The sequence below is a fragment of the Aedes aegypti genome, chromosome 2 (genome assembly GCF_002204515.2).
Source record: "Aedes aegypti strain LVP_AGWG chromosome 2, AaegL5.0 Primary Assembly, whole genome shotgun sequence".
In the NCBI taxonomy this organism is placed as follows: Eukaryota; Metazoa; Arthropoda; class Insecta; order Diptera; family Culicidae; genus Aedes; species Aedes aegypti.
This window is the reverse complement of record NC_035108.1, coordinates 203,353,745-203,425,833: the sequence shown is the minus strand read 5'-3', so window position 1 is coordinate 203,425,833 and position 72,089 is coordinate 203,353,745.

Below are 72,089 nucleotides of genomic sequence, written 5' to 3'. Positions count from 1 at the left end.
TATAACTGTGTGTTGTATTCCTGAGATGGAGGGGAGGTGGTTGGGCTTGAGTGTTGCACATGGGATCCGACAATTTTGATCTCGGTGGGCCGCAATTCAAGTTTCGGTGAAATGATTCGCACTCACTCACTCACTCATTTCATTTCACCGAAACTTGAATTGTGGCTCTCTGGGATCAAAATTGATCGATTTTATGTGCAGTACTCAAGCTTAACCATCTGCTTTTCTATCTTAGAAGCATAGAGCATGGTTGTAGTAGTTCGTGGCTTCGTAGTTCGGAAAATGTTATTTTCGGGGAAATGAGTCTGAGCAACACTGCCCTGAGGTAACTCAGGTAAGTCAGATGTGAAAATATTGTATAATATTGGTCCCAAAATGCTGTCTTGGCGAACACCAGCTCTTACAGGAAGTCTTTCAGATCTGGAGTTCTGATAATTAACCTGAAGTGTACGATTTGACAGATAATTTTGAATTATTCTAACAATGTATGTTGGAAAATTAAAGTTTTTTAATTTTACAATCAAACCTTCATGCCAAATACTGTCGAATGCTTTTTCTATGTCTAGAAGAGCAAGACCAGTAGAATAGCCTTCAGATTTGTTGGAACAGATCAAATTTGTGACACGTAAAAGTTGATGAGTGGTCCAATGTCCATGGCGGAATCCGAACTGTTCATTGGCAAAAATTGAATTTTCGTTGATGTGGGCCATCATTCTGTTCAAAATAACCTTTTCAAAAAGTTTACTGTTGGAGGAAAGCAAACTGATTGGACGATAGCTAGAAGCTTCTGCAGGATTTTTGTCTGGTTTTCAAATTGGAACAACCATAGCATTTTTTCCATTTGTCAGGAAAATATGCTAATTGAGAAAATATGTTGAATATATCAACTAAAAATGATAAGCTACTTTCTGGAAGTTTCTTGATGAGGATGTAGAAAATTCCATCATAGCCAGAAGCTTTCATATTTTTGATTTTTTTATAAAAGTTCCCACTTAATCCAAGACATTCTCCCTTGAATTTTCGAAAACGTTCTCTTGATTGAGAATATTTTCGAAGTCCTGAGTAACTTGATTTTCAATTGGACTAGTAAGTCCTAAATTAAAATTAAGCGCACTTTCAAACTGCATAACAAGTTTTTGAGCTTTTTCGCAATTAGTTAGTTAAAATTAGTTTTCTTCTTTCAATGCCGGTATTGGCTTCCGAGTTTTTTTTTTCAAAATTATAGACAATTTCCAAAACGGCTTAAAGCCAGGGCCCAATTGAGAAATTTTATTTTCAAAATGTTTGTTTCTTAATTGTGAAAAACGTTTCATGATTTCTTTCTGCAACTCGTGCCATACAATTATTATCTCAGGATCGCGAGTGCGTTGAAATTGCCTTCTCCTCACGTTTTTAAGGTGGATCAAGAGTTTAAGGTTATTGTCAATAATCACGGATTCAAAATTTGGAATTGCAATGCTCCTGGCTTCAACAATGGAATTTGTTAAAGTTTCAAGAGCATTGTCAATATCAAGTTTTGTTTGTTAAGAAATGGTCACATGGAGAGTAGAGTCAATATTTGTTTCATATATATTCCAGTCGGCTCGAAAACAATTGAAAGTGGAGCTGATTGGATTGAGAATCGCTTCATGGGATATTTGAAATGTAACAGGGACATGATCAGAATCAAAATCAGTATGAGTAATAAGTTTGATACAAAGATGTCTACAGTCAGTTAAGACAAAATCAATCGTAAATAGATTCCCAGAAGAGCTGTCAGGGTATTGAATTGAGAAATATCCTGGAGAGCACTCATCAAATAAAATTTTGCCGTTGGAATTGCTTTGAGAATTATTCCATGACAAATGTTTGGCATTAAAGTCCCATTGCAATGACAAAAAATAAATGAATTATTGCGAGTTAATTTTCGCAAGTCAGTTTGAAGCAAATTAACTTGCTGCCCAGAGCATTGAAAAGGCGAATAGGTAGCTATGAAAGTATATTTACCAAGCTGTGTTGCAACTGAAACACCTAAAGTTTCAAAAACTTTAGTTTCAAATTGCGAAAACAGTTGATGTTGATACGCCTATGAATGATGATTGCAACGGTTTACGATCATTACGATAAACAACAAAGTTAGGATCTCTTTTACGTTTGAATTCAGGTTTCAAATACGTTTCAGTAATAACTGCTATATGCACGTTATCAGCTATAAGAAAATTAAATAGCTCGCCCTCTTTGCCATTCAAAGAACAAGCATTTCAAGTTAAATATATATATATATATATATATATATATATATATATATATATATATATATATATTGTATATATTATATTTATATATTATTTGTAGGATCCATTGGAAAAACGTAATTCAGTAACAATTTGTTTAGTAAATTTTACACCAACTTGAACTGCTTCAGTCATAGTGGTGGCTTTGAACATTACATCTATCATTAAATTCAATTTTTCAGTTGGAAAATTAAAATTAGAAACAGACATATCACTTTAAGTGGGTACATTATATGATTATTTTCCGTTAGAATTGTCGGTAGACGAAGAAGCAGAGTAGAAGTTTCCTGTGGCGGCAGGATGTTTTCCATTTGATTCGAAACAATTAGAACGAGTACTCATAGTATGTAAAGGGGAGGAGTTCAAATTACCTGCTACGATATCGGCAAAGGATTTTCCGTGGGTAGATACATTCGAATTTAAAAGATTCAAACGGCTACCCGATGGATTAAAATTAGTTTGTGAATGAGCATGATTGGGATCTTCCTGATGGGTATGATTCATGATCAAGCGATCGTTAACTGAAAAATGAGCATTGTTCGATACTCTACCAGGGAAATTCCGACCGTGTTCGTGTAACGGGCTGGACCCAGTGTTGTGTAATTTAAGGGACTGGAATAAAACACAGACTGACGGATCGCCGTCCTGCCATGGCGGAGGCACTTGATCTACTGCTTTATTAACATGCCTTGGTTCTTGTTATACAAGAGGTAGTGGTAATATACGTATATCTTTATGATGTATGGTACAAACAGACCGTTATCGTAACGGATATTACTGTCCATCTGCCTGACACGAGCTTCGACGACTCGCCTACGCGAAGGGCAAGTCGAAAAATTTGACTTATGATTGCCCTCGCAATTCGACCATATAAACTTGGTGGTTAAGGATGCCATTCAACAGCTCAAGAACAACAAAGCCGCTGGCAAGGATGGTATCGGAGCCGAACTCATCAAGATGGGCCCGGACAGGTTGGCCGTTTGTCTGCATCGGCTGATAGTCAGAATCTGGGAAACGGAACAGCTACCGGAGGAGTGGAAGCAAGGCGTTATATGCCCTATCTACAAAAAGGGCGACAAACTGGAGTGTGAAAATTATCGTGCAATCACCATCCTAAACGCCGCCTATAAAGTGCTATCCCAGATTCTCTTCCGTCGTCTATCACCTATAGCAAACGAGTTCGTGGGAAGTTATCAAGCAGGTTTCATCGACGGCCGCTCGACAACGGACCAGATCTTATCCGTGCGGCAAATCCTCCAAAAATGCCGTGAGTACCAGGTCCCTACGCACCATTTGTTCATCGATTTCAAGGCGGCATACGATAGTATCGACCGCATAGAGCTATGGAAAATCATGGACGAGAACAGCTTTCCCGGGAAGCTCACAAGATTGATCAGAGCAACGATGGACGGTGTGCAAAACTGCGTGAAGATCTTGGGCGAACACTCCAGTTCGTTCGAGTCTCGGCGGGGACTACGACAGGGCGACGGACTTTCGTGCCTGTTGTTCAATATTGCGCTTGAAGGTGTCATGCGGAGAGCCGGACTTAACAATCGAGGCACGATTTTCACGAGATCCGGACAATTTGTTTGCTTCGCGGACGACATGGATATTATTGGGAGAAAATTTGAAACGGTGGCAGATTTGTTCACCCGCCTGAAACGCGAAGCAACAAGAGTCGAGCTAATGGTGAATGCGTCGAAAACAAAGTACATGCTGGTTGGCGGAACTGAGCGCGACAGGGTCCGCCAAGGAAGCAGTGTTACGATAGACGGGGATACCTTCGAGGTGGTGGACGAGTTCGTCTACCTCGGATCCTTGTTGACGGCTGACAACAATGTTAGTCGGGAAATACGAAGGCCCATCATCAGCGGAAGTCGTGCCTACTATGGGCTCCAGAAGAAACTGCGGTCAAGAAAGATTCACCCCCGCACCAAATGCACGATGTACAAAACGCTCATAAGACCGGTAGTCCTCTATGGGCTTGAGGCGTGGACTATGCTCGAGGAGGACTTGCAAGCTCTTAGGGTTTTCGAACGCCGAGTGCTAAGGACGATCTTCGGCGGCGTGCAGGAGAACGGCGTGTGACGGCGAAGGATGAACCACGAGCTCGCTCAACTCTACGGCGAACCCAGTATCGTGAAGGTAGCTAAAGCTGGAAGGATACGCTGGGCAGGGCATGTTGCAAGAATGCCGGACAACAACCCTGTAAAGATGGTGTTCGCCACGAATCCGGTCGGAACAAGAAGGCGTGGGGCGCAGTGAGCTAGGTGGATTGACCAGGTACACCAGGACCTGGAGAGCGTGGGTCACAGTCGAGGATGGAGAGAAGCGGCCATGAACCGAGGGAATTGGCGAAATATTGTTGGCGAGGCTTTATCAAGATAATTGATGTAAAGCCAAATAAGTAAACTTGGTGGTATCTGCCTTCACTGGACAGACGTCTTTAGCGTGAGAAAAACCTCCGCTAATCATGCATTTAGCATCAATGCGGTAATTTTTTAGTACCACGACCCCACTTTGGCCCCAACGGCACTGAGTGGGGTTCTGGTAATTTCCTCCAGGTTTCTGGAAATGTTCCTATGTCACACGGACATCGAACATAAGTCTATCTTTTTCTAAAGATTTAATATTATTTAGATCTTTTTTTGTTAAAGTGAACTAAATAAAATTCTTGAGAAAGCCCTTTCCGAACAATGTCAGATTGGGTTTACTTTTTCATAATGATTACTTAATCCAAGTAAATCATTTATTCCCTTTTTGTTTTCTTCAGGTGACTTGAGAGACCTTTCAAGACAACTTTGAACTAACATTCAGTTTTATCGTCGTAACTAATTGCGATTTGGAAGGAAACCTTGATCTAATGGTGTTCAAGATCTCCTGCCTAAGTCCCCCAAATGCGGAACAACTGACCACGATAGGCGGAACTCTTTACTTCCTCACTTGAATCAAAGAGCCTGGGCTAGAGACTGCTTCGATTTGGTATTCGGTAAATTTGTCTAGAGCATCGAACTGATTGCTCATTTCGATGCAATTATCAACATTATTCATTTCACCCTTGGAAGAAAGTTCGAATTCTGAAGAAACGTCCATTTTTCCATTCTTGCCACGTTTAGTGACAGTTTTAAATCCCACATTTTTGGAAGGAAGTTGTGAATTCAGAGATTCACCCTTCCTTTTATTTGTAGTTGCAACCATGTTTAGTGAATAAACGAGAGAAGACGAGACCTCCTAAGAGGTTTTTTTTCCCAAGGCGGTATCCAAGAAAGATTACCACCGCTAGCTTTCGCCAACGGGTCCAACGAAAAATCGAAGGCACGGGTCCAAACAAGGATCGTAAAGAGATCAGTAGTAGAAAAATAGTACTGAAAAGTGCTGTTTTAGTAGCACTGAAAAGTACTGTTTTATTGCTTTAGGTAGTTTTAGAAAAACTTCCAAGAGCAGAGAGAATTCGTGTACGCACAGCACGAAGATACGATGCGCACTGAAAGCTTTATGATGATTTTGGTCAGAATCATAATATACATGGGACGAGAATCATGTGAAGGTCCCGAGTAGAGCCTAACGGAGATACTGACCAGAATTGGTCGTTAAGTCAGAGGGGACCAAGTACAAAACTTGGGAAAATTGGATTATTCTTTCATGAGATGCGAAACCACGTTACTTTCGTTTCATTTTTATCAGATTTGAGGGACCAACTGAGAGAGATGTGTTATAAATTTATTTTGGATGAACAACAAAAATCGATGAAAGTATGCAGTCATAGTGTACCATGTGCTTATTACCATAACAGCGAAAATGATCAACGAGCTGAGGAATGCGAAAAAAAGTATTTCATGACATTTGTCAGATTTTTCGACATCGATTGATGCTCCTACTCATCCATCAATAGAAATTTATGTATTACTTAATTCGATGCATTTGATTTTGATTTTTGACCCTTTACCATATTTGGATGGGTGGTCAGAAATTGCTACAATTTCTGTGCAGTCAAAGCGGACCAAGTGTTGAAAAACAATAAGCACAAGCGTGTTACATCCCACGCCAGAGCCGTAGTCATGACAAACTGACCTTAAGTTTAAACGGTATACCAATTAATTACGCTCACAAAGTTGTTAGTTTGGGCGTAACTATTCAAAGTAACTTTGAATGGGACAGTTTCATCTTAAAACAATGTGGAAAGGTTTATTCGGTTTTACGCACATTACGATATAATACAGATTTTCTAAAGGCTGATACAAAACTTAAATTGTTCAAGAGCTTGATGTATCCACATTTCTTATTTTGCGATTTTGTCACCACCCAGCTATCTGCAAACATCCTGCATAAACTAAAGGTAGCTCTCAACTGCGCAGTAAGATGTGTACACTGCCCATAACTGTATATTTGTAACATTCAACAAAAGTAGGCATTGAGTAAATGGAATACCAAGTGTGCATTTTATGGCAGCATGGGACGAAACTAAAATTTCCATGAACTCAAAAGTGCCAAGAGTGATTTGAGTATGCTGATTGAAAGAGTTTATCATTTGATGACTCTCCCCGGTATTAACTCGAAATTGTCAAAAATGTCGAATGTGACAGACATGCAGTTATGGGCAGTATATAACTTAGGCAGATATGCTCTGTAGGGATTGAGAGGGGTACTATAGAAGATATCAAAAAAGCAGAAGGGCATATAGTTCAAGTAACAATGAAAACCTAAGCAAACGGGAAAAGACGAATGACACGAGAGTCTTGTAAAGTGTTTCAAGCGATGAAGTTGCGCTGGAATTGCTCCTGTTGCAATTCGGCTGGTTGAGCCATTAGTTTTGAATGTGCCAGTTCCTCCTTCCGGACACTACATGCTCCTGTTACTCACCTACATAAATCGTTGATTTGTTGTTCATTTAACAATTTTTCCTTAGTTAGATCCGTGTTTTTACTGCACACAATTGTAACCAAAAAATGTCCTGCATTCTTGCATTGTAAACTTATTCGGTTAAGAAGCCCGAGAGGTATTAATTTTTCAATGCCGCGATCTATAACTTCATAGTATTATGCTAGTTCCCTTCTTGTTAGAAGTATATACAACTGGAATTCTTTGCCGGCTGAATTTCAGTCATTTGTTTCCTCATAACATTTCAAGAAATCAGTTTTACAGCAAGTCAATTAAAAAATTTACATTTGATCTGTTTGTAGTAGTTTATTTTTATTTTATGGCGCACTTCATGTTACCTTAGACAAACTGAAACATAAAGGCATGGTCTTAAGTTGATGGATGATTAAATAAATAAAATAAATAAATAAACTGATTGATTTTTGCATTTTTGAGTCAATTTCAGAGTCCGATAGAAATTTATGGTAGATGTATGATATATGTATGAAATGTCCTAGAACCCGTTCATTGGACCAGTTATATTTTGGACGGAACTCAAGATTTTCACTAGGTCGACTCTGACTGAACGCATATTTGAATATTTCTGGTCTTCAATGACCTAAACTTCCAAAACCTTAATTTTCAAGCTATCGTAATGCCACTGATTTTGTGTTGACGATATGGTTTATTGAAGAATTTTCGATACTGGTGTCGAAGGGTCTTGACAATCTGTTTATCTTAGATATATGCACCCAGTTTGACCATGCAAGCATTAAATGATTGTTATTTTCCAAGAAATTGTTCAGTCAGAGTGAACCAATTCACTGAACAGTGGTCTTTAGTTCAATCAGAGTGGACCAAGTACACATAGTCCATCAAAAAATCGTTCTATCAGAGGTTTGGATTATGATTTTTCATGATTATCATCTCACATTATATTGTTTGAAAGTAACACAATGATGTGTAAAATCATTGAACCAAAATTTAAACGAGTTCAAAAATTACAGAGCATTAGACTTTAAGTCCATTTTTCCCAAAATATGAAAAATGCCACTTGGTCCACTCTGACTAAACGCCGACCAATTATAACAGCTACTTGGTGTGCAATAGATTTGTACTCTTAATTACATATTAGTTTACTTCTAGATGCCTTACAGTACGGGACTTCATCTGAAATATTTGGAATTGCGAAATTGGTTTTACGAATCTTGCTCTGCCACGAACAATCGTGGACGTCTGCTCACTTCATTTAAGAATAATGTTCTGTTGCCAAAGTCACCTCCTGGAGCCTTTTCCAGCTCAGCACTATAACAAATATATGGCTAAGGTATGGATTTGATTCCTGATAAGAGGGTCTTGCTCGGGATTTACCATGATGAAAATCCCGGGATCTTGAAATCCTGGATCCCGGGTTATTTATAAAAAATACTGGAAATTCTCTAAATTTCAATGGAAGCATCATAAGAGGCCTTACTTAGCCGAGTAGTAAGAGTCCGCGGCTACATAGCAATGCCATGCTGAAGGTGCCTGAGTTCAATTCCCGGCCAGTCCAGGATCTTTTCGTAAAAAAAATTTCCTTGAATTCCCTGGGCATAGAGTATCATCGTACCTGCCACACGATATATGAATGCAAAAATGGCAACATTGGCAAAGAAAGCTCTCAGTTAATAACTGTGGAAGTTCTCATTGAACACTAAGCGGAGAAGCAGGCTCTGTCTCAGGGGGAGATGTAATGCCAAACAGAAGATGAAGACTATACTCAATTTTTTCTGAAGTTGGAGTAGATGTGACGACGAATATGTATCGAGTTATAAAGAATTGACTGTACATGAATGAAAGTTTTGATAAATTTTAATTAATTAATAGGCCATATAGCTAAGTGATCGATGCCGCAAATTTAAACTTTCAATGTATTCACTACTATTTTGCTGTTTTCAAATATATTAGCTTTATGATTATCGAATCTTTTTAAAATTAAGGACGAGTGGTTATCTTTGTCCGATATTGTTGGCTACCCACACAGTTGGCTCATTCACATAACCCAAAGCTGTTGCATAGAGCGCCCATTTCCTTAGTTCTCCCCAACAGAATGGCAGAAAACAAACACCAAGCATGATTTTCCTGGTTTGCCAGCGAAAACAGCCAGTATTTGCTGGAATAGCAGTGGATAATAATGTTTGCACTATAAATATACTATTAAGAAGTTTATTTATTCAGAAACATGTTCATGTATGATGATGAGTTCCAGGCGATGAATACTAATTTTGTTTTCCTTCACACGGACGCTTCTCAGCTATGATCTCGAAAAGTTCGGATATAGGGAACGTTGCTGCGGTATCTGTCTATATCTAACAGTGTATCCCTGAAGCCTGGAAGGTACTGATGCGTGAATATCGCGACACCATTGGAATAATTGCAAATTTGCATACACAACAAACACAGACTGAACTGCAGTTTGAAGTAAACCGAACCGAGCGATGAGCTTGAGAGCTGGCTGCAAGTTTGGCCGACAGGAAATTGCAAGGAATTTACACTCTTGAGAAGATCCTTCGTATTCGGGGATAGACATCGTTGTAATAGCTAACTGCCTGTTTGCAGATACTCGCACATGGTCTGAGCGCAGAATTACTAACGATGAAAATGCTGTTGGCTGTTGAATTGTTATGCGCACGAACAAATTAGAGATTCACCGATGGTGGAGGAAATTCCCAAAAATGATGCCTGCAGCCATTGCAATGAATTTCAAATTGTGGGAGCAAACAGATGAAGTTTGTCGATGACAGTGTACACTGATGATGGTGAAGTGGATTCCATTTCAAAGTGATGAAAACTGTCACAGGAATAGTGATTAGGGTAACTGTGGATAAAAAAGCACCGCGACTAAAATTGGCACTTCTAAATTTTCTAATTCGCTTCGCTTCTCGGAATCTAAATATGGACACTGCTAACTCACAAAGGCTTAAATAAAAAGTGAACTATTTTTCGCTTCCTTCGCGAGATTAATGCGTTTGAAATTTTAGGATGTTTTCAAGAGCACAAAAAAATAATAATAATTTGTCTATAATGTAGCCCATCAAAAGTCTATCAAAATGTGCTGAAAAAAATTTAAATAGCTATTGTAATTAATTTTATTCAAGCATTTGAAATTTCACTTCACAATTTCATACCTTGCCGGGTAAAATTTTCGACGCTTCACGCATAGAGTAAACTTTTTCCAGATGGCAGCACCGTAGCTTCCTTAGAGCGAATTGGGCGCAGATGTGCGGACCATGAGGCGGACTAATATTGGCAAAATTCACTCATTCACCTGAACGCTACCGATAAAATATAGCAAAGTATCCGCTGCCACCGAATATTCAGTGACTGCCGAATAACGTTAGGCGATTTTGAATCGATGTTCCGAAAATCGATGTTTTAATTCCGATTAATCGACTTTTTGAATCGATATTTGGAGCACCTATAATCGGGTGAATCGATTCTCTTCATTCGATTTTTTGATTCGATTTATTTTGGTGTAATCAATAATTATTTTTTAGTTTATTAATTAAAAGAAAAAGAATTCTGAACCAGCCATGAAGTAATTAATATTTTATATTGAATTTCAAACTCTTTCAATGGAAACGTGTTGAAAACAAATGCACTTGGGTACATTTCAAGTGTCATAAATTTAAATTCAATTTCGATTTGAATCGATTCAAAAACATCGATCCAAAAGCAGGGATGCGACTCAAATCTCTTTCGGTGCTACACGCGCTGCTGCAAGATAGCATCCAAAATTCGAAAGAGACGTGCAGGAGTATTTTTTTTCTGGACTGCACCCTGGCAGCCCAAGTAGCACGCGAAACATCTTTCAAAGAGATGCATTCTAAAAATGGTTTCGAACATGTATCAATAAAAGCATCTGTAACTTACCTAGTTCTAGTTCCGTTGCATATTAATATCGATAGCTCATATAGTTTCATTATAGTTTTAATAAACTTGCATACCACACCTTGTTTGACGTTTAACTTTATCGAAACAACGAGATTTGCTGCAAATGTTCTCTGTAAACAGCAATGAAGTCAAGTTTATCAAGATGTATTCAGTTACTTTACAAACAAACTCTTGCAACTTCTGCCAAAATGTCTATTTTTATGTTATGTTTCATATTACTTTCATTTAAAGTATCCGCAACTTGAGTTTATTGCATTCCAGTTCCGTTTCGATGATTACTACTCAAGAAGTTCCATCTCAGTTGCGCGAAAGTTGCACTTTACTACGTGTTTGACAGTTAATCGTTTGTTTGTTTCCATCCAGTTGCAATATAGTTGAGTTACACATTACGCACCATGTAACTACGAAAACATGTTCTAGCAACACTTTGTCTGTTTAAATGATGTTTCTTATATGTTGCGCGAAAGTTTTTGCTTTAACTTTAGTGCATTTGAGGTGTGGGCTAATTTTGCTAGTACTGAGCTTGTATACCGAAGGGTGCAACATAGCAACAAGCCTTCATAAACAGGTAATGTAGTCGCTTAGGGGAAGGGGTGGTAAAATGAACACCTTAAGGAAATCATCTTGTTTCTGATAGAAAAACAAAGAATTTGTATAGTTCTATCCCACAACATCAAAAACAGGGATGTTATCTATAGCAACACGAAATCATACTAAAATAGCTGTATTTTCACATATTTTTGTCGCTAGCAAAAAACGATGTAAATGTTCATTTTACCTGCACTATGTTGGTAAAATCAACAGCTGTTGGTGGTAAAATGAACATCATTCAAAAAACGTGAGCAAAGCAAATATTTCTGAAAAATTTTATTGCCTTACCGAAAAAATATCCATTAATGATTGTAACCCATTCAAAGATAATTCTTAAGGTATCAGATTTGACCTCATATCATAACGATATTCACCTCACTGAAAAACCTCAAGACTTCCGAGCTAAAAGTTACGTAAGTTCTAATTTTCAAACGTGGTTTTCTTAAATCTTAGTTTTTGTTGATATTTTCACTTCAATTGACCTACGTATCAACTCGAACACTCTGATTTATGCTATAAATTGTCCGCGCGTAATAAAAATTTATCGAAATTAGTTTTTTCTCGATAAAAGGCAAGGTGTTCATATTACCACCCCTGTTCATTTTACCACCACTTCCCCTATATAGTGGACTGGCGAAGCACTCCTTCGAAGAGCTGGTGGAGTAGTGAGTAGAGGAGATGATTTATGATCTTGAGGTCGAAAGCTCGATTCTCGTTTATATTTTTGTTTTCATTTTTTTTTCTCTTAAGTATTTTGCAACTAATAAGTAATTTCACTTTTACATAAATATGTTGCAAACAGACTCCGTCTCTTGCGCTTTTTGCGTTGCAATTCAGTGCAATTGTATGTTATATTTTCAACAATTGACAACTCTGATTTGTTTCAAGAGATATTTGTTTTCTTGAGTTGAAACAAACTGTGCTGCTTGGGAGTACTGACTCGCAATGTGTTTTGTGATGCATGCTATCGTGTTGTCTCATTTTCACTCTTTGCGTTCCGTACACGCGTAACCAAATTCACTTGAATTCATTTCATTAATATATGCCTTTCAAAACTCTTAAACACGTTGAACATAATTCGTCACCACCTTATGTTTCTGACTTTACCAAATATGTCAAGACCCACAACTATGAATTTTTGCAAAGCATATATTAAGCTTGTCCGCTTTCAAAGCATGCTTTGTTGAAAATATTCTAGAGTGGATTTTGTGCTTTCACGAAAGAGACTGAAAGAGTAGAGATTGTGCTTTGCTTTGCCACGCACAAAAACAAATTGTCTCCTGCGCCTTGCTTTGAGTTTACTCGCAAAGACTGGGCGACGCACAATCAATTTCTGAGTGGCACGCATGTTTTTGGCACTGCACTGAGTTTTCAGACATTCCCTGTGCAAAAGATTCGATTCAATCGGTGAATCGATTTGGCAGTAAACATTTGAATCGATTCAGTAACATCGATGTTATGTACAAATTTGCCCAACGCTACTGCCGAACGCTACTAGGGTGAGCGCAATCCCGACGAATCGCAAACGATTGACTTAAACCGAAAATGGAAATATTCACGGAGCGGAGAGAGCTCCAATACGCTCTTAAATGGGAGACACGAAAGAACACGTTCACCATTCAATCACTGAATGCTTTCAGCGGAATGTACGGATTTCGCGCAAACTGAATCATTCGTGCGGAATCGGAATGTAAAGCTTGGTTGGAAAAACGACAATGTTTCCCATACTTGCAGTGGTGGAAAGAATCATGACGCTTACGCAAAATGAACCAATATTAGGCAGGATTGGTTCCCAAACCAACAGCGCTCACAGGTTCACAAACCAACAGCGACCGATTTTCTCACAGATTCTTGCATCGGAGAGCCAAAACAAAACAAATGTAAAAAGAGCATGATTGCTGGATGAGCAGAGTCTGCTCACAGCCATACTTTTTTCCGTTCATAGCTATTTTTGTGAATAATTGGGTGCATTATGATTATAATAGAGGGGCCCAGATGGCCGTAGCGGTAAACGCGCAGATATTCAGCATGACCATGCTGAGGGTCGTGGGTTCGAATCCCGCTAGTCGAGGATCTTTTCGTGAGGTAAATTTTCTCGATTCCCAGGGCATAGAGTATCTTCGTACCTGCCACACGATATACACATGCAAAAATGGTCAATCGGCATAGAAAGCTCTCAGTTAATAACTGTGGAAGTGCTCATAAGAACACTAATCTGAGAAGCAGGCTTTGTCCCAGTTGGGACGTTACGCCAGAAAGAAGAAAGAAGAAGATGATTATAATAGATAGATTACAAAAATGGGGCCCAGATAGCCGTAGCGGTAAACGCAGCATGACCATGCTGAGGGTCGTGGGTTTGAATCCCACTGGTCGAGGATCTTTTCGTAAAGAAAATTTTCTCGATTCCCAGGGCATAGAGTATCTTCGTACCTGCCACACGATATACACATGCAAAAATGGTCAATCGGCAAAGAAAGCTATCAGTTAATAACTGTGGAAGTGCTCATAAGAACACTAATCTGAGAAGCAGGCTCTGTCCATGTTGGGACGTAACGCCAGAAGGAAGGAAGGAAGAAGATAGATTACAAACTAATGTACGATAGTATTGAAAAAAATGACCGGTTATATTGTAGAAATATTTCAAGGAATCGGACGCGTGATTGCATGTCAAAATAAAATGATGATCGCATCACCCTCTACAGTATATGTGTTCGCGCGATCGTGAGCAAAGAAAGCAAGAACGCAATCACACAAAAGGAACCACCGATGCGGAAGCATTTTTCTGTTGTGCATGAACAGACTCTGTTCGCCGTTTTACAGCACTGCATACTTGCTTTGCGACGAGGTTGATTTATTTATTTATTTATTTATTTATTTATTTATTTATTTATTTATTTATTTATTTATTTATTTATTTATTTATTTATATATTTATTTATTTATTTATTTATTTATTTATTTATTTATTTATTTATTTATTTATTTATTTATTTATTTATTTATTTATTTATTTATTTATTTATTTATTTATTTATTTATTTGTTTCTAACCTTCATCGGACGTAAAGTCCTTATGAAGCCTGGCATGGAAAAGTCTATATGAGCTGGCCACATCGTTTGACTTGCTCAAATAGGCATAAAAACCCCACATCTTTTAAAGAGAAAAAATACAAATACAAATACAACATAAAACTAAGAACAAATAACTTACAGTACAACAAACAAATAGTTCTTAAATTCTAACAATAATCAGTTTTGTGCTATAAAAAGAATAAAAACATTGTAATTTGATGAATTTTTCGGTGTTTCGTTAACGGTTCATTTCCCGAAACCTTCGTTTGAAACGTTCAGCAGAAGCGTTGAAGTCGAACAACTCGTACACTCCGTTAAACGTTGCTGCCATAAATCTTATAGGATCATGTGAGCCATAGCCTGTGTTTCTGGATTCCAACATTAGGAAACCACGTTGTCGTGGCACCCGCGTTGGAGCATATATATTGATGCGGTTCAGTATTTCAGGAGAGTCCAACTCTCCTAACAAGATTTTTGCAATGAATACAGCCTGTGAATTATTCCTTCTTTGCCAAGCGTCTCGATACCTAGCAATCTGCAGCGGTCTTCGTACCTAGGATCATGCCATGGAAGGCTACGTAGGGCGTATCTCACAAACTTTCGTTGAACAGCTTCGATCCCAGCGATCCATGTTGATTGATACGGGCACCATACAATAACATTCGATTCCAGAATAGACCGAACAAGTGCACAATACAGAGATCGTAAACACAGAGGGTCGTGAAACTCGTCAGCTATTTTAAACATAAACCCGAGCTGCCGATTAGCTCTGGAGATCATATCGTTATAATGCACCCGAAAGGTTAAGGCAGTATCTAATGTTACGCCTAAGTCACGAACCTCGATTACACGTGTTAGAGGTTGATCAGCGATGGAATAGTCAAAAGTGATGGGCGTTCGCTTACGATGGAACGATATAACATGACATTTTTGTAGACTCGCTGTTAACAAGCTACTGTTGCACCAGTCGACGAAGTGATTAATGGACTGTTGAAGATGAAGACAGTCTTGGAGACAGTTGATAATCATGTATAACTTCACATCATCTGCATAGAACAAACGGCATCCGGGTGGTAGCACACTAGAAAGCTCGTTGATGAATATGGAGAACAGCAGAGGACCCAAGTTGCTCCCTTGTGGCACTCCGGACAAATTGGATGAGTCTAATCCAATTTTAACTGTGAGTTGACGATCCGTGAGGTATGATTTGAACCAGTGAACGAGATCACGTGAGACGCCAAGTTTCTGAAGTCGAGCGAGTAGTATCCCATGGTCCACACGATCGAAGGCGGATTTCAAGTCCGTATATACTGCATCTATTTGCGACCCAGAGTCCAAGTTACATAAGCAGAATGAAACAAACTGGACAAGATTTGTGGCAGTTGATCTTTTAGGAAAAAAACCCATGTTGATCTGGGGTGATGTAGTATTTGCAAGAAGCAAACAACATGTCATTCATGATAATCTCGAAAATCTTGGAGCAGGCACACAGTGATGTTATACCGCGGTAATTTTCAACATTGCGCTTTTCGTTCTTTTTGTGCACTGGAAACATTTCAGACGACTTCCAACTGGTAGGAAATTTGCCCTGCCGCAATGAGGCATTGAATATCGATGTCAACGGTTGGATCAAAGCATCGCTGCACTTCTTGAAAATGCACGACGGAATTCCGTCTGGGGTGACATAAGAGAGCTTAAGCTTCAAGATTGCAGTCTGCACATGTTCGGTCGTTATTTGGAACCGTTCCAGTTGAAAAGCATTTTCCGGTGTATCTCTGCATGCCATTTCAATCTGTGAGGCGGAAGATACGAAATTGTTGAACGCACTTTTGAAATGGGACGCAAACAGGTTACATTTTTCCCTTGCAGAGCTTCCTACTTCGGTTTTCAAATGCATCTCAACGGGTAGGCCTTTTTCTTTGCGTTTTGAGTTGACAAACTTCCAAAATTGCTTAGGATTTCTTCGCAGATTTTGTTGTGTTTGTTGAGTATATCGCTTGTAGAGGAACCGACTGTAAATTCGATACTGATAGCTAGCTCGGTTGAACAACTGTTTACTAACGGGGCACTGATTCCTACGGTACTTGCGTTGTAATTTTGATCTAACCTGCTTCAATCGTCGCAAGTGAGAATTCCCCCATGGAGGTTTTAAGGATGGTCTACGTAAAGGAATGTGTTCAGCCATGGCGCTGCGTAATTCGCGGGAAAAAATCTGGACCGCTTCATCGACTTCTGTATCAAAGTCAACGGCCGCCCAATTAATTGACGCTAGTGCTTCAGCTAAACCTGAATAGTTTGCTCTGAGAAAGTCCAAGCTAGGAGGGTCCAGCGAATCGTCAAATTCAGGTTTCGTTAGACCTAGTTCTATTACAAACGGGGGGTGATCTGCATCCAACGTGGAAAGAGGATCGGCGATTTCGGATAAGGTGCAATTTTCTAGTGATGTCTCATTCACTAGGGCAAGATCCAAAAGGCGGTTGTTCCTATTAAATATTGTGTTGATTTGTGTCAACCCGTGGAGATTGAAGCCATCAAGAAGCGAAGCGCATGCTGGAGAAATGTGCGATCGCAATACGCCAACTTTAGGAGGATCGTCGGTGTGTAAATCCCAAACAAGGCCCGATTGATTATAGTCACCGAGCAGAATAGCGTGATCGTTGGTTTGACAGTGAGACAGAACGGCTCCAATAGATTCAACATGATTGTCAACACTGTCCAAGTCTGATTTACGATCTGGTGGCAAGTATATAACCCCCACACTCATTGAAAAATTCGTGAATTTTAGCTTGACCCAAAGTTGCTCGAGAGAATCAACAATTGGCGTTGAGTCAGCAGCGCTATTAATGTGACGTGCAACAGCAATTAAAACTCCTCCACCACGAGATTTACGACTGTTTCGTGCATTACGATCGTTTCGAAATACAGTATATGCATCCCCGAAGATCTGCGTCGAAAGAATCAAGTCGGAAAGCCACGTTTCAGTTAAAACGATTACATCGTAATTGGTTGTGGAGATGGCTACAAATACATCGTCGATTTTCGTGCGCAAGCCTCGTACGCACAGTGATTTATTTCATCGATTTCACGATCAAAATAGAATAACTTCAAAACTTTTGGTTCTAGATGTTTGGTGTCTTCGATGAAGTTTCTTGATATTAAAAGGCGCTTCTTTTGGTATTAGGGGTAAGATGATCAATTCACCCACAAGTGAGATAAAAAAATATTTTTTCTAAAAAATAAATTAGAGATTTCAAGTCTTCGGCAAAGTTGTAGAGTATGTAATTACAAACAACTTTGCCGAAGACGCAAAATTTCTATATATTCGCGGTAATGATATATGGAGCATTTTGTCTTCGACACCCCTTAAAACTTGTTTTTTGTACATAACTTTTCAATAGAATTTTTCACATTTTTCGAGTCTTCTACAAAGTTGTTTGGATCGATAATATACACATTTTTGCTGAACACGAAAACCTTGTATCTCTTATCGTTAAAAAGTTATAAACAAATTTATGTTAAAGTTTAGTCCACTTTCACCCTAAAAATCTCTATTCTACGCAAAATGACGCAGCTAGTTTCATGGCAACATCAAGTTCTAACTTTCTACTTTTGCATGCAGGTAATAACTTTTGGAAACAAAAGGTTTTTTGCAGTGATTTTCACAGATGATACACTCCCGTGCAAATGTTTGGGATCACCCTCTAAAAAACATGAACAATTGTTTTGTCCACATCTGTGTGATTACACGTTCAATTGAAACTCTCTATAGCGCATTTGAAAGCCAATGAGATATTCTCACTTCGTAAGTATTTTCCCGGGAACAGTTTCTGAATTTTGTATACTAAATTTTTACTTAAAGTTGTGACATTTTTCAAAAAACACACTGGAAAAACATGGCCATTTTCCTCAGAATTGGATCGATAAAAATAAAAAAATCAGTGTATCATAAGAATCGTAATCTTATATTCTTTGAAGAGCGCTTACGAAATTTTGGAGGAAAAATGTGAAAACTACTCAATATCAATGCAACAATCATTCAAGTTATCGTGCGAAGGTTTGGGTTCACCTCTCAGTATGATGCTTATCATGCAAAAGTTTGGGATCACCTGAGCCGCACGCAAATCATTTCTGTCAATATCTCTACCATTTTTCAACCAATTTCAATAGTTCATAACTTTTCCAAACGAAAATAATGGCGCGTTCATGATTGGCTTGAGATTTCACAGAACTATCATGTTTTTAGTAAGTTCAGGTGAACCCAAACTTTTACACGATGACTTGAATGACGGTTTCATTGAATTTGAACAGTTTTCAGAATTTTCCACCAAATTTTCGTAAGCGCCTTTCAAAGAATATGAGATTACGAATCTAATGACACATTGATTTGAAATTTTTATCAATCCAATGCTGAGGAAATCAGCCATGTTTTTTCAGTAAGTTTTTTTTTTAAAAAAGGTCACAACTTTAAGTATGAATTTAGTATACAAAATTAAGAAAATGTTTTTACTTGTTTTTAATTATGAATCGTGGTTTGGCTAACCAGCCTAGTGGAAGTTTAACAACTTCCGAAAAGCTAAACATTACATATACTTTGCAATTGGATTAAATGGACAAATTGATGTGAAGTTTTGCGAAAAAGTTACACGTCTTCTCAGTGAATCGAACTCACGACTCCCTGATCTCTAGTTAGGGCGCGTTACCCCTACGCCACTAGAGGACTCATGTAAGCAGAAGTTACCCTGAATGCGATTTCAGCTCTATAATCACATGGTCCTTTTTCGCAAAGTCTACCTCTTTCGGAAGAATTAGATGTCCAACCAAACACAACGCTCTCTGTATTTATCCAATGCCTAGCCTGAGAGCGCATTTTTTTAGGTGGAAAGTTCATCGTCCTTCATCAGACTGCATTGTAAAATTTTATGAAAATCTGTACTAATCCGAACAGAAAATCGAAGGAAAGGAATCGATCATTGCAATTATGCCTTAGTAAATGCTAGATATACAATGTCAAGAAAACAAGATCTATAATTGGTTCGAAAACAAGACTGGTGAAAAGGTATTGGGGCAATATAAACACTTTCTTGAAATTTAGTGAATGTTTATTGTTCTTTATTTTTGGAATCACTTCCTTACAAACTGTTACAAAGCCTATTTCTCAGCTTGTTCTTAGAGCACTTGCCACATTTCTTAACTAAGAGCTTTCTATGCTAAAGTTATTATTTTTTTGCTTTTCTATTAGGGATAATATAATATCTTCAAGGCATCGATACTTTTATATGAAAAAATGTGTCATAGAAAAGTATCGATACCTACAAAATATCTAATTAGTAGAGGAGCTGATCTCAAATGGGTGCAAGCTGAACTTTGTCACCTCATTCAATTCGTTTGATCTCACCCGATTCACAGAATAAGCACAATTTCCTCAACGGCACAAATATACCAATTAGCGGGAAACGTGCCTTTGGAGCCGGCCTTTCGATAGGTCAAACTATTTTTTGTGCTTGCATAGTATTGAATGGTTAGCTTCCACCGCAAATTCTGCTATTTACCTGAAGTAATCAACACCGTCAACAATCTCATAAGTTTACCTAAGGAATGTATCGATACCTACTCGAATCATTTGAGTAGTTTTCATTATGAAGGTAACATAGAACTTAAACGATTGCGATAGATATTTTTAAAGAATCGCATTGATGATTTATTCATAAAATAAACATACTTTTTAGTCAAAATTCTTGATAAACTTTCGTGAATAAAACAAGATTTTTCAAAGGCTGCACCACCCTCTGCAAAAACGTACATCTCGCGTTTAGTATCATAAGGGCGTAACTGCAATGATCGATTTCTCTTCGTCGATTTTCTCTTTAGCTAATTACTCGGTCGGGTGACTGCTTTTGACTGCTTTTTTCGATTCAGTAGAAAGAACTCATCGTCCTTCGTCATATTACATCGAAAAATTTTACCTAAATCGATTGAATTCCCTGTACTAGAACAAAGAGAAAATCGACGAAGAGAAGTCGATCAATGCAGATTAGAGTGGTTCAAAAAATCGTTTTTGCTCCACACTGCTCATTCGATTCTAGATCAAATTCTGAGTGTCCTACCAAAATTTGAGCTCATTTGGATGAAAACTGAGACTGCACAAGTCCTTTAAAGTTTATATGGGAATTACTATGGGAAAAGCAAGCAATTCATTCAATCGGTCATAGTGTTTTCCCATGTGCTCTTGGGGATTAGAGCTACGTTGATACTGTGAGATACATTCATCAGCTACAACTTTGCCGAAGACCGTTTTTAAATCGGACGCCCCTGTAATTAGTTATTGATTTTTGAATGAGTTGTAAAACTTTGGCTATAATTATTGGGCTGTTCTGCAGGCATCACTGGATATATGCAGTAAAACATAGTAGCCATGATTTGTGCGTGCTATCTTTCGTGCCAAGTGCAGCAATGTTGCCTGTTCAGAAGTTAAATGAGCACTGCCGAAGAATTTGTGACTGGATATACATCAATAACTAATTACTGAGGCGTCCGATTTAAAAACGGTCTTCGGCAAAGTTGTAGCTGATGAATGTATCTCACAGTATCAACGTAGCTCTAATCCCCAAGAGCACATGGGAAAACACTATGACCGATTGAATGAATTGCTTGCTTTTCCCATAGTAATTCCCATATAAACTTTGAAGGGATTGTGCAGTCTCAATTTTCATCCAAATGAGCTCAAATTTTGGGAGGACACTCAGAATTTGATCTAGAATCGAATGAGCGGTGTGGAGCAAAAACGATTTTTTGAACCACTCTAATGCAGATACGCCTGTATAATACTAAACGCGAGACATGAGGAAGTACTTATTCGATTCAAGTAATTTCATTCAATACCTATTTGAATTAAAAGTATCAAGTATTTATTCGCATTTACTTTAATCGATTCATCCCTACATGTGACAGGAACGGCGATACTCTATTTCTAAAACAAAAAAAATCATGGATCGACGGGAAATCGAACCCAGACTCCTAAGTATGACTTCGCTTTGCAGCTGTGGACTTAACATAGACTAAGAGGGCCCTGCAAACATTTCATTCAAAATTTATTAATTCCATTTCTTGAATCTTGGTAGTAGAATTCACTTTCGAGAATCTAAAACTAAATTAATAACTACACACAGCTAAATTTTTGACCCGGAAACTTACACAACTAGTTTACTAGGGCTAAAAGTCTCACTAAAAAAATAATTGAAGTGGTATTGCAAACAAACGCATAATGCTTCAATTTTCCCAGCGTTATGAAAATGGTACAACAGTGAGAACTGGTACATGTTATACATTGTATTGAAACCAAAAAATGTTTGTATTAAATATATGATCATAGCTTTACAAAGCTTGTAAAATATACCTGACAATTTGATTTCACTGAAGTTGTGTCTCAAGGTCTTCATTGTCCAGCATTCTTACTTGCTCCGATGTACATTAACAAAAAAACTGTAGTTAACAGGGAGGGTTTAAAACTTAAAATTTTAAATTAACGATATATCATCTGTGAAAAACACTGCAAAAAACCTTTTGTTTCCAAAAGTTATTACCTGTATGCAAAAGTAGAAAGTTAGAACTTGAAGTTGCCATGAAACTAGCTGCGTTATTTTGCGTAGAATGGAGATTTTTAAGATGAAAGTGGACTAAAATTTAACATAAATTTGTTTATAACTTTTTAACGATAAGAGATACAAGGTTTTCGTGTTCAGCAAAAATGTGTATTTTATTGATCCAAACAACTTTGTAGAAGACTCGAAAAATGTGAAAAATTCTATTGAAAAGTTATGTACAAAAAACAAGTTTTAAGGGGTGTCGAAGACAAAATGCTCCATATCTCATTACCGCGAATATATAGAAATTTTGCGTCTTCGGCAAATTTGTTTGTAATTACATACTCTACAACTTTGCTGAAGACTTGAAATCTCTAACTTAATTTTCAGAAAAAATATTTTTTTTATCTCACTTGTGGGTGGATTGATCATCTTACCCCTAATACCAAAAGAAGCGCCTTTTAATATCAAGAAACTTCACCGAAGACACCAAACATCTAGAACCAATAGTTTTGAAGTTATTCTATTTTGATCGTGAAATCGATGAAATAAATCACTGTGGTACGTTCTGGTAGTACACGGTTAATTTCGCATTATCGGGGATTGTTCGACTGCTCGAAGAAATATTTGCTGATCCCGACGTCGAAACAGAATGAGTGCAGGTTTCTGTATTCTGGGCAGTGCATTCCGGAACAATTGCAGTAGATGAGGAGCGCGGACAATGGCCTAGGGTTGTTGAGGAGCGATGCGTAGATGTATAGACGATTCGGTTCGGATTAGCATTAGGATCTTGTACCATTGATGTGCTGGAATTCGGAAGGCTTTCAAGCAGTGGACGTTCCGTATGAAATGTGTACTTGCCTGTGATAACCGGTTGGAAGACCCCGACACCATCCTCGACCACAGGGCCAGAACGACTACGAAGGCTGGAACAATCAGGAAGCGCGACTGGGTCGGGAGGACTAGGGGCTTCCATGATGCTACAGGCAGTGCGTTCTGAGATGACAGCAGTAGATGAAGGTGATGTTGAATGGTTTGGTGATTTCAAATGCTGTAGTAACGCTTGTAAGACCGGATCAGAGATTGCGATTGCATCTTGGGCCAACTGTGTACTAGAAGTCGAAAAGCTATCACGCGGTGGGAATTCATTGCAAATAGAATACTTGCCTGTGATAAACGGTTGGAAGACCCCGACACCTTCCTCAACCACAGGGCCAGAACGACTACGATGGCGATGGCGATGACAATCTAGCAGCGCGACTGGGTCGGGAGGACTAGGGGCTTCCATGATGCTACAGGCAGTGCGTTCTGGGTTAAAAACGGAAGCAGGTACATGTGGATCTAGGGATGACATTATCGATGCGAGATTCCTGACTGCAGAAGCGACTCTCTAGTGTAAAAATCTGGATGAGATCACCGATGCAAATCTCGGCTGTTCTCAAAGAGCGGTGTGACATCGAGGTAGCCAGTAAGGCCATCCACCTTAGAAAGGGCCATCAGGGCACTCAGGTGGTGGCAATCAGGCTGCCGATTGCAAAGGCCAACAAAGCGACTGAACGTACAACAGCCTCTTAAAGGTTGCTTCGGGAAGGGCCATAAGTCGTGGAATTGCAATGGTCCCGACAGAATATGCAAAAAATGCGTCGTCGGAGGCCATTGGGCAAGCGTTTGTTAGCAAATCGCTAAGTGCCTAATATGTGTCGACAGTGCAGATAGCGGGCACAAGCGGAGTATCAAAGCAGCCATAACGGAAGAAACATAGTTGAATTTAAATTATGATGCAACTGCTTTGACTCGTCCATCCATCTTAATAGGTACTGGCGGTGACCACACAGAACCACGAGGGCTTATGGACAACTTCTTTGGCAATCAAAGAACAAGCATTCCAATTTGAAACATGAAAACAAATTAGATTCATTAGAAGAACGTAATTCAATTATAATTTGATTAATATTTTACGCCAACGTTTACGTTTTTGAACTAAATGTTGCTGTTTATTTTCTTAATATGTTCATTTACTATTCATAATTATCAAATGCATTTCATTATGTCGCATCACTTCCCATTTGACAAAAGATGGAAAGTTTTCATACGTTTTCACTTTTCTACTATTGTTCCTGGCTTGTGGATTCCCCGGCTCCTTTTTTAGAAACTACAATTAAAATTTTCTGCTTTGGTGAGAATTCAATGGGAACTTCACTTCAAAATTATTCTCATTCAATATACATGACTTTGGGCAGTGCTGCTAACGACATCCTTCGCAAAATGAAACATCCAACTTGACTGGAGCTGGCGAACAAAAGAAAACTAAATAATCATAAATTATGAAATTCTCACATGTTGGACACAATGAGTATGAAAACAAATAGCTCTGGCGAGCACTTTCGAGTTTGGCCGTGTAAGCTATGAGTAGAATAAAAGCAACAATTTCAGCCTAGTGTTTGATCTGTTGATACTAGACCATAGAACTCATGGCAGCTTCCCCAAATGTTAAACCAAGCCAAGGCAATGATACGGCAATTGTTCAGATTTTGTGCCAAAAATTTTTGTTCCGGAACGTGAATCTGAGGCAAACAGTAGCACGAGCTCTTTTCCATCACCCGAATTCTTTGTGCATACATGGCCAGCAGCATAACCGACCATCATTGGGACGTTTTGAGGGAGAAAAGTTTTCGTTGTGGTTTCCAAACCCAACCAGAGGAAAAGAAGTTGTGAAAATATATCTTTTTCTGCTGTTATGAGCGGCTCATACGTACCAGTCGGAAATTTCACTTGTTTGAAATGACAAATGTCTTTGTTTGTGAAAGGAATTTGTTGTTTATAATGAATGTATCTGTAGAGGATCCAATTTTGTCTGCTTCAATGAGGCCACCCATACGACAAATTCAAGTTTGCTTATGATTGACATGACATTAGAAAAAATAAGGTATGCCTCAGTTGACTATTTATTACAATCCCGCTTGAATATTTTTAGCAAGGCGATGTTTTGGATATCATATTACCGTTTTGACACATATTCCTGATATTCCGAACACTTAAGGCCAATAGCGACTTTAAATGAAACTGGTAGGCATAAATTAGCTGATATTTAATAAAATTTAAGTTTCTACGCAATGTCATACCCTTAGCTGTTTGGTGTACTGATAAAAATATTTAAATAAACTTGATTAGTATTGTTTTTACGTAAAAGAATAGAACAACATTTTGATTCAAATGCCGAACACTGTGTTCATTCTGTTTCATATTTTTCCCGAGGTATAAAGATTTAACCCGTATAGGCCTGAGTGAAAGAAAAATTACTAAAAATCTCACCGCTCAGTGAATACTTAACGGATTTCAATTATTTTTTGTCAGTATAGGGTAACGGTCGTATTTTGGACCCCCTAAGGAAGTGATTTTACATTTTTGTCCCAATTAATTTATTGCACAGCGTAACCATGTCAAAGAACATACCAAAATGTAGAGAAAAACTTCATCTACGAGATAAAAATGCCCATACGGTCATGTAGGATCCAAAAGACGTCGAAAATAATTGAATTGTGATGCACTGTTTTTCATTATTTTGGACACACCAATACATTTTGGACCCTCATGGTATATATTTTGGACCCCCGGCATTTTCTTATCGTTTGGCGACAAAGTCCACGGCACTGGTTGTATTATATGCTTGCCCAAAGTCTAATCAATCGATTGACAATGGAAAAGCGAAGAAATTCTACGCTTTTAGTTCAGAAATTAGAAAAAAGTTTTTGTTTACATTTGAAAAATTTCTGATTGCTTCAATTTCCGTGTGTAACGTATTGTAACGGTTGCATGGATGAACCGATTCAATTAAATTAATTTCAGATAAAATAAACACATTTTATATGTGCAAACAGTTTATGCAAGTGCGAAATAGTCCTATCTTTCCAAATGGCATGCGAATCTAGTTAATCTTTTGATTAAAACTGGAAAATGTGCAGGAAAATGGTCCAGGGGGTCCAAAATATATAGAGGTCCAAAATATATTGGTTACCCTACACGTACACATATCTAGTTTCGAAAAGTGGTCAAAGAATCTCGGGAATGTTCATGTGGCCGGAGTTATTGCGGTGGATCACTGGGTCAGGTCGGGTGACAAGGGTTTCGTGCTTCTGTGCCCCTGGAGGTAGGCAAATTTCAAGTCACAGATAATATCCAGAATCGACTATAATGTAGCCACTATATCAAGGAGTTTTAAGAAAAACGCATCATATTAAACCTTCTGATAACCGATTAAATTGAATAATTATGTCAACTGTATTTGATTGATTCTACAAATGACCATTTTTGGGTCCCTGGGATGCTTCAAATTTATGATAAACTGCACAATTTGTACCTTAACATCTGTGTTAAGCGCATGGGAGCGCATTTTAATGAACTATTATGTTCGATCTATACTTTTAGAGTTTTGAAATGGTTAAATACCTAACAAATATAGAGCCGGTTCTTCAGGACATTAAGCCCGATTGGTCGCATCTGGTACACTCTTAACGGTGCAAAACTATTCATTTATAATGTTGAATATCAGATCTTAATGATTTATGCAAAATAAAATGTATGCCATTGGAAATAATTAAAGATAACTTGGCATGTCCCAAAAAATCGCATTTTTTTACCCGACTTAACCCAGTGACCCACCACATGGCTACAGGAGTATTCCCGAATTCCTTCGGCCATTTCTTGAAACAAGATATGTGAGCCAGTATACTAAGCATAAGCATAAGCATAAGCATAAGCATAGATGACCGTACAATTCGTAGTTGCTACTCCGTGATTGACCAGAACAATCGAAGTTGCACAGAGAATTGATGAATGGGGCTTGGGATTAGCTTACCATACTTCAATGTGCACAAATCGAGAGCTCAAATTTAAAAGTCAATAACGGCGCCGGCCACGTCCTTACGGTCATCGGGGAAGGGAAGGAATGTTAGTGTGACTACCGTTGTTACTAGAGACCGAGATCACCTCTGCATCTCCACGGTTGTCATGGAAAGGATATTGGGTTAGTGGGATAAGGTAGAGATCTGGGAGTCACCAATGTTTGGTGATGCGATCCATGATATAATCACGCCAAACCGGATTCACGAAATAATTCGATAATCGCATTGTACGCCGCAAAAGTGTTCGTCACTCGCCCACGCAAAAGCAAGCGACACGATCAATAGATCAAACACTACTAACGATCCGCGGCGCTTTTTCATTTCTCTGAGCGAACGACGCGTGACAAGTTTGATCCTGCCCTCATTGCCCGCCCCCGCCGGAGCAAGCGACAAGGTCGAAGGAACAAACACTACTAACGAACCGATCACTTTTTCATTACCGACGCGCGACATGTTTGATCCTGCCCTCATCACTCGCCCCCGTAGGAGCAAGCGTCAAGGTCGTAGGATCAAACACTACTAACGAACCGATCACTTTTTCACTACTTCGCTACCGACGCGCGACATGTTTGATTCTGCCCTCATCACTCGCCCCCGTAGGAGCAAGCGTCAAGGTCGAAGGATCAAACACTACTAACGAACCGATCACTTTTTCACTACCGACGCGCGACATGTTTGATCCTGCCCTCATCACTCGCCCCCGCAGGAGCAAGCGTCAAGGTCGAAGGATCAAACACTACTCGCCTAGAGGTTTAACCTGCTATGTTTTTTCTTATTTCTTTATTAATATATTTGAATATAACTTTTTTTTTCATTTTTATCATTATTATTACATTATAATAACATTACAATCATTTATTATAACTAGGTATTCTTTTCATCCTAATATGGTAAAACTAAATTGAGTTTTCGTAACATTTTGTGAACAACATATTCATTTGCTGTAGCAGTTCTGATTTCACGTGCTTATAAGAAAAAAAAACGCTTTCAATTAACTTATCCTAACTTAACCTAAATATATAATGCATTAATCGTGGCAATAGACTATTGGCACGATTTTGTCTAAAATTATTAATAATTTTTTTTGACATTTGTTCCTATAACCAAATGCTAATAATAGCTTAATTTAGTTTCAATACAGAGCACGTAGATGCAATAAATAAATGTAATTTTTGAAATGATACTAATGCTAGCTATCCACTCTACTCTAACAATACTTTGATGGAGCAATTATAGGTCGCCATTTCCACTGTCGGTGGAACATTATTCATCTGTCTTGTCTACATCCCTCCAGACCGCGTTAACGATGCAGCACTAATTGACAAACACGTTGAGTCACTTAGCTGTATAGTTTCTCCACTTGGAGTTGATCATCCTAGGTGACTTTAACATGGGCTCAATCTTTTGGCAGCGTGATTATCTTGGTTTCTACTACCCGATTGCCTCAAGATCTTTGATTAGCCAGACGTCTCGTGATCTGAATCAGATATGTGAGCCAGTATACTGACAAAAAATTATTTGAATCCGTTAAGTTTTCGCTGAGCGGTAAATGTTTTAGTATTTTTGCTTTCACTCAGGCCTATACGGGTTAAAGACGTTAAAATTGGTAATTTGGTGACATAGCTCAGCGAAACCTTTCAACCAAATCGCCATACAAAACCGAATGTTCGGAATATTAGTCTGTTCGGAATTTGAGAAAAAACGGTATGTTGCCAATATAGGTTCACTCTTTAAAACCAACACTTTTATTTTCAATCGCTAAAATCGTTTTTGTCTTTCTAATATCGATAAGCCAATTTCGAACAGTGATTCATTTTAATTCGCAATTTTATAAATTTCGATTTTCATTTTTGATTTATTTTATTTTTCAGCATTTTTGAATTTGAAGCATTCTAGGGTTATTAATTTTAACCGACAATAAAATTTTGATAATATTTTAAGTTCCTGAGAAAATATGGTCGGCGTTAAGTCAGAGTGGACCAAGTACAAAACTTGAAAAAATTGGATTATTCTGCCATAAGATGCAAAATAATGTTATCTCCATTTTACTTTGATCCGATTTGATGAATGTTGAAACCTGGGAGAGACATGCAACAAATTTACTTTGGATGATCAATAAAAGTCAATAAAAGTATGCAGTCAGAGTGGACTAAGTGCTTCTTACCATAACAACGAAAACGATCAGTGCTCTGAGAAAGTCTAGAAAATGCAAGACGTTTCATGTTATTTTCCAGATTTTTCGACATGGAATGATTCTTCTTCCCATTGATTAATAGAAATTGATAAATATGGCATAATTCGATGGATCTTATTTTGATATCTGGCCATTTACCGTATTTGAGTAGGTGATCAAAAATTGCAACAATTTATGTGCAGACAGAGTGGACCATGTGTCAAAAAGCAATAAACTGATTGATTATTGCAATTTTTGAGTCGATTTCAGAGTCTGATAGAAGTTTGTGGTAGTTCTATGATGTATGTATGGACTGTCCTAGAACCCGCTTATTGAACCAGCATATTTTGGCCTGTACTCGAGATTTTAACTTGGTCCTCTCTGACTGAACGCATATTTGAATATATCTGGTCTTCAATGCCCTGACTCTGCAAAACCTTAATTTTCAAGCTATCGTAATTCCATTGATTTCGGGATTGGAGATATGAATTATCGAAGAATTTACGATACTGATGTCGAAGGGTTTTGATAATAGAGTAAGGTGGGGCAAAAGTTCGACCTTAGTGGTATAATCAAAGTTTCCAGGAAAATAATAGCAGATGAATCAAAACAAATACCATACAGCGAACCTTCAACATATTGGCTATAACTTTGCTGAACAAACTTGTGTCAAAATATTTACCCATTTTTAGTTATAACAGTTTCAAAATTGATTGTCTTATTCGAACTTTTGCCCCACCGGTGGGGCAAGAGTTCGAATCTAGTGTGAGGCAAAAGTTCGTTGGCTAAAACACAAAATATCAATATTTTTATGCCAGGCATACTTTATACCAGCCGTAAACTTATGTTTGCCGAAAAATACACACTAAATTTTCATCAAAAAATGCTTTAAACAGGGTTAATTGTAATACACCCAAAAAATAGCAGTTTTTCGCAAAACTAAGTGAAAATGTAAAATTTGTTTGACATTTTTCGCACGATCAGGCAAATTTTGCTAAATTTGAAGATAATATGTAGATTTAAGGAAATTTGAAAATTTGTTCGTGGTTTTATACATGGGTCGAACTTTTGCCCCGCAGATTCGAACTTTTGCCCCGCTATGGGCCAAAAATTGATTCCAACTATTTATGGAAAAACTAATACACGTCAAAGCATCCTTATGATAGGCCTAGAAACGCCCTTACATAAAATATTGAAAAATATTTCATCTTCATTTGGTTCCATGCATCGAAAGTTTGACCAAATATTACAATATTTACGTCGAAAAACAACAAATAGCCATAACTTTTCCTAATCTCAATCGATTTTTATGATATTTGGAGTGAAAGTCTCTTACTTGTATAGCATTCGAACCACCATGACACTTCTAAGTTTTGATTTGATTTGAGCTAGAAATCTTAAAAAGAAACTCTTGCCCCACTCGAACTTTTGCCCCACTCGAACTTTTGCCCCACTTTACTCTATGTTTATCTTAAAGATATGCACCCAGTTTGACCATGCATGCATTCAATGATTGTTATTTGTCTAGAAATTGTTCAGTCAGAGTGAACCAACTCACTGAACGGTGGTATTTAGTTCAATCAGAGTGGACCAAGTGCACATAGTCCATTAAAAAATCGTTCTAACAGAGGTTTGGATTGTGATTTTTCATGATTATCACTTCACATTATATTGTTTGAAAGTAACACAAAGATGGGTAGAAATATTGAACCAAAATTTTACCAAGTTAAAAAATTACAAAGCGTTAGACTTTGAGCCCGTTTTTCTCAAAATATGAAAAATGTCACTTGGTCCACTCTGACTTAACACCGATCATATGACAATTTGAAACTTTTTCTTGAGAATATTACATTTAACCAGGGCCACAATCATATGGGGGCTAAATTAATTTAAACTTTTTTCAACTTAGTAACAATACTATTTATTTAGTCTCCAATGCGCAAATTACTGGTTAAATTATTGTCTTTCCTGTTCTATTCATGTTTATTGAATTAATTTAAATAAAAATAAGTTTTGACTTTAAAGAAGTTACACTCTGTCCACTATAAAAATAGTTACAGTGACTTATACATAAACAAATAGAGTTCAAGTTACGGTATGGTCCGTGGATACAACCAAAGCAACGTTGGCGGTATCACGGGTTTAACACCTAGTAGGATTCAGAATGAAGGGACCGAAGCAATCATCGACATAGGAAGAGATATCGAGATTCGGAGAGTCGACTGTAATTGGTGTTTAGTTTTGCATCAGCTGGCAATAAACTTATTCTACTACTTAAAATCAAGTTATGGAGTCAAAATCCAAGATGGCCGTTATATTTTTGTTGCATATGAGGTTGTTAATTTTCATCTAACGTTTTACATCAATGCATTTCAATTTGATCTAGATCACGGATCTAGATGTAAGAAGTTTTCACCTCGTTTCCATAACATCCGGGAAATTCCCACATACACGACAATTTGGTGTCAAAAGTGGGATCGTGGATTCGCGTCGCGGTCGGTAGTTCTCTAAAACCACGAACTTCTTCCCGAGATACAAAATGACGATTGTAAACGCTGAACTGCTAGGCCAGCTCTCCGCCATGGCATCGCTCCAGGCATCGATTGGTAATGCCATCTAACAAGTTAACGCTGGAGCCCAAAATCAAGCGAATGACGTTGTCGCTTCCACACCGAAAACTCCCACTTTCTCTATGTCAGAGTACTGGCCATCTGATGGATCATCCGTTGCCGACTATTAAAGTCGGTTCAAGTTGGCCTTGAAACTAAGTCAAATTCCTCAAGTTTAGTACGCCAATTATGCGAGAGTCCAGCAGGAGCGGAGCTGAACAATGCTCTGAAATTCTTTGTAAGCCCACAGGATCCAGCTACCATTGATTTCGACGTGCTGCAAACTACGCTAGTCAATCATTTCGACAGGAAGAAGAACAAATACGTGGAAAGTATTAAGTTCCGGCAGATTGCCCAGCAAACCGATGAATCAGTGGCTCAATGTGTTCTCCGACTGAGGTACATTCAAGGAAGCTTACGAGATAGCATACACGCTTGAAGCAACCCGCAACACGGCGCGAGAAGTGAATACTGGTGCAACGTCTTCGGCGCCAGAGGAAACCAACAAACTTGGGTACGAAAGCTTGAAGACAAGAAGGAAGTCGACGTTCAACCATCCGAATGGATGTCCATGGAGAACAGCGAATCAACATCCAGCCCGATAACGAAGTAGGGCCCTGTAAAGGCTACGATGGACAACACTTACACTGCCGTTTCGTGTGCCGTTTTCGTGACGTCAGATGTCATAACTGCAACATCAAGGGGCACATGGCGAAAGTGTGCCGTTCAAGAAAGCTATCCGCTCAGGACTCGTCAGCTGATCAGGTGGAGCCACAGGAGTCGCCCTCACCGGAAATCGACATCGTGCAGTCACTGAGTCAAGTCCACGACATAACATCCACCGGAAAGAAAATGATCAACGTCAAAATCGACGGTCGATTCCTACGCATTAAACTCGCTACACCAGGCACCCCATCGATTGCTTAGGGCGTATCCCGGTTATTGTTACCATCGGAACCACAAATCGTCGGTTGTACTTGTATGTAGTAGCCGGCGAGTCAGATTCTTTCTTCGGACGCGAGTGGATTTCCCAATTCGTTGAGCAAATCAATCCCAATCGATTGTTTGCAACAGAAGTGCCGGTCAATACAATTACCAGTTCTGAAACTACACCGGATCAAGCTACTCGTCTTTCGGCGCTGCTAGGTGGCTTTGAAGAAATGTTCAGCGAAGTCCCAGGGAAGTTGGTAGGTCCTCCAGCTAAGGTGCACATTAAACCCGATGCATGCCCGTTATTTCTCAAGGCTCGTGATGTACCACATGCACTACGCGAGCGATACGCAGCTGAAATAGACAAGAAACTGGCGTCTGGTTTTTTCGAGAAGGTGGAGTATTCTGAGTGGTTATAGTAGTTACGAAAAACGGAGACTTGCGGATCATCGGGAACTACAAACCAACCGTCAACCCAAGAATGATAGTAGATGAACACCCCATACCAAAAATTGAGTCCATATTCAACAAGATGAACGGCGCAACGATGTCATCTGGACGTGACAGACGCATATACGCATCTTCCAATCGATGAAGAATTCAGCCATGTATTGACCCTCAACACAGCTACACACGGGCTCATCCGTCCCACTCGAGCCGTATACGGAGCAGCAAACATCCCCGCAATTTGGCAACGCCGTATGGAATCAGTTCTCCAAGGAATGGATGACGTCGTCGTTAGTTTCTATGACGACATAATTGTGTTCGCCAAGGACTTCGACAGCCTTCTACAAGCGCTATCGGTTACACTAGATAGGGTGAGGCTGAACGGACTTCGTCTGAACCGAACTAAATACGTTTTTGCAACGTCATCGCTCGATTGTTTGGGCCACAAGATCGATCGCCATGGATTACACAAATCGGACAAGCACGTTGAAGCCATCCGGGATGCGCCGCGACCTACAACACTAGAAAAATTGCAACTATTCCTAGGTAAGGTCACTTATTACAGCACATTCATACCGAATCTATCTAAAAGAGCAAGGAGCCTACGCGACATGCTTCTTTCCGACTCGTTTCAATGGACTATCACACCGCTTGAGCAATGGGTTAGAACGATCAATTGCTTTTGCTAGCACCACCATGGCTAGTACGGAAAAACGCTATCCCCAAATAGACAAGTAAGCTCTAGCTATAGTGTGGGCGGTTAGGAAATTTTTCCACTACCTGTATGCCAGAAAGTTCACGCTGGTAACGGATCACAAGCCGCTCTCACAGATTCTGCATCCCGATAAATCACTTTCTACGTTGTGCATCAGTCGCATGGCGAATTACGAGGATTACCTAGCACATTTTGACTTCAACATCGTGTATAAGCCAACAAAGCAGCACACGAATGCCGATTATTGCTCTCGCATACCAAGCAAAACTACATCATCGGGGATAAACATGCTGGGTATGCAAGAAGGAGGAAGGAAGCATTGAGGACGAATTCGATGGGTTTGCTCTACTCCAAACTCAGCAACTGCCTGTGCGAGCAGAACATATTGCACGAGAAACGCGTAAGGATGACCATCTAGGGACAATCGTGCAAACGCTGGAAACGGGTCGTGACCTCTCCTAGTGTGGCTACAAGTCCCCGGAAAACAAGTACACCCTAGCTGCAAATTGTCTGCACTTCGAGTATCCCACCATTGCTAAGACAATCGATATTGACCGACCTATCTCATGGGAACAACCAGAAGCACACTAAAAACGAACATCAATGAGTTTCTTCGCCAGTACCGAAAAGCGACCCATTCGGAAAAAGCTGACTCTTCTGCAAAACTATTTCTGGGGCGCAGCATCCGAACACGCTTGGATTTGGTCCGAACACTAGATGCAGGCACGAGAATCACGGAGAAGCAACAACCAAACTTTAGCCCGATGTTCCGAAGCTTCATTCAAGGACAGAAGGTATATTTTCTATCTGGAAATGCACGGTTCAGCAAGTGGATTCCTGGAAGTATGGACCAATGGATCAGTGCACGTGTTCACCCGTTCACGTTTGAGCGGTGCCGTGTTATTTACGTGACCATGGGAACGAGTGAACTTGGCACCGCTTAAACGTCAGATTATTGAACTCGTGCATTGGTCCATGCACGAGTTCACTAATTTGACGTTTAAGCGGTGCCAAGTTCACTCGTTCCAATGGTCACGTAAATAACACGGCACCGCTCAAACATCAGATAGTGAACTCGTGCATCGGTCCATTGCTGAACAACTGGGAGATTTGCACTACAGAATCGATTATCACGGGAAACTCGTAAAACGACACGTAGACCAAATTCAGCGTTTCCATGACAGCGACCAAAACAACGAGCCACCCACTTCACTCACTTCGCCTACACCAGGAATCAAAATTATCCGAATATACATGTGAGGTGCAGCGACGAGTGCGTTACTATGGTGAAGTTATGACGTCATCAAACCGGTCACCCTCGACAGCTAATTATGGTTCTGCAGTTATGTTTGGATCTCCGAATGCACGTTTTTCAACTCCGTGTGGCACTCCGGAACTGCAGACAAGACACATCGACCCTCCTATGCTGCACCGTTCGGAAAGACAGCGCCGCCCGCCTTTGAAATTCTCTCCATAGGAAGGAAGAAATGTTGCATGAAGATCGTAGCAAACCATGCGCGCGGGCGGTTGCGTTTTGAATTTTAGTATGCGTTTGCTTGTATTAGTCACGAAAAAGATGTAAACAAAACAACCAGCTTCGGCAACTTCGTGAACGTTCGGCTCGCCGAAATTGGCATTACACAACTACCACTTCAAAACTGAAATTATCACAAATACTAATTTGATACTTCGACCGCACCTCTAAATACCCCACATTGCACCATCTTCCCCGTGCAGTAGGAGTAAGTGTGAGCGAATCCGGCATCCAAATGGAGGGACGAATGAGAGAGAATCAGTGAGAGAACAAAAAGTCCTATATACATCTCAACTTTTACCCTCCTTCCGTTGCTTCATGGGACACAGACGGAGAGGGAATAGCGATGTCGCACAGTGGGACGAAATAAAAAAAAATGGGACCTGTGTGTTTGTGCTGAAACTATTGGGTTTAGCGTTTCAAAGTGTTCTACAAGATTCGTTATTTTTTTAAGAACTTCATTTGTATACTGAAAAGTTTCACTTCAGGTTGTATACACTAAGGAAAAAATATCATTTTCATTTATTGTCAAATTTGGAAACTGTCTGAGAAAACATTGTAGGTAAAGTTCATATCATGAAACTTTGTCGAAGAAAGTTCTACTCTTATACAGACTATGTTAGGGGGTAAAAATTAAAAGTACCCAAGAACCCCCTTAAAAATTATTTGTTTCTGTATAACTTTTGAACTGCAATTTCCACATTTTTCCAATGTTCTACAATCTTCAAGGTGCTGTAATAATACACTTTTGTGCGAAAACATCAAAGCGCTATCTCTTCATTTTTAAGTTTTACAAACACTTTTCTCATTTTTTTCTCATATCAAATTCAAGTGCGCATATGATATTTCGCAAGCATGCTATTTCGCAAGCCATACCCTTTTCATATATGCAGAAATGATTGCGGGATGTAGCAAGACCCATTAATTTATAGTTTTTCAATTTTAAATGTATTTTGTTCCACAGTTTTATTTCTTTTTATTTTGTTTTAAAATTTTAGTGTTTACTCATTCGCAGCGTTAATTAATTTTAATTTCTTACAGTTTACGTGAATATTTGAACAGTTTTAATTTTTCAATATTTATTTAGTTTTCGGTGTATCTTACAACGTTTATTAAGATTGTAAAGTATTCGCGCCATCCACGATTTCTGGTAAAATAGTAAGGAGATTCATCATAAATGCGAAATGTTCCGAACAAATTATGTTATAACTAGTGACGACTATGAACATTCGACGAGTTTTTTTATATTAAATAAAGTTTCTAAATTAAGTATTTGTTCCACTAAGAAAAGCTAGTGAAATGTATTTGCATGATACCCGTAGGACGCAGATGCTCTGAAAACCATGATACTGGCAAAATATTTTATTGCAACCATGAAAACACTTTGACTAAGCACTCCTCCTTTCTCTGATGGCAAACAAAATATTTTTTTCAACAATTAACCCTCTAGTACCCAGCCCCGCCTTAAGACGGGTAAACTTTGGAATTTTGTGTATTTTTTCGTAGCTTGGAAATCAAAATGGTTTTATTTTTGGCTGAAACCTTGACTCATAACACGCATATAAGAAAAGTGTTTTATGACTTTTGAAACTTTTTTATATTTTTGAAAATTGTTTTAAGAATTGTATTCTTATATAACCTACAAATGCCCGGGGTTCATTTAACGTGTAATATAAAAAATCGTACCTTTTATTTTTTTCTACGATCAACCTATCACAAAGGAAGAGCTTGGTGATATTGAAATGATTTCAAACCTGTTTTTCCGTTAATTGCAAGGAAAATAAAAATATTTCCAGAAAAATATTGAAAAATTAATATTATTAAAAGTACCGTAAAATTTTGAATTGTTATTATTGCCAAAAATCAGTAACTAGAAAAGGCTTCAAGAAAAAATGGAAAAGGGTAGGGATGTTCAAAAATAAAAATTATAAAAAATCAAAATTCAAAATTCATAGATTTACGAATAAAAATAAATCATTGACCAAAATGTGATTAGAACGATTTAAGATAACTAAAAATGATATTTAGATCGAAAATAAAAATTTGGGTATTAGAGGGTTAAGTGTGATTTTCAAAATTGAAAAAGTTTTTTGCTTTAAGAGAACAATAACCTCAAACTTTTTTGTCTCAATACTTCATTTAGGTTAGGGCCTTCCTTAGTCCGCGGCTTCAAAACAAAGCCATGCTGATAATGTCCGGGTTCAATTCCTGGTTAGTTAAGGATCTTTTAGAAATGGAAATTTCCTTAACTGCCACACGATACACGAATGTGAAAATGAAAGCTCTCAGGTTAATAACTGTGCAAGTGCTCATTGCACACTAAGTTGAGAAGCAGGCTCTGTCCTTGTTATACTAAAATAAGAAGAAGTATTATTAAGGTTGGAAAAAATGTAACAATATTACGCTTGTGCATGCCACACATACATTCAAATAATTTTCGCACTTTTTAATGGGCCATACTGTGTGTATCAGCCATATTAAAACCTTTTCTTACAAAATTCAAAAGAATCTGATGAACATTCGTCATTATTGAGCTATCGAATCTTCGGACAGATTGCGAAGAAAACTATCAGCGTCAAATAATAACAATTTTCATCCCACATTGCCTTAGTCACTCGATCAGAAAGAGCAAAACGTTTCCTGTTGTTCGGTTTTCATTTCACAGTTTCAGACATCCTTGGACTGGCCCCGTCCATGTTACGACTAGTTGATTTATATTTTTAAAAATGGTTTACTGTAGATCATGGAGTGGAAAATTTTCGTAAAGTGAGACACATACACATTGTACCACACCACACTCAATTCTGAATAAGTGCAGTCAGTATGATGAAATAAACGACAGCAGCGAACAGTGGTTCAGATTTTAAAAAATCATAGCGAAAGCTCCACATTTTTGGTACTTTACTTATTTTAAAGCATGAATAGTAAAAAAATAGGTTTCAGGGCATGTTCCGCTGTTTAGTGCCCAAACATGATTAGCAAAAATATTTCTAAATCTTGCATGTTTTTTTTTAAATTACCTGATAGTAAAGTTTAAATTACCTGATAGTAAGTAGGGGGGCCTTCCTTAGCCGAGTGGTTAGAGTCCGCGGCTACAAAGCAAAGCCATGCTGAAGGTGTCTGGGTTCAATTCCCGGTCGGTCCAGGATCTTTTCGTAATGGAAATTTCCTTGACTTCCCTGGGCATAGAGTATAATCGTACCTGCCACACGATCTACGAATGCGAAAATGGCAACTTTGGCATAGAAAGCTCTCAGTTAATAACTGTGGAAGTGCTCATAAGAACACTAAGCTGAGAAGCAGGCTCTGTCCCAGTGGGGACGTTAAAGCCAAGAAGAAGAAGATAGTAAAGTATTCCACTTCATTTTACAACAATGTTTTTAAATTAGAGTTTTATCAACTTTTTGTAAAACTGCACCTCTTTGCAGCGGAGGACCTTTTTCCTGCACCATCTCGACAAATAGCGTGTTAGTCACGCGCCGGAACTGGCAGCCAGCATCAGGAGAGGGACGTTTGCAAATTTGTCCACATCAAAACCATTCCCGGCAGAACCAGCTGAGTTCTATATATTTTTCCCTAGGAAGCGAGTCCACCCGTTCCATCTGGCTGAGCTGGTCTGATGCCCATCGCGATTGGTAACTGTGATGACTGCTATACGCCCAAAGGGGTTTTCCCTCGGGTGATAAAAAGCAATATCCCCAATGGACCCAATAGAACCGTTGACAGAATGAAGCGAAGAGAAACGACACCCGGCAGAAGCTAATTTATAAAAGCTGCCTGAGCGATTGATATAAATGCGGTTTTTATTAAAATTAGAAGCATTATTTAAAATATGTAATAACAGTACCATCAGTGTCAGATAAAGCACTGGTACTGCGAAAGGCTTGTTTTATTTGTGACATTCAAAAAATCGTGGAACATAATGAATATAATGGGTTAAATAAGAATGAACTCGTTTGTCAATGCCATCAATATTGCTATTTTCACTAGCAGTTTCGGTGAGCTCATGTTTCGATGATTTATTTACAAAGGCAAATCTTGTCTTATTTCTTGATTCCCTTTTCACAATGTAGAGTAGTCTATCCCAATAAATTTCGTCCCTTTGTAAATCTATGTGGATACATAATCCTTAGTTTAAATATGAACAGATTTCCTCTACATGTACTTCTCCATCTTTCTGATGTTACGTGCCTACTTGATCTGAAATCTTAGAACCCTTAATAACTATCTGAGTTTTTTTACGATTTATTGTAGGGTGCAATTGATTTGATATACAAATCAATGTGTTTATAGTAGAAGATAGTTTTGGTGCTACCAAAGTTAAGAGAAAAAAGTTCATAACAGCCATGGGAAAATGGTGTCATTAAATTTCAAAGCAAAACGAACATAAAATCTTCATCTACTGCAATATAAATATATTCTTAATATTTAATTACTCAACATTGCTCGGGATACCTATTAAGAAATTAACACTCACAGTGAAAACAAAGAGGAATTTGAAATACACTTCATATCCTGCTCCTGTTTCCTTCTGCTCAAGGTTGCGAATATTTGATAATAAATAAGAACCGATGACCAATAAAAAACTAAGAAATTTTTGCCGCAATGTTTCACAAACAAAAACTTGTATCTACAAAGCACAAGTGTTTATGATTTAAATGTTTTTTTTTGTTGATTTACATGTTCAGAATGAAAGTGGCAATTTTTTATCATAATTGTGGACAATTTCAAAATTGCTGGTGTGTTTGACAACCGTTTAGATTATTCATATGGTGAGTTAAACAAGTGGAACGGCAAATTTCCCTTCCCGATCCCCCATATAATAGCCAAGGGGCGTTATCAACAATGAAATCCATTATGTACGGTAACAACTAGTTAGCCGTTTAGTCGTGCATGTAAATTGCAACATTTAGCAGAAGTGTTTACTTTTCAAAATCCTCGTATATTTATGCACCTCATTACTCTTGCTGGCGTCGTGCTGCCACGTCCAAAAACACGGCTAGACTTCAATATAGGTATACGGCATAGGTTCTCAGCTACGCTATGGGAAACATACGGTATGGGGTGGATCAGTTGTTAGCAGTTTTATAATAATAGCTGACTACAAACAATCCACTTCCCCGTCATGTCTTTCGCTTTCGTCGTTGGCTCCCCCCAAAACGTTGTTAATTTCGGTAAGCGGTAAATTGATTTCAAAGTTAAAATATGTTTTAAATTGTTACAAACTGGTCAACGACAAACGGCGAGCAACGAGGAAAGGTCGTCGCAACGTGGTAATGAGATTTTACGGTACAATGCGTTAATAAAACTTGGACATGCTCGTTCCGTGGTTGGTTTTGGTGTTTGTCTAGTGGGCTGATTTACAATTGGGTTTACAAATTGGATGATTTTTGTTGTTTGAGAGATTGATTGTACTGTTGCGAAATAAACTAAACAGGGCATGAGTAAATTCACTCCTATAATCAGTGGCATCGAAAGCAGGCACGAAAGGGGTAATGTCAACGATAGGGATACTTTTTTTCATTTCTTCCTAAGAATCATTTCAAACAGTACAGTTTTATTATATGATACTCAACTTCGAACTAAGCCATAAAAACTAAAGATGTTTATAATAATCGATGTACCGTAATCCGGGGGCAAATTGATCACTGGGGCGAATTTGATCAAGTCGGTGCCAAGAAACATTTCATCCCAAGGATGCTGAAGGTTTAGTTTGCACCACATACATTCCATATGTTCTAGTTTATAGATGTCTAATGATTATTTTGAACTATTTCATTTTTATTAGGGTAAGTTTTGCATAAAAATATCCACACTTTTTGAAGGTGTAAGCAATACATTTAAAAATGTCGGTGCTAAACAATCCACTGGTGATATGCCTATATGTGAAATTTGAGCGTTTGAAATGTTGTGTAAGCTTAAGTATGAACTACTCAATTTTTTCCTGATATCATACAGCTTAGCTTAGCTTAGCTTAGACTGACTACACATATCAATGGTTGCTATTCCGTGATTGACCGAAGTCAGTGAAAATGCACAAAGAATCAACTAGAAGTTCGGCTGGGATTGGCCATAATCTTCTTCAGTGTGCATAATTCAGTGCCTCTATTTATACAGGGTCAATAACGGCGCCGGCCACGTCCTTGCAGTCAGGTGGGATTGGGGGAAGGAATGTTAGTATGTAACCTTTGCTATTTGGAGACCGTGTTTGCCTCTGCATCTCCACAAAGGTTACTGGGAGGGATGTTTGTTAATGGGAAGGATCGTTGGGTCACAGGATTCACTTTGATAAGCGATTAGACCATAATAAATATTTTTTTGTGAGATATAAACATGCTTATATGTAAATATAATATTTTCATTTGATATGAACTCTACATAGATATTTGTAGAGAAAAATTATGCCGACACTTGAGGTGACGAACCTTTCAAAGTTTGTTGAATAAAGTGAACCTTTCGGAAGTCTACACTTGAAGTGTCGAACCATTCAAAGTTTTATTTTTGATTACAAAAATAAAGGTAAAAAGAAGAAGGTGTATTGAATAAAAAAAATTTAGACATAAATAATTTATGAATCAGAGTTTATGTCGACACTCACAGTGACGAACCATTCATATTTTTTTGAAACATCATATTTACATCTCACCGTTGTAACGATTAACGGTTCAGTCATACATATTTTATAGAATAGGAACAGTAGCATGAAATGAGCTCACCATTTGATCCGTCATCATTGAGCAGCAACAATCCACTTTCAGCTTCAGTCGTTTGCTCGGCTATATAAAAGCACCCAGAGAAAATAGGCGCGCGACCCGTGATGGAAAACAACTGACGACTACTCGGGCTTTCTTGAAGCACTGCCCAGGATCAAGCGTCAATGTTGGAAGATCATAAAGAACTAATCGAAAGCGGCACTTTTTCGCTTTACTCGATCGACGCGCGACATGTTTGATCCTGCCCTCATCGCCGGCCCGCGCAGGAGCAAGCGTCAAGGTCGGAAGATCAAACACAACAAAGCGATCGCGGTTTTTTTTTACTTTTACTTGACCGACGCGCGACATGTTTGATCCTGCCCTCATCGCCGGCCCGCGCAGGAGCAAGCGTCAAGGTCGAAAGATCAAACACAACTAAGCAATCGCGTTTTTTTTTCCACTTTTACTTGACCGACGCGCGACATGTTTGATCCTGCCTCCATCGCCGGCCCCCGCAGGTGCAAGCGTCAAGGTCGAAGGATCAAACACAACTAACGGATCACGCCTCTTTTTCACTTTTACTTGACCGACGCGCGACATGTTTGATCCTGCCTTCATTGCCGGCCCCAGCAGGAGCAAGCGTCAAGGTCAAAGGATCAAACACAACTAACGGATCACGCCACTTTTTCACTCTCACTCGACCGACGCGCGACATGTTTGATCCTGCCCTCATCGCCGGCCCCCGCAGGAGCAAGCGTCAAGGTCGAAGGATCAAACACAACTAACGGATCACGCCACTTTTTCACTTTTACTTGACCGACGCGCGACATGTTTGATCCTGCCCTCATCGCCGGCCCCGCAGGAGCAAGCGTCAAGGTCGGAAGATCAAACACAACTAAGCAATCGCGTTTTTTTTACACTTTTACTTGACCGGCGACATGTTTGATCCTGCCTCCATCGCCGGCCCCACAGGTGCAAGCGTCAAGGTCGAAGGATCAAACACAACTAACGGATCACGCCACTTTTTCACTTTTACTTGACCGACGCGCGGCATGTTTGATCCTGCCCTCATCGCCGGCCCCCGCAGGAGCAAGCGTCAAGGTCGGAAGATCAAACACAACTGAGCGATCGCGGTTTTTTTTTTCACTTTCACTCGACCGACGCGCGACATGTTTGATCCTGCCTCCATCGCCGGCCCCCACAGGTGCAAGCGTCAAGGTCGAAGGATCAAACACAACTAACGGATCACGCCTCTTTTTCACTTTTACTTGACCGATGCGCGACATGTTTGATCCTGCCTTCATTGCCGGCCCCAGCAGGAGCAAGCGTCAAGGTCAAAGGATCAAACACAACTAACGGATCACGCCACTTTTTCACTCTCACTCGACCGACGCGCGACATGTTTGATCCTGCCCTCATCGCCGGCCCCCGCAGGAGCAAGCGTCAAGGTCGAAGGATCAAACACAACTAACGGATCACGCCACTTTTTCACTTTTACTTGACCGACGCGCGACATGTTTGATCCTGCCCTCATCGCCGGCCCCGCAGGAGCAAGCGTCAAGGTCGGAAGATCAAACACAACTCTCAATTTTTTCCTGATATCATACAGCATACAAAGTATAGTTTCTTGCTCATAAAACAGTTTATTCTCAAATAATGTGCTTATTTCAAGGGGGATTGCCTACATTCAGGCGTGTTAGGCATATTTTTAAAGTATAATGTTTCAATAAAATAATCTAATACTCGAGTTGTAAGAATTTTGACATCATTTTCAGATTCAGGAGACCCAAATTTAGTAGATAAGGAAATTTTTCATTCTTAAACCTGCTCTGTTATATGATGATCAATTTCGCCCCAGCGTGTCATTTTAAATTTTTGGTATTAAAACTATTTTTATGATATGTTAAATATTGTTTCATGAAAAGTCGATTATTTAAACTGATAAAGATCAATGGAATACTGATTTTGTCGAAATTTATTCGACAATATTTGAAATCCGAAGGATAACTCAGCAAAAAGTTGTAAAATAGTGATCAATTTGCCCCCGGATTACGGTACCGTTGAAACAATCGAACATATTTCAGGAAGAGGCGCCATTCAAATAACTTGTTTCACATATTCCAACGATGTTTTTTTTTACCTCACTTCCAGATTTGCATTTTGCTCAAAGTTTTTTTTTTAATAGAAAAACTGCTTCTCATCTTAGTATTCAATGAGCACTTACACAGTTATTACCTGAGAGCTTTCTATGCTAAAGTTGCCTTTTTGCATTCGTATATCGTGTGGCAGGTACGATTATACTCAATGCCCAGGGTAGTCAATGAAATTTCCATTAAGAAAAGATCCTGAACCGACCGGGATTTGAACCCAGACACCTTCAGCATTGCTTTCATTTGTAGCTGCGGATTCTACCTACTCGGCTAAGGAAGGCCCCTCAAATAGGTAGCTACCTACCCTGATACCTTGATGGCTACAGCGTAGCGTCCCGCTATTGCCAGGCGTATTGTTGAGCTCCAGCTTCGTCGGTCTCGGGCGAAACTTCTCCAGTTGCCCCGAACGTTTAGGGTTGCCAGGTCCTCTTCCACTGCGTACAGCCAGCGTATTCGTGGTCTTCCCCGAAGCCGCCGACCTTTATCTGGTTCCCTACTGAATATTATTTTCGCAATTCTTTCTTCCGACATTCGCTCTAAGTGACCAGCCCACTGAAGTCTGACGTATTTTACACGCTTGATAATATTCGCATCTTTGTACACTTGATACAACTCGTGATTCATGCGTCTTCGCCACACACCATTTTCGAGTTTCCCACCGAGTAGTGTCCGCAGCACTTTATGCTCTAAAACATCGAGTGCTTTCCGGTCTGCCTCTTTCAACGTCCACGCTTCGTGCCTGTAGAGAGCCATCGGAAGCATCAATGTTTTATACAGGGCGAATTTTGTTTCCGTTTGCTAGCTGCAGGACCTAAGCTGGTTACGTAGTCCGTAAAGTACCCTATTTGCAGCCGCAACACGTCTTTTAACATCGCGGGAAACGTCGTTGTCACATGTCACAAGTGTTCCAAGTTAAACAAATTCTTCGACAACTTCAAACACATCCTCATCAAACACTACCTCAGCACCTGCACCACCAAGCCTGACTCTATCTCTACCTGCAACCATGTACTTCGATTTGATAGAATTAATGGTCAGGCCTATCCTCGCTGTCTCCCTCTTCAGAGGCACGAAGACCTCTTCCACTGACCTGCGATCGATTCCAAATGGGTCTATATCGTCCGCAAAGCCAAGGAGCATATGCGACCTTGTGATAATAGTACCATTCCTCTGCACGCCAGATCTCCTAATAGCGCCCTCGAGTACAATGTTGAACAATAAATTCGAAAGTGCGTCTCCCTGCTTCAACCCGTCTAACGTCACGAACGATATTGACACCTCGTCTGCGATCCGAACGCTTGATTTCGATCCATCCAGCTTAGCACGTATCAGCCTAATTAGTTTCGCCGGAAAACCATGTTCAGACATTATCTGTCACAGCTCATTTCTTTTCACTGAGTCGTACGCCGCCTTGAAATCAATAAACAGATGGTGAGTCTGCAAGTTATACTCCAGGAATTTATCTAGGATCATTCGCAAGCTAAACATCTGGTCCGTTGTCGAACGGGCCGCACGAAAACCAGCTTGGTATTTGCCGACGAAGGACTCCTCGAGCGGTCTCAGTCTGTTAAAATAGATGCGCGACAGTTTTATGTACGCCGAATTCAGCCTGGTAATTCCTCTGTAATTGACACACTCCAGCCTGTACCCTTTCTTGTAGATTGTGCGTATGAAGCCATCCAATCAGCCGGTGGGCAATTCTTCGTCCTCCCATATCTTCATAAGTACTCGGTGGATCGACTGATAAAGCTGCTCACTTCCGTGCTTGAGAAGCTCGACCGGGATTTTGTCTTTTTCAGCAGCCTCACAGTTCTTCTGCTCGCTGATAGCCTTTTTAACCTCTCCTATAGTCGATGGGTCCACAGCTTGATCCTCATCATAAATATTAATCCAGCTTCTCGCTACATTTCCATTTTCACCGTTCAACAATTGCTGAAAGTGCTCCTTCCACCTGGCTGCCACCGCCCATTTTATCGGTCAGCAAATTCCCTACTCGATCATTGCACATGGCGGGCACTGGTACGGTATTGTGCCGCGCACCATTGACCGTTGCATAGAATTCCCGCATATCATTTCAGTTCACGCTTTCTTGTGTTTCAGTCAGCACATTTTCTTCGTGCTGCCTTTTCTTTCTGCGGTGGATTCGCTTTTTGTCGGCTCTCGCTGCCCTGTCCCGCTCTCTGTTCTGCCGGGTACCGGCCACAAACATACAGCTTCTGGTGACATTCTACATGTTTGTCACTCTCTGGCATTCTTCATCGAACCAGTCCTTTCGTCTTCGTCGTTGACCAGTGCCTATCACTTCCGCACCGTTGTTGTCACAGCTTCGTGGATACGGTCCCTTAGGCTGTCGACGTCTCCAGCAACGTTGATTCTTCCTAACTGCTCGTCTAGTTGCTGACAATACTGTGCAGCTACCCCATCTGTCGACAAGCGTTACATATTGAAGCAGCGTTCTGTTTGTTGTGGAACTCGTGACGCTGGATAACCGCGCCCGAATTTTAGCTACAACGAGATAATGATCCGAGTCGATATCGGATGTCACCAAGCGTGTTTGCGGATATTCTTTCGTGCGAAGTAGGTACTGCTGATTGCCATCCCTCTTGCAGCAGCGAAGGTAACTAGCCACAGGGCATTATCATTGGTAACGAAATAGAGGCTTTCCATTCCAATGACGGGTCGGAAGAAATCTTCTTTCCCGATCTGCGCATTTGCATCGCCGATGACTATCTGTTTTGGGCACTCTCCGTAGGCCTTATCCAGGCTCTCATAGAACTCATCCTTCATGTCATCGGGCTTATCGTTCGTTGGCGCATATATGCTGATCAGGCTGTAGTTGCAGAACTTGTCCTTCATTCTCAACACACAAATTCGGTAGCTTACCGGTTTCCACCGAATAATTCGCTTCATCTGCTTCCCAATCACTATGAAGCCATCTCCACGTTCTGCTCTGTCGTCACCGCTGTAGTAGATGTAGTACTTGAATGAAGTGTTGGCGATGGGGTCCACCGCTCGGAATTCGCGCTCTCCGGTTCCTGTATGGCTGCCACGTTAACGCCGATATTGCGCAGTTCACGAGCCAGGAGCCCAACACGCGCGGGTTCATTCAAAGTTCTAACGTTCCAAGATCCAACTTTCCAATCGTTCTCTTTTATTTGATGCCGGGTCTGTTGCCGTAAAATCAATCCGTTTGCTCTACTTTTGCCTTTTTTGGTTGGTGAAGAGTCTTCGATGGACCACCTATCCAGGGTTACGCTACCTACATCGTGCTAGAGGGGCTGCCTCCTCGGTGCTGACACGATACAGCATTGTCCGTTTGTTCTTTACATGATGACCACGGTCATAGCCATCACAATCATTCACCTTTATCAGGGCTTTGGACCTGTAGCTCTGGTTCTCAAAAGATTCAAGTTCTTTCGGACATGCTACTATGGTGAGCCGTTATGCGCTAGTGATATTATTTTTCTCAATTTGTTAGTAATAATATGTTTTCCTCTTTCAAGGCTTCTGAGGTTTTTTTTTTCAAAATTTTAGATAATTTCCAAAAGGGCTCAGAGCCAGGGTCCAATTGAGAAATTTTATTTCCAAATTTTTGTTTCTTATTTGTGAAAATCGTTTTTTTTTTCTTTATTTTCTCCTCACGTTTTTAAGAAGGATCAAGTGTTTCAGACAATCGTTTATAATCACGGATACAAATTTAACTTTACATATTGGCATTGCAATGCCCCTGGCTTCAACAATGGAAGTCATTAATGTTCCAAGAATATTGGCGATATCAAGTTTTGTTTGTAAAGAAATGATAACTGCATGAATACTGTCGGTTTATTATACATTCCAGTCGGCTCGAAAATAATTGAAAGTGGAGCTGATAGGATTGAGAATCGCTTCATGGGATATTTGAAATGTAACAGGGACATGATCAGAATCAAAATCAGCATGAGTAATCAGTTGGCTACAAAGATGACTAGAGTCGGTTAAGTTAAGTTCATTTAAAAAATTCAAATCATGGGGGAGATACATAACTTGGAGTAGGTACATTAACTGATGATTTCCCGTTAGGATTTTCGGTAGACGAAGAGGTGGAATATTCTTGCTTCCCACGCTGTCCTCAGGGGAATAGGATGTTGATCCCTTTTGCTTCCCTCTTCCAATTGTATAAGGGCGCCAGAGGTTGTGCGCCGGTTCCGGTTCTTCCAAAACTTCCGCACCGACGGGGCTCTGGCTGCCCAGATAGCTAAATGGGGTTTTCGGGGGATAGGCGCTATGTCCCTTTTGCGTCCCGATAACAACAGTTACGTCCGGATGCCGGAGGTTGTCCGCCAGTTCCGGTAGGGGTGTAGCGTCCGCACCGACGGGGCCCCGGCTGTCCGTGACCCCTGTTGTCGTTGAATTGTCCTTGAGTATTTCGTTCAGAGGCTGTAGTGTGTTCGTCGATATTTGCTCAGTCGACTCTTGTAACTTCATTGTTTCGACTTTTATTTGCGGAGTGAAGATGGCAGGAAGAAAATATTGTCGACTCGTTTAGACCGTATGTTTGCAGAGGACTGAGTATTGGTGATTGGTTCTACTGTTTTGTTCTACCACCTCTCTTGCGGTTCTTGTTTTTCCGCTTCGAGATGGTGGAAGAGCCAACAGAATCACCGGATGGGCAACTAAGTTCCGAGTTTGAGTGGGCCCTTTTCGTAGGGTTTGAAACGTGTGAATTGTTGGAGATTCTAGTGGCTTTGGATGTGGCTGATATCATGCTATGATCGGATGCATTTCCATCGTTGGATTCATCGCTTGTGAGAGTTTTCTTGAGGTCTGGTGTTATATTAGAGATCCATTTGGACACCTGTACGACCACTTGACTGGGCAGTTTCGGAAACCTTGGTTTGTATTTGTCCCTCTGGTGCAGTAGAGCTAAAAACAGTCACGGTGTTGTCATCGGACGGATCTTCCTGCCTATAAGGTCAACGATTGTGCGGTTTTGCTCCGTGATTAGTTTGTCCTTACCTGCTAGAGCATTTTGGAGGTTCTGAACGGTTTCTGTTAGCGTTGCCACTTGCTTGCCAAGCTCTCCGATGGTCCGTGTTCTTTAATTGATTCGAGGTGGTCACTGATGGTGCGGCTCTGCAGAGCCCGTTCCATTTCAGCCATTATTTTCTCTTTTTCAGCATCAGTTCGGAGCTTAGTAACCATGGCCTTCAGACTATCAATTTCTGCGTCCTTGCTAGCATTGACCACACCAGAAAAGTTGGCACTACATCGACTTGCTACTTGTTGGGCTTCGTATTTACGTCGAGCCTGTGGATACGGAATGTCCATGTCGAAGCGAAGGTGTTGTATTGCTTGTTCCTTCAAGTACACCGGACACTTGCGGCTTGAGACAGAGTGATCTCCTGTTTTGCACTGCTTGCAGAACGGCTCTTCGGTGCACTGGTATGGAGGTTTCGACGCAACGTGTGCACTGGTGGCTCCTTCCTGAGTGTTTGTAGGATCTTGTTCTTGCGAGTGTACCTTGGAGCAGCGTCCACAAATACGGTGGGGGTTTGTGCAACGCTTACCAGTATGCCCGTACTCCCAGCAGCGGAAGCATAGCATGGGAGATGGGTAAAAGAGACGCGTCTTGCACCGTGACCAACCGAAAACGACATGCTCCGGAATAACGGTCCCCTTGATGGTGGCTGTGTTTATAACCTTTCCATCCGGACCGCGGCGTGTGATCCTTCGTAGGCTCTTGATTCCCTGGGAGGAGAGCTGTTGAAGCAGGTAGTCATTAGATAGTCCGATTGTTTCATGATTGGTAACTACACATTGCCTTTGATTTAGCCGTGGGTGCTCAGTGATCCGGATTGGGGTGTTGTCTAGCAATTGACTCATGTGGAGGAGCCGATTTACCTGCTCTTGGCTACGCACCTTCAACACGTAGGACAAACCTTTGTTTTCTATGAAGGCCCCGAAAACGGGACCTCCAATGACCTTTTCAACGGATAGCCGAAGAAGAAAGGGATCCTGGGGCATTGTTCCAGCAGCGGCTTCCATCCTGAGATACTGCAGTTGTCCTGCAGTACCTTCACGGTCTATAAACTCCGGTAGCAATGCACCGGTGTAGTCGCCAAGAACTCTGCTGCCTACTTTGCTGAACCCACCACCGGGGCCCCCTGGGTGGAGGGTATGGCCTTCGCCAGCATGGCACTGGCAAGCCAGAAAGACGCGCTCAGGGAAGACTCACCTGTTTTGGATAGTCAGTTATACTCCTATTTAAAATCACTGCACTGCTTTTGTCTTGAAGATTATTATATTGGCACCACTAACAAGCTCACATATATACTCGCGACCCGAAAAAATACCTCCCTACCGAGTCTTTAAAACCTCACTTTCAATAGCACGTAATCCTACAAATCAACTGTTCGCCCCAGTATGGAAGCCGATAAAAAAGATCCAGAATGAAACAATGCCCGCTTGCCCCGCTGTGGAGCACCTCGTCAGACAACGTTCGAGTTGGCTGATGCGCTGTTAATTGATACTAATAGTATGGAACAATGCGAAACAATGCGGAAGGCGACTGTACGTGACGGCGATCGGCTGTCAACTGCCTGGTAGAGATGGTATATCTAGACATTATTTGAAATGTTTCGTGCTTTTTAACTTTTTAACACAGTAAGTTTTTAGAGCTTGTCAGCAATATTTCTGCAAGGTTTGTTTCAACAAAAACACACAATGTTTTCAAACTTTGGTTTCAAATGACGAAAAATACTTTTTTGAATAATGATAGCAATTCTACCACACACCTTATAAAATTCCTGGACGTTCCGGTCGAACCGTTAAACTTTGGGACAAATAACCTACATTAGTGCATTGTTTTCTGGTTCTATTCTTTCACAATCATGTTCTATTTTGTACACGTAAGCGATTCAAATGAATGTTTGGGCCAACTAATGCTAATGTACATGAACCTCATTGAAAACACATATCGATGCAATTGAGTCGATGACAAGTACAATGCTAAAACTAAATACGCGAATCTGGATGTGCCTCTGCACATATTTTAACCTCTGCCAATGGTCCATGTAAATTATCCAACCACCAAGAAGCGCAATTGCAGCACCGTGGAAGGCAACAACTTTTAATCAATTCGGCTTTGTCCGGACAACCAAATCCACTCACCAAAAGCACTATGGCGACAATCGTGCGAACATCAGTGGTTGAGTTTGACCGAAATTCGTGGTATCGCATTAATGAAATTGATAGACCGGGAGGCAAACGTGGCAACGCAATGGCAATGTGTGATCTGACCAATCCACTGCGACACACAGGGCCTTCAAAATGTGTGTGGAGCGGTTTGAGGTTATGGCAATTTTCGATCTGGTTTAGCAGATTGCTCATCGACGAGCGGTGGTATGAATGATGGTGAATTTCAATTAGTTCGAAGAGGGTTTTGTTTAGAACTAACATTTTTGGATAAGGTGGAATTTCATGAGGATTTTTTTAAAAATTTTATTACATAACATAAGATGATCGCACAATTTCTTTTCAAATCGAATGCAAGTAAAAGAACTTGCGCTCTATGTTCAATAACTGATCATACATTAAACTATTGTCTGTAAATGGTAGAAAGCAGTTCAGTGGGAGTCAGATTTATGCCAATTATTTGGGTAGACAATGGCGAACCTGTTTCACCAACACATATGCATACCTTTCCATAAGATTCTATTGATGCTTGAAAAAGAATTTCAATTCAAAATTTCCAAAATGGCAACATTTTGAATTTGTGTCTTTTTTGATGGTGGTCATGTGTTATATAACTTAGGGCCTAAAATCCTTCAGGATAATTCTAGATCCAATGTTTCCTAGGCATCTCACATTGAATTCAGGCACAAGGAAGCTTGCATGGACTTCGGAAAATTCGAATCTGGGGATTCAAAACAAATGGGTTTACGCAATTTTTCCAATAAAAAAAACCATGGAGTTGCTCACCGTTAAATAACAAATGATTTCAGTTGGCATATTTTACTGGCAAATGGTTAAATGTCATGGTTGTAACTATATTAGAACTGGACAAAAATCTGCCAATGTTTCTGGATATTGTCCAAGCAGCCTTTGTTTTTTTTTCTATCAGTAATCTTTTAAAATGATAGTTTGAAGAGAATGATGGTTCAAATTAGCATTAGCATTAAGCAATTCGCACAAATTCGTAGGTGGAACAGTCCTAGATCGTTGTATGAGGGATGTTAAATTCCCGTCCGTTACCAAATTAAAAGATTTGGGACTAACCCTTGACTCTTAGACAAGATTGGCACATCCTACAAAAATCGAGAGTTGTCCTGGCCAAATCCTTGCGAATGCTGAGGAATGGGAAGGAATGATACATTGAACACCTACTTAAGAAAGATGCAGAGAACTTTACGACCTCTCATAGGTGTTACGGGATATTGTGGAATGTAAATGGGATGGGAAAAGCCATAACATACGTTTGGTAGATATTCTGGCAAGCATTGATTCATTTTTTTTAGTTAACATCTAAACAGATAACACTGAATCAACAATTTCACGCCACAATACTTGGTTCGGGTCTGTCCCACGCTCGCCAAATCGATACGTACTTGATCCGTTCACCTAGCTTGTTGTGCTCCACGCCTTCTTGTACCAACCGGATCCGAAGCGAACACCATCTTTGCAGGGTTGCTTTCCACCATTCTTGCAACATGCCCTGCCCATCGTATCCTTCCAGCTTCGGCTACTTTCTGAATACTGGGTTCGCCGTAGAGTTGGACGAGCTCGTTCTCCTCCACACCGCCAAAGATCGTCCTAACCACCCGACGTTCGAAGACTCCAACTGCTTACAAGTCCTCAACGAGCATCGTCCACGTTTCATGCCCATATAGGACTACTGGCCTTATGAGCGTTTTGTACATGGTACATTTGGTGCGGATGTGAATCTTTTTTGACCGCAGCTTCGTGTGGAGGCCATTGTAAGCCCGACTTCCACTAATGATGCGCCTTCGTATTTCACGGCTAACGTTATTGTCAGCCGTCAGCAAGGATTCAAGGTAGACGAACTCGTCGACCACCACGAACCCACGTCTATCGTAACACTGCTACCTAGACAAGCCCTGTCGCGCTCGGCCCCACCAGTTAGCATGTACTTTTTCTTGATCGCATTCACCACTTGTCCAACTTTTGCTGCCTCGCGTTTCAGGTGGGTGTACAGGTCTACCACCTATTCAAATGTTTGGGCGATAAATATCATCCGCGAAGCAAACGAATTAACTGGATCTCGTCAAAATCGTACCCCGGCTTTCCGCATAACACCGTCTAGCGCAATATTGAGCAACAGGCACGACAGTCCATCGCCTTGTCGTATTCTCCGATGGGATCCAAATGAACTTGAATGTTCGCCTGAAACCTTCAAACCATTTTACATACCTTCCATCGTCGCTCGTGAGCTTCCCGGGAAAGCTTTTCTCATCAATGATTTTCCATAGATCTACGCGGTCGATACTATCGTATGCCGCCTTGAAACCGATGAAAAGGTGATGCGTTGGGACCTGGTATTCACGAAATTTTTTGAGGATTTGCCGTACAATAAAGATCTGGATTGTTTACGACCAGCCATCAACGAAGCCAGCTTGATAACTTCCCATGACTTCGTTTACTACAGGTGACAGATGACGGAAGATGATCTGAGAAAATACTTTGTAGGCCGCATTTAGAATGGTGTTCGCTCGAAAGTTCTCACAATATAACTTGTCGCCTTTCTTGTAGATGGGGCATATTACCCCTTCCTTCCACTCCTATGGTAGCTGTTCTTTTTCCCAGATTGTGCCTATCAGCAGATGCAGCAAATGACTAGCCTCTTCGGGCCCATCTTGAAAAGCTCAGCTCCGATGCCATCCTTACCAGCAGCTTTATTGTTCTTGAGCTAATGAATGGCAACCTTAACCTCCCTCAAAGTGGAGGCTGGTTGGTTTCCATCGCGAAGGGATTTCCTCCTTTGACCCGTCCTTCATTGCCTGTGCTCGCAGCGCCATTCAGGTGTTCGTCAAAGTGCTGCTTCCACCTTTTGATCTCTTCACGCTCGTCCGTCATAATGCTTCCATCCTAATCCCTGCATATCTCGGCTCGCGGCACGAAGCCGTTGCGGGATGCGTTGAGCTTCTGATAGAACTTCCATCGCTGTTCCATAACTTCGCACTCCGTCTCCTCCAGGCGACGTTTTTTCTCCCAAAAGTGGCGGGTCTTCTGTTGCCGTTACCGTCTTTAACTCTCTACGTTCTGTCGGGTCCCTTGCTGCAGTATTTCCGCCCGCGCTGCAATCTTCTCCTCCAGAATCTGCCTTAATTCCTCGTCGAACCAATCGTTCCGTCGACTGCATCTCACGTACCCGACGTTGCTTTCAGCTGCATTGTTGATGGCTGCTTTCTCCAGCAGTCCTCAAGAGAGGCTTCACTTAGCTCACCCTCTTCCGGTAATGCAGCCTCGAGGTGCTGCGCCTATGTCGCTACCAAATCCGGTTGCTTAAGCCGTTCTAGGTCATACCGGGGCGGCCGTCGGTATCGTACGTTGTTAACGACGGTAAGTTTTGGAAGAAGTTGAAGAACCGACCTTTGAGCCTCAACTTGTACATTCTGTCATTGATCGGCCACCACCCAATCACGCGCCTCTGCATATCACTCATCACTATAAAAGCTGTTTCCAGCTCGTGTGTGTTGCCGCAGCTTTGGTAGATGGTATGGTTACTTCTAAACGTTCGCCCCATTGATCCCTTTCAACACACTTCCTGCAACGCTACGATGCCGAATCCGCGGTCCTTCAGCACGTCGGCGAGTATGCATGTGATCCCGACGAATTTGAGATATTTACAGTTTCACGTACCGAGCTTCCAATCACTAGTCCCTTTACGTTGCTGTGGTCTTCACCGATTTTCCCTCGTTTATTATTCTTTGCTTGATTTTTTTACGGCTGGCTTGCAGGGCCTGACACCTACCCTTTAGATTTCCGGAGGACCATTCCCCCTAAATGTTCGGGGGATCATAGTGCACAGTTCAGCTTAGAGTCCTTCTCTGGCTCTCGGACGATGATCAGCCGCCCCTGACATGGGGAACAGACGCTGTTGTGTGCCGCTCCTAACATGGAGTACAGACGCTCCAGGTTTGCAGAAGCAAAAGCGATCCCCCTATTCCCTGTCAGCATACGATCAACGCTCCCACCGGGGTTGGTTACCCGATCTTCCCTAAGGTTACTCGTACCCCGATCAGTACCGCTTGGAGGTAGGGATAGGAGTTGCTGGGAAATAGGCTGAGGACCACACAAAGGGGTCTATTTTATTTCTGCAGGTACGCGAGGTACCAATTGTACGCCATGCTCAGCCATTTTCCCTGCCAATATTTAAATAAATAAAGTAAATCTAAGGCTAAAATATTAACGTCCCATAAAAAAATATAAAATTTCCATAAAAAATGCAATCTAAATGTAAATCTAATGAAAATAAAATATGAAAAATACTTTTACAACAATCAACTAAGTTATTTACGATCTAAAATACTTAAGTAAAAACTTCTCAACAGTTTTAGTATTGCACTGTTACAATAGAGAGAAAGCAAGAGAGGAGATAAGCTCTCATTGTTAAATAGGTCTTCGTGGCCGTGCGGTTGTTCGTGTAGGCTTCGTGGCCGTACGGTTAGTGTCATCACGCATTTGGCCGCATCGTCTCAAGGAGTGTGGGTTTATTCCCGTTTCAGTCCGGAAATCTTTTTGTCAGAAATGTATTTCGACTGTGCCTCTGGGCGTTGCATGCTAGTCCGTTGTCTATTGTGGTGCTTATATTTAGATTTTGTGTTGTCTGTTGTGGTCTTTTAAGTCCTTCAGCAAAGTTCAGCGAGAAAACATTTTTTTAATTCCCAAAATAGCAGCATTTAAATTTTGTGTCTTTTTTCATGGTAGTCAAGGGTTAATCAACTCAGGACCTTAAGGCGCAAGAGAAAATGGCACAAAAGTCAGAACTGAAAAATAATCCATTCCCAGCTCTGATAATGGACAAGTTGTGGCAAGAAAAAAAGAGTGAGTTGAATGTCAGATATTTAAAGACATGGCAATATGACAATATGAGTAGTACACCAACACAGAACACCTAATAAAAAAAAATCGAGCAATCGACATTGAAGAAGTCTGTAAGTCGCAGACGAAAGATAAGCAACATATAATAGTTTAAAGATATTTGCTCGCTTAACTAGTATTTTATAGTATTTTTTTTTTTCAAAAGTGAAGTAAAGTGATAAAGTTCAATTAGTAGTTTTTTCTTAAACAAACTCTAATAATCCCTTCCATAAATTAAAAAAAAGTGAAGACAGAACACCTACATATTAAAAAAATTGAATAAAAATAGTACACTTCCAATCTTCTGCATTTTAATCCACTTCTCCTCACTCCTCATTTTAGACTATTAAACTTGTTTTAAGCATCTGATTTTCAATCTCCATGTGATTGTACAAAAAAAAGGATTCACTTAAACGTGATTGAATAAAAATTCAATGGCTAAATCTGACAAAAATGATATATTGTTCATCAGAGTTTGCTTTTTAGTCATTGAATGAACGCGTAAAACTGAATTTAAATTTTCATCGATAGATCAAAATTAGATGTTTGACTATCTAATATTATATTTACAACACCTCATATTTTTCAACAAAAGATCCCAACATTGTTGAAAACTACATTTAAAATTTGATATTCGTTTTGTGCTTTTAAAGATAACTTGGATTCAATAATAATGAGCTGTGAAAATTATGCAAACTATAACACAGAATTTTTCGGATTTTTTTTAAAAGCGACAGAGCTCATATTTGGCCACAATATGCGTCGTACTAAAGCGCTTCTTATTGCAAATATTTAGCCAATGCGGCCGAGATAAATAAATTTAAAAAACTTCGTCTGTTTCATATGTAGAGTTTCATCATTCGAGTGTTCGGGATATTGTTGTTATACAACACGCGCGAGTCACTCTACTTTGCAACCCTCTTTTAGATTATAAATACTTCGTTAAAATTTACCAAACTTCGGTTATACAAGAAGTGTCACCAGAGATTTCATTATTAACTTGAAATTGGTGGAAAAACAGTGATATAGTGCCGAATAACACAGAAATAGTGGTCATATCACGCGGCGCATGAACAATACCACCACAAAGACTATACACAGTGTGCAGTGAAAAGGTGAATCAACCCGAGTGGTGGATTGTACTAATCAACGTACAATCTCGATATCGCACGTACTTTTGAAACGGAGAAAAAAAAAGCAACTTTGAAACAAACTGTTGCTAGGCTCCGGTCTTATGACCGGAAGTTCTTCAGGCCCTCCTGGGGGGCCCAGGCATGAACCTCCAGGAAGCAGCAGACAACCCTATTGGATGAGGAGTGCGGACGACATAGGTACTATGGTGTTGCTGCTACGGCGCAGATCAAGCAGAACAAACGATGACAGCACGAAAAGCAATGCAGATCGGAATGAGCAATTGCCTCTTCCGAACCCCTTTATTGTCGGAACATCCATTGAGCTGGCAATCGGATCGAAAGTTGATGCTACGCGTGAAGGGCGAGGAACGCGGTATCTTCTCCGCACCTCCTCTAAGTCTGTATTCAATAAACTGACGAAGATAACAGAGCTCACCGATGGAACTCAAGTTGAGATCATTTCGTATCCCACATTGAATACAGTACAAGGCACAGTGTACGATCCAGATTCGAAGGACATGAGCGAAGAAGAGATTTTAGGATATCTTAGTTTGCAAGGAGTACACGCAGTCCGGAGAGTTAAGAAACGTGTTAACAATGTTCAACAAAATACACCTCTGCTAGTTCTGTCGTTTCATGGCACTCAGCTACCCAAGTTCGTGTATTTTGGGCTTCTACGTATACCGGTAAAGGTCTATTACCCATACCCAATGATCTGCTTCAACTGCGGTGCATATGGTCATTCCAAGAAGAATTGCCAAAATTGTGATATTTGCCTGCATTGCTCTCAGTCGCATGAGCAAAATGAAGGGGAAAAATGTAATAACGCTCCACATTGTTTACACTGCAATAAAGGACATGCAATAACTTCACGAGATTGTCCGAAATACAAGTCTGAGCAAAAGATAATTCAGATCAAAGTCGATCAAGGTGTATCGTTCCCTGAAGCCAGAAGAATTTACGCAGACGAACTTAAGAAAGAAACATTTGCCAGTGTTGTCCAAGATCGTATTAGCAACGAGATGGCCGTGAAAGATCAAATGATCACAGCTTTGCAAAAACAAGTAGCGGTCCTCACCAAAGAACTCGCAGACCTCAAAACCGCTATCAGGTCTAGAGCTCATAGCCAATCTCCGGCTCCAAGGAACACCAAAACATCAAATGCTCGAATTTCAGCATCTCAACCATCATCAGTTCAAAATCCCTCCGCTTCGAATGGATCAAAAGCTGATTCACCCTCTAAAAATGCAAACGCTAGACTATCACGAAAAGATAAGTGCTTCATCTCCCCACCAGCAAAGAAATTTAATTGCAACGACGCCAACACTTATGACCTTCGAAACCGTAGCAAAAGTGGAAAACGTTCTATGGATATATCCCCTACCGCTGATAGCAACCTGGGTAAACGCTTTTCAGGTCAACAGACCAGAAATGACCTCATCAGTCCTAACACATGATGGATGACGAACAAAAAATAGACTTTTCTACCACAGACCACGCAATGTACCTGGAACTGATAATGGAAGAACAATCATTAGACGGCATAGACTATAGCGAAACCCCCATGGAAAATGATTTTGGACACCGATTGGAACCAGTACAAAGCAACATACTTCTGCAATCAGAGCGGTTTGAAGGAGAGCAAAGCGAAACGCCTATTTCGCTCCCAAAACAGGCAGCGAGTTCGTCTGGACAGATGGTTTGGAACGTCAACAGTCTTCCCGCTGATTATCAAGCTTACAACTTAACTGCTTCTGAAATAAGAACCCATCTATTGAACTCCGTTAAGCTGAACCATGTATTTAATCAACACGTTCGATGCATCATTACTCTGTCATCTGCTCGCTGGGATAAATACCCGGCACCTACTGATTCGCCAAGCGCGAGGCCTTCCATGTCGACCCTGACCAGGGATGTTCCGGATTTTTCCGATGAGCCCCTGGCGGCAGTCGACATGGACCTCTGCCACTCTCGGGCAAGTATCATTTCATTTCAAAAGTTTTTATCTGCAACACACACTACCCCCGTGTCGCTTTTCAGAAATCTGAAAAATATTCAACGTCCATCTGGCATCTTGGGTACAACACCCACAATAATCCAGAGTATTGTTCTACAACCTCTACGAATAATTGGCCAAGCGCATAACATCGAACATCTTTCAACCCATACAACTACCGACCTTGGGATGCCCGCCGAACCGACAACGGTTGTTCAACCCTATGTTACTAATTGTGGAGTAACGCTTACGCGGGGAGGGGCCAGAAATCATAACGCCCGTCCATCCAAGCCGTTGATCAACAACTGGAACTCAACTCTACCTGAATCGGTGAAATCGAACTCTACTGCCTTCGATCGGTTTCGTCGCATAACCACGCATCCATCTACAAGCCGGAGACCACATCGAACAACATTTGATTCGCCAAGCGCGAGGCCTTCCATGTCGACCCTGACCAGGGATGTTCCGGATTTATTCGATGAGCCTCTGGCGGCAGTCGACATGGACCTCTGCCACTCTCGGGCAAGTATCATTTCATTTCAAAAGTTTTTATCTGCAACACACACTACCCCCGTGTCGCTTTTCAGAAATCTGAAAAATATTCAACGTCCATTTGGCATCTTGGGTATAAGAGGCACAATCAAACCAGAGTATGGTTCTACAACCTCTACGAATAATGGACCAAGCACATGACATCGAACATCTTTCAACCCATACAACTACCGACCTTGCGATGCCCTCCGAACCAACAACGGTTGTTCATCCCTATTGTGAAGTAACGGTACCGCGGGAAGTGGCCTGCAATCATAACGCCCAACCATCCAAGCCGTTGACCAGCAACTGGAACTCAACTCTTCCTGAATTCGTGAAATCAAACTCTACTGCCTACGATCGGTTTCGTCACATAACCACGCATCCATCTACAAGCCGGAAACCACATCGGACTGAAACTGATTCGCCAAGTGCGAGGCCTTCCATGTCGACCCTGACCAGGGATGTTCCGGATTTATCCGATGAGCCTCTGGCGGCAGTCGACATGGACCCTTGCCAAACCTGGGCAAGTACTCCTCCATCTTTAGAACCTCATAGTTCTGCAAACCATACTTTCGAGTCACGTTTTTCAGATTGTTACCGAATATCTTGCAGTCGTGGACCCTCACCAGAAAGCAGAGCATCTTCAAACGAAACGAGCATCAACGAAAACTCGAAGAAGGAAACGCTGTTTTTGCAATGGAATGTTCGTGGCTTCTGGTGCAATCAAGCAGAGCTAATAAAGCTTGTAGACTGCGAACTACCTCTTGCAATAGGACTGCAAGAAATGATGACTAGATCGCTAACCAATACTATTAAAAATCGGTACAACTGGATACTTGCTGATCGTCATTATAATCAAGGAGGCGGAGCTGCAGCGCTTGGAATACTGAATGAAATTCCTCACCAATTGCATCAAATGAGCTCGTCCATCCCTACCTGCGTCGCCAGATTGAATGCACCGTACAACCTCACTATTGTCTCAATATACGTTCCACCTAATGCAGAGGATGAAGAAGTAGTCAGCACGCTGGACAATCTCATAACAAATCACCAACCACCATTCGTTATTGGAGGAGACTTTAATGCAGCGCATGAGGCTTGGGGCAGTACAAAATCATCAAAGCGAGGGTGGTTACTGTTGGAGTGGTTCGTCAACCATCAGCTTGTCGTCTTAAACAATGGAGAACCTACATTTATTAGCTCAGCGCATGGCACCACCTCAGCCATAGACCTTACTGTGGCTTCTCAAAGTCTGGCAAGCAAACTCTACTGGTCGATAGAGAAAGACACTTACGGAAGCGACCACTTCCCCATCGAAATACGTCTCCAAAGCAACTCCCCGAAACCATTATGCCGTAAGCGATGGCTTTACAAAGATGCTGACTGGGCTGCTTTTGAACAAAAAATTCTGGAGAATTTTTCAAGTGAAGAGCCTTTACCGATAGAACAACTAGGAGAAAAAATAATTGACGCCGCCAATTCTTCTATCCCGAAAACAACAGGAGTCTATAGAGGTAAATCCCAAATCTGGTGGACGGAGGAAGTACAACAGAGAATTAAAGCACGTCGAAAATCTCTCAGAAAGCTGAAGAAACTTTCAAACAATGACCCACAACTAGAAGCAGCTCGCAAAGAATTCCAGGAAGCGCGATCGTTAGCTAGAAAAGCAATATACAAAGCTAAGAAAGAGTCATGGGATAGCTTTTGTCAATCGTTCAATCCAAATACACCTTCGGATATCCTATGGAATAACTTCCATCGCCTAAACGGCCAAAGGAAAACAGTGCAAAGAGGCCTAACGATCGATGGGAAACACGTGCAAGACCCAACTCAAATAGCTGAGCACTTTGCAGACTACTTCTATTCAACATCTTCAGCAAAAGAACACCAATCAACTGAACCCACTCAGCCCATTCCGGCACGCGTAGAAAATTCAAACCTGGACAGCGACTTCACCTTACAGGAGCTTATCCGCGCCATAGACGCCGCAAAAGGACATTCTACGGGTTGTGATAATGTAGGTTACCCTATGATACGACGCCTTCCACTAGCAGGGAAGTTAGCAATGCTTCGAAGTTATAATTCCGTCTGGTCAGCTGGACGATTTCCAGAATGCTGGAAACAAGGATTAGTTGTTCCCATTCCTAAGCCAGGGGCAAATCTGCAAAATGCCGATGGCTACCGACCAATAACACTGCTTAGCTGTATAGGGAAGATTTATGAGCGAATGGTCAATCATAGGTTAATGACCTATTTGGAAGAGAACCAGGTTTTAAATGATCATCAACACGCTTTTAGAGCCGGCCGTGGTACTTCTTCCTATTTTGCAGAACTAAGGGAAATTATAGCAAATGCTGAGCAATCCGGCTCACATGTCGAATTTGCAATTCTAGACATTAGAAAAGCGTACGACCAAACCTGGAGGCCGAACATTCTGAAACAGATTGAGAAGCTGAATATTGGCAAATGCATGCGCAGCTGTATAATGAACTTTCTCGAAAACAGACGGTTTCTTGTTAGTTATGGTGGAATTACATCAACAGAGCGTATTCAAGAAAGCGGGGTTCCTCAAGGCTCAGTACTCGCTGTAACCTTATTTTTACTAGCCATCAATTCAGTTTTCGATGCTGTACCCAGAAATATCCGCACACTTGTGTACGCAGATGACATCATATTGATATCGATATCAAAGCACCTTCCAAGGGTTCGAAGCTCCCTGAAAAAGGCAGTAGAAGCCGTAGACATATGGGCAAAAAGTGTGAACTTCTCTCTGTCAGCTCCAAAATCCTGTATTCTACATTGTTGTAAAAAACGTAGACATAGATGGCGTAACTCTCGTCTGCATATCAAAATTGACAATGAAAGTATCCCTGAAGTGAACGTTGCTCGATTTCTCGGTGTATGGATCAATCGACGGGGTGAATTCTCCGCTCATGGAGCGAAAATCAAGGAATCCCTGCAAAATCGCATACAATACTTGAAAGCTATAGCGCCAAAAGCTGACAGAGCAACGATCGGGCGAATTGCTGAGGCCACCTGCATTTCCAAGCTTTTTTACGGAATAGAGCTATTTGGTTTGGATCTATGTAACACGTTCCAAACGACATATAACCAAATTGTGAGAATCACCTCCGGAGCAGTACAGTCATCTCCCGTTATGACTCTAGTCGTCGAAGCTGGTGAACTACCGCTTAAATTGCGAATGTCTGAAATTCTTATCCGAAGACTTTGTAGATTAGAAGAAAAATCGACATCTCATCCCTATCCACATCTTCGAGAAGCAGCAAATAGTGCACTCTTTGCAGAAACAGGGGAACAAATTCCCAACATAGCCAAATTACACCGTGATACAATCAGACCATGGTACAACAAAACCATCAAAGTTGATTGGACTATCAAGCATGGGTTTAAAAAAGGACAGAACTCCATGAACGCAATCGCTTTGGTGCATGAACTTCTGCACACAAAATATGACAAACATGATAAATTCTATACGGATGGCTCAAAATGCGACAATTTGGTTGGTCTCGGAGTTGTGGGAAGAGGCATAACTGTTGAAAAAAGTTTACCCTTTCAATGTAGCGTATATTCCGCCGAAGCAGCTGCGTTACACACCGCCGTCTGTTTAGCTGATCGCTCGCCAACTGTTATTTTATCCGACTCCGCAAGTTGTTTGACAGCTTTGAATAAAGGAAAATCAAAGCATCCGTTTATACAAGCAGTTGAAACAGAAGCTCTCAATAAGGACGTTACTTTTTGCTGGATTCCAGGACATTCCGGTATTAGCGGGAACGAAGATGCTGATCATGCGGCCCATCGAGGAAGAATATCCCATCTAGCACAAGTTGAAATTCCCGCCATTGATGTTATCAACTGGGCCCACCATCTTTTTCAGCTTGCGTTCCAAGCAGCCTGGGAATCACACCGCCCAACGTTCTTAAAAAGATGTAAAACAACAACCAAGAAGTGGAACGATAGAGAAGATCGATATGAGCAACGCGTCTTGACTCGACTTAGAATCGGTCACACTAGGTTGACAAAAGAGCATTTGTATAACAAATTAGTTTCGAAAAATTGTGACGTTTGCCACACTGAACTTTCAGTCGAACATATAGTATCAAATTGCATAAAATACGACAATATCCGTGAAGAACTAGGTATTAATAGTGACTTAAAAATAGCATTAGGAAACAACAAGCATGAAGAAGTCAAGATACTGAAATTCTTCAAAAAATGTAAATTATATGATAAGTTGTAAACACAATATCTTCTAAAGAGGTGAATGAACCAGTTGGTTTAAAACCTCTATAAATAAACAAAAAAAAAAATATGTAGAGTTTCGAGAAAATGAGTCACTCACTATGAAGCAGCCAATCATCCATTCTCTCTGAAGTGCAATAATTTTGTCCATTTTCATTTTTCATTATAATTTATCTATTTCATCGTTCAAATCTATACGTACATTGTGTCATGACGCGTTTGAAATTATATTGAAATTGCTACAAGGAACTTGTATATGTATCTCTAGTTTAGGTATATACACAAATTTCTGCATTACAAAACTTAATTTGGACAAATTTCACTAGAAAATCGAATTTTCAATTTGGCAGTTATTTCAAACGGGATGATATCAGGTATTCAAGATAGTTAATAAAGCCTGTCCACGTTAAATTTCGGACACCCAAATAATGGCAGCAAAAAAAAGTTACTCATAATTCAACAAAAACAATTGTTTATTTCAGAATAAAAGAGTTATATCTACAAAATAAACAGTTGACAAGGATGTTAATCCTTCTTTCTGTAAAATTCTCGAACTTTCTGTGGTACACCCGCCATCAGTGTCCGAAATTTATCGTGGACAGGCTTTAGATTACCATTATCAAGCGATTTGGGGCGTATTTAAAGTTTTGTCCGACTTTTGCATAAAGGCCCGCCACTGTGCAAGATATGTCTATTCATTATTACACCTTTACTTTGATATTTTTAATTCCCTCCTCCTGCGTCACATTTTTTTATGTGGACTTTGAAAATTTTGTTCATTATACTTTGTACCTAGTGTTAAAACATGTTCCGAAACTATAAGCGAATGAAAAAAGCATCACTTTTAATCTAAAACAGATTTATCTAAATGTTCACAAACAAAGTTGAATATCAGTATCGATTCCGCAGATAGGAATCGTAAAAGTTCATTATTACATGGTCTACATTTACACAACCATCAGCCGTTGACTCTGAGAGAGTAATTCAATGGACACTACCTGTGTCGTAAAATGGTACATAATCCAGGATGACGAATACCAACACATCTACCCTATATTCTTGTGATACATTGAAAAAAAAAACAGTTTGTATCTTACTAATTTGCTGTCTTTGACGTTTAGAAGTGAAGACGAGGCAATATCATTTTTTTAACGGACCAGCTTACACTTTTCTAACGTTCGCATTCACTTGCGCATCTTCGTAGCACAGCTGAGACCCTCGTCGGTGAGTGCTCTTGATCAAAGGTTAGTCAGAGTCAAGTAATAATTATCAACTTAATGATTAATAGCTCTTGGGGACTGTCGTTTTATACAGATTTGATACTGTAGTACGACGTCCATCTCTAGGCGTTCATTGTTGTCGAGCTCTTTCATTCTTACACCGTCGTCCATACTATGACGTTGAATAATACCTACTCGCCAGCAGTGCCTCCTTCGCTAGCAACTTCGGTTGCAAGCTCCTGCTGGGATGATGTCCTTCTCTGTCAACCTCCTGATCCTCCCCCTTGCATAATGCTGCTGCCCTGCCGTTCCTTCTACTTTCCATTATTTCCGAAAAATACCTACTCTTCATGGAGCGGTTATGTTCAAGAGGTCATCAAGAGCACTCCCTTCTCCGTCGACACAGTCTGTGAACTATCATGCTATCTGGTTGATGGCCTCATCTTTTCCACGCTCACCACGCTGACTGTCCGGAATTACATGAATAAAACTTCTGATGGCAGAAAGTATAAGTAAAGTGCTTTCAGATATGCTCTCCCCTAACCCCACTCGTATTCGCAGTCTACTGCACAAGAACAATGAAGTAAAAAAGTGGTTGTTGATATGTATATTTGATACTGTCGAGTCGTGGAGTGTCCTGAACGTGGTTTCACCGCTCATCATGTTGACATGTAATACATCATCGTCATATACTCATCAGCTTCGGCCAGAATTGCATGGGATGTATTCGTATTCATCGCCAAGCAGGGGGAACCCTTGGGAATATTTTGCACCTTCACTGCAGCCCTGCACTTTCAACCATATCAGTCAGTGGACCAACATTTAAGAAGAAGGGTTTTGTAAAAATAAACTTTTGTTCTCGATTGTCACCGTCAGACGGATGCTTCCTTTCATCATTGCCGCTATGATGGGACACATATAGAAAATGTCCACGAGCACGAAAAAAATAGTTAAGCTTTCTCTCTGCTAAGGGTGTGCGATATTTTGAAATGGTTCACGATTCAAAATCGAATTCCAAAATTACGGATAAAAAATTCTCGCATAACGTATGATCTGGCCCTGAGGTGAAGATAAATCGGAGCCACAATTTGAATTTTCTAGGACACACACTGAGAGAACCAATTAACCAATCGATCAAATTTTCAGCTCAGAAAATTGTTTGGTTCTCATGATTTGTGCTCTTGAAATGCCAGAAGCTATTGGTATCCGAGTGTGTAGCTCGTTGTTTCAAGGCAAATGAAAGGGCCGAGATAAATGCTAGGCGAATCTTTTCTTGAACGTAGAATTGTTGAATAACGTTTAAATTGGTATCCAATTTCTTCAAAGACAAGATCATAAATTAAGCGAGATTTCAGCGGAATTTGTAGGAACTTTAAAACGAAATTACGAATTATATGACCATTAAATGGATATGGAAGAGGTTCTGATCAAAGGGGCACGGCATCTGTTTTAATAAAAGCTGAATGGCTTTTTTTCTGTTAACAAAATTGTTTTTTTTTTTTTTTAATTTGAACTTAACACTGAAGAAGTCTGGAAGTCGCAAACCAAATAAACCATTCTGTCACGAGATAAGTAAGTTATAAGTGTTCAACGTAATGTGCTCGTCTTACAAGTGATTTTTAAGATTTTTTTGTCTTTGTTTTTTAGCAATGTGGACTGAAGATTAAAATTTCAATTAGTTTCCATATATTCTCAAAACATATCTTCAATTGAAGAAAGTATTTTACTACACTAGTAGCAGCTATTAAGCTTCTAAGTAGCTATTCGGCAAAAACAACTCTGCATCCTTGAGCCTTTTCTGGCACAACAGTAAAAAATACAATATCTTGGTCAATTTAACAGTTCATGTAATATTTCAAAAAATATATAATTGATTTTGAAAGAATTATATTTTTCAAAAGCTTTTGTAAAAAGTTTAAAAAGCCTATATGAAAAAACCAAATATAATCTGTAATTATAAAACCGATTGCTGGAAAGAGTCCTGCAAGTAATGTAGTGGAGATGATTGAGATACCGTTTTGATTCATATTACGGACACTTAAGCCATCTAAAAGCATATAAATTAACTCAATCTCTATGATATCTCAGCGTTATTATGCTATCAGGACACTTACCTCTCGAATGGTAGGTGAAGATTTGAATTCCACAACTCCAGTAAATTTAAATAAATAGAAATTTGTGTTCTCTTCATGATTCTTATTTCGGACACCACCTCACTTTTGCTTCTTATTCCGGACGCTTAGATTCGAATTCCGGACAGCTCGTGAAAAGTAAAGTTGGAAATGTTTAATCGTTAAATAAACACTAACAACAGTTAGAAAAACGTCAAAACTAGTTGAGCATTGTAGATTTTCATGGATTGCTATGTGAAAAGCTTAATAAAACGAGTCTCCAAATTGTAAGCTTCTGAACGGCAAATTTTGAAACATTTCAATTGAAACCTTTCCCATACAAAGTTGAGTGTCCGGAATTTGAAGCTGTCCGGAATTTGAATCAGAACGGTATACCGTTTTATTCAGATATATCGTGAATAGATCTTTTTACTCATTGAGAGCATAACAATTTTTATTAAGGTTACATTATCAAGTGTTTTCAATTAATTTTTCGATTGATCTCGCTATGAATCCACTTTTTTCAACATTAGGTTGACCATAACTGCCGTTATGCTGCAAAATGCCGGACGCGTCGAAAGCTGGACACTCACCTTTTCTACGGTATTTTTGGACTAAATTTCGAATCGTTTAGCTTGGGATCTATAAATTAATCGTATGCTGCACTTGAAAAGTTGATGGAATAATAATGTTTGGGTGATTTAAAGCCGGTGTACGGCATCCGAAGCGTTCGGGCAATTCGAAACAACACGGTATTGAAGTTCATTCCTAACTCCATGCTAGCAGTCCCATTTCATGCAGAAATATTGAACTGTTTATATTCAGATAGAAATTGGAACCGTCCATTAAATACGTAAGATAATTTTAGCAGTTTTTCGACTTTTTTCCCCACGGTAAGATATTTTGTATGAAAATAAAAAAATAATTTGTTGTCCTTTCCCCATAACTCTACTTAATAAATGGACGATTACTTGGCTCCTTGAATAACATTTTACAGTGTTTGGGTGAAATTCTATTTTCTGTACAATCTTTGTCGAGCAACATCGTGAATGAATATGTAAGTATGTTTTTTTTGCATTTGTAGCTAAGAACCGCAACGAAAAACCTTCTCTATTTTTTCCATAGGGCAGGGGTTTTCAGCCTTTTTAGTTTATGGAGCACTTTTAGAAATATAATTGTTGCGTGGAGCACCTGTTACTAAATCGAGCCTATATTTCATACGAAAATCGAAAATCGTGTAGTATGATTTATGTTTGTCAATATTTCGGTAATTTTGGTTTTGTTATTTAAATTTTATTCTGAATAGGTTAAGCACAAGTTAATCACTCTCGAACAACTCGAGAAATATTTATAATTTTATATCACGTTACCAAAATTTCAATGTTTATCGAAGTTGCATATATCTTAGAATTGAACCGCACAAAATGCAAGAAATCTTCAACCCAGAAAACCAGAAATCGCATGAAAGTTCACGTTATAACTCGTTTATTCATACTAATTACATGTTTCCTCGCATAAAACACATTTTTTATGAGTTAATTTGCACATTTTGTTTCGTCCCGTACACTCATACAAAGTAAGTCGAATCAATTCGTAGCAGCTGTCAAATAAACATTTGTTATCATAAGTTAAGTCGCATAAGATCACAGGTTAGTTCGGTGGAATATTTAAACACTCGCATTGTATGCTATTAATCATCACATAATATATGCACTAGAGTGATGCAAATTTTGAAATTTTAGCTCCCCTATGCTTAAACGATTTTAATTATGGTAAATAGCATCCTCCCAAAGTTTGAAGTGATTCGGAAGAAATTTGACTGTGCACACGCCATTTGAAGTTTATATGGAGATTACTATGGAAAACGCCAATCTTTTGTGTTCCGCCCCATATCTCTTCGACATAATATTCAATGGAAAAGTGAACAAATTCTTCTAATGTGAAATCTTGCCAGCTACAACTTTGCCGAAGACCACTTTTTGATTGGACCTCAGGATAAATTGTTATTCATCATCATAAAGTTGGTTTGCATGTAGTATGCTTCACCAACTGTTCAGCAGGCAACAGTGGTGCTTCTGGCGGGAAGAATATATCAAAGTAATCCATGCTACTATGTTCTACAGCAAAAAAGCAGTGTTGCTCTGAAAGTAATTGAATGATCAGCTCAGCATAATTCAGACTTTGTTATCAAAAATAACAAATTATCCTTACATCCCATCGAAATGTGGTCTTCGGCAAAGTTGTTGCTGGGAAGTTTTGTCATGAGATGAGTGTGCTTACTTTTCCGTAGATTATTATGACGAGCAGTTAGAGGACCGAACGCAAAAGTTTTGCGTTTTCATTGTAATTTCCATATAAACTTCAAACAGCGTGTGCACAACCAAATTTCTTCCGAATCACTTCAAATTTCGGGAGGATCATTTTCATCATAATTGACATCGTTTAAGCATAGGGGAGCAAAAACTTAAAAATTTGCATCAGTCCAATATGCACGCATATCGCCTCCACTTTTGTACGTAGAAAGCCTTTTCGTGACATCTTATAAGTAAAATTTTGCACATACAAAGCCTCCAGAGTATCTTCGTACCTGCCACACGATATACACATGCAAAAATGGTCAATCGGCAAAGAAAGCTATCAGTTAATAACTGTGGAAGTGCTCATAAGAACACTAATCTGAGAAGCAGGCTTTGTCCCAGTTGGGACGTAACGCCAGAAAGAAGAAGAACAAAGCCTCCAGGTGATTTCGTTATGCGTACATTTTGGTTGTCTGGGAAGAGGAAGAAATGTACAAAACATTTTAGCGCATCATTTTGTAAAATTTCGGTAAAGCTTCAAAGGAAAATTATAGGAAAAAATATTTCTCAGCTCTTCAGCTTTCGATACTGGAATAACGGCTTCCAGTCACAACTAGAGGCGCCACAGTAATACTAAGTATAACAGAGTTTTTTTTATAGACAAGCATCCCAATAAAACTCTTATAACCTGAAAATTTCAAAATATTTGGTGTGGAAAACTGGATCTCTTTTAGTTTAAGAGCGTTTTCCATATACAATTCGAATACAAAATCTTAGCCCAAATGCTGGAAGTTCAATAATTATCGAGACTTAGACACCGTGTGTATGAGACTCGTAAAACAGTTTTTTTTCTGATCAACCATAACGTCGGAAACATCATACGGTAAAAATGGATTCACACCATATCTAAATTTTCAAGAGCACAAATCTCGAGATCAAATCAAATAAAATTTTCAGCGCGATCGTTTGTTATGCCTTTAAATTTATACTCTTGAAAATTGGTTTAGTGTAATTAAAAGCGTATTATAAAGCAGAAAGTTGAGGTATTTCAACACTGTTCCTTCATTGGGGCTTAACTGACTTGATCGATTTCTCTTCATAAATCCTCTTTTTCTCGAAAATAACTCCGCAAAAATAAAAAAATATATTGTAATATTTCTTGTTATGAAGCAAGATATAGTGATTCTTTATCTTATAGCACAAAAAATGTTACGAAAAGTGACTCAGATCCTTGCAATAATGCAATTATTAATGTCAATTTCAAGGCATTTGTACAAATTTTCAAAATTGTCGCGGAACGGCTACCATAACTTCAGCACGATATGAAAACCGCTGCCATAGGGGATTTCTGATCATCTAAATGTGTTTTCTCACGAGCTTCTGCGCTGACATTGATTTATAATTAACATTTCAGTCGTCGCGCTGTTGTATTTTGTACAACACCGCTGAAAAAACCTCGCTTTTCGTTCACAATAGCAGCGCGGAGGTTCTGACGGTGGCAAACCGCGCGACGACTGGAAGGTTAAAATTCGCTGAGTAAAAATCCGCATGGCCATTGGGAACTTGTATCCCTAGTAACTTGCTCTTTAAGAAATCTAAGTTAAATAGGCATCATGTAAGGAGTGTAAATTATGTGTATGTTTACAATCATATATAATGATTGCTAACATTATGCTGCTGAATTATAATTAATTACTGCTCATAGTTAATTCCTGATTTGCAACAAGCTCCCAATGACCGACTCTACCCGTTTTGATAAAATCATACGGAAACCATAGACGCACCCTTTGTTTGCCTTCATATGGACTATAGTAGGTTGGATGAAATATTTTCGTATGGGGAAAATGCGATTATGGTACGGTAACCATTCTAAACAACCTTGGTATGATAAAGTCTTTGAAATTTGTTTCTGTTATGGTTAGAACTGTATCTCAGTAATGTCTGTTTATGGTCCTTCAAAATAATATCATAAGGGTTGTAAGAATGTAGGGTAAAAGTTCCAAT